Raw genomic sequence first — 72089 nt, forward strand, 5'->3', positions numbered from 1 at the left:
CCATTCCATTTTTTGCCTGCTATTGTTACGGAACCTGGACTAGATTGCCTGAGAAGAACTAAGAGGCACTCAGAGATCTTGGAAGATAGAAGGTTTATTTAATCCAGGCAGGATCGGAGGAGAGTGATCTCCAAAGGTCTGAGCCCTGAGCACAAGCAAGGGGGTTAATTTATACCCTTCTACTTCTGTATCATCACATTTTTGGTGCATGCAGCAAACAGGGCAGGAAGAAGAACCCGGAAGGGCCCTGGGGCAGGGACTGGGATTACCCTGCTGGTTTTGTCAGCCATCTTAGAACACAGATTTTTCTTATCATTCTCCCTTTGATGCCCCTTTAAACACCTAGTTTAGAGGGCATAATTTTCATTTACTATGGGTCGGTAACCCTGCAAAGCTAATACGTGGGCAACAGCTCACCTGGTGACCGTATTTTCTATGAACTTTATGAGGTATTTAGTATGTAGGGGCCAACAGTGAGGAGGAGGAGGAAGGAGATAAGTGGCCCAGCTAACGGGAATAGCCAGGAAGTCCATTGGCCAAATCCTCCAACTCCCCATGTTTCTAGCTCTTTCTTTTTAATATTCTTTCCTTTAATTCTTTAATTTTTATGGTTACTATTCCTGATTGATTTACATAGTAAACTTAGAACATTCTTCTAAGAATACACATGTCTCTCTTTTCTCGGCTGTGAGTAGGTCTAGGGCCCATTGGATCTGGAAGGTGACAGATGCTAGAGAGTTTATCTGGCTCTGTAGTGAAAAGAGGGAGTCTACAACTCTTTCCACGTCCTCATTTAGTTAGACTGGACAGAGATATCAGGGGTAAGGAAGATGGGCATGCATAAGCCTGTCCAGTTTACTTGGAGGCACCGGAAGGCTGTATTCCTGCACAGGAGGAAGACCCCAGAGGGGGCACAGTAAGTCTCCAAGTGGTTGGTGGTGTGATTACTGGAGCACAGCTGGGCTGGGACTGAACCATAGCTAATGTTGCCAGTCTCAAAGCTGGTCAGGCAGGTAATGCTGTCTTTGGTGGGGGGGTGCTGAATGTTGAATGCTATCAGGCCAATCAGTTCAGTTGAGTTCTGGGCCATGCTATTCCCAGTCTCCTGGTCCAGATCCCGATATATAGGTACTGGGGTTTCAATATAGGCATTATGAACTAAGGATAAGCAAAGCCAGCATGACTGTATATGTTCACTAGTGTTGCGGATCAATGCACAGGCTGCCTCAAGGACCCGGCCAGCCTTGGGGGAGGGGGCTAGGACTTGGGTTAACTGCTGAAGCCCCAAAAAGTCAATGTCATGATAGGCTATCTCCTTATTTAGTGCCTTTAAGACCTGTTTAGCCTTTTTGTCTTCTTCTCTTTGCACCTGATCCTGAACTCCACCCCCATCTGACATCCCTTAGTGGGTTAGATGGGTCCAGTAAACAGTGGCATCCTTGTAACCTCAAATTTTTACAGTCCTATTAGGTGCTAGTTATTTGTGTGGTCCAATATTTTCTTCCATTATTCATGCAGAGGGTGGTCTTATTTTGTTGGTAACATTTGGCAGGCATGTAGGTGCAAGCACTAAACACAGTGCCCCATCTGTCTGACTTTATGCAAGAACCTTGAGGTTCTCTGGGGGGGCAATGGGCGGAAAAGTGAGGGTGAGGAAACCTGTAAGCAGGTAAATGTAGCAATACATCCTAAGGTAACCTGATAAGCAACAACAATGGCAAGCCTCTGAGGGAAAGTCCAGTCAGAAGGGACGACAGTGTAGAGTCTGACTCCTAAGATGAGGGATATCATGCCAATGAGAGCTAGGGACCATGGCAGGCTGATATCCATTAGTCAGTGGGGTTCAATCAAAGGCAAAGGCAGAACAGGTCCACAGGTTCTGGCTGGACTTTCCACTGGTGTGACTCCTTGTCCAAATGATGAGTTTTCTTCACTCTGGAGTGGTGGACCCAGGGGGTGACACCTGAGGCCTTGAGGACAGTCAGGGTGGTTAGAACAAGTGTGGGGCTCTGTTTACTATAGTTTGAGGGGGTCTTTCTTTCAATATTTGACCCAAACTGAGTCCCCTTTCTGGAAGGAGTACTTGAGACCCTATGGAGATTGCAGCCCTCTCAATGGTATATTTTTGTAATTTATTTAGGGTGGCCCCCAGGACCTGAAACTGCTTGCTTGCTTGCTTGCTTCCTTTCTTTCCCTCTCTCTTTCTTTCTTCTTCTTTTTTTTTTTTTTTTGCTTAATTATTTATTTATTTGACAAACAGAGATCACAAGTAGGTAGACGGGCAGGCAGAGAGAGAGAGAGCGGAAAGCAGGCTCCCTGCCAAGCAGAGAGCCCAGCTCAGGACCCCGAGATCATGACCTGAGCTGAAGACAGAGGCTTTAACCCACTGAGTCACCCAGGCGCCCCGCTCCTTTATTTCTTTATCTCCAACCTGATGTAAGTTTCCTGCAAGGCTCTCCAGGCATGGGGAGGCTCTCTATATACCAATTTGAAAGGGGAGAAACCTAGTGTCCCAGGCGTGCATAGATCACATAGAAGAGCTAGGGGTAGCAGATCCGGCCATGTGAGGTTAGTCTCCTGACAAAACTTTGCTAAGTTTTCCTTGAGGTTGCAATTATTTTCTTCTACTTTCCCTAAGCTTTGGGGCTGGTAAGTGGTGTATAATCTCCAGGTGATGTTGAGAGATTTGGTCAAGACCTATACACGTCTGCTAAGAATACAGTTCCATTGTCGCTATGGATTGTTAATGGCAAGCTGAACTGGGGCACAATCTCCCACAAGAGGAATTTAGCTACTTCCCAGCTTTGCTCCATCCTGGTTGGGAAGGCCTTCACCCACCCAAGGTATATGCATACTATTACTAGGGGATATCTGAACCCCCCTGCTAGGCTGCATGTCTGTGAAGTCTATTTCTAGATCTTCGAAGAGGGTTGCTCCTGTTCTCTGGACACCTGGCAGAGGCCGTGGTCAGAATGAGCATTATTTTTAGCACACGTTGTGCACTGCTCACTGGTTGCTTGGCAGTTGGCTGATGTAGTAGAGCTTCTTGAGGAGAGCCTCTAATGCTGTTTTTTTCTGCATGATGAGTCAGTGGTATTCCTTGACTAGATGCCCTCCCGTTGCTGTTGGAATGAAGATGTGCCTGTCTGGCATCACCCACCATTGCTTTTCAGTCAGGGTGTCCCCCTCAACCATGGCCCATTCTTTTTCTTTTTCAATGTAACTGGGCAGAGGGACTTTTTCTGGGGGTGTCAGGGCCATGGTGAGGGAAGGGGGTCTCTCTTGTCCTCACTGGCTGCGGACTTGGCTTCCTCACATGCCAGATGATTTCCTCATGCTGTGGGGTCATCTCCTTTCTGGTGTCCCTTACAGTGTAGGATTACTGCTTCCTTTGGAAACCAGATGGCTCTGAGGAGTTTCAGTATCTCCTCCTTGTTTTTCTTGCCAAGGTAATGCGGCCCCTTTCCTTGTAGATGGCCCCATGTATATGCACAGTAGTGAAGGCATACTGAGAGTCAGTGTAGATGTTGACTCCCTTGCCTTCACTGAGGGTGAGGGCCTGGACTAAGGCATATGAACATCCAGCTGGCAGTACCTTAGCTTCTAGGACTTAAGTGGTTGTGGTCACTGCATAACCCTCTTTCTGGGTACCTTCTTGTAGGTAACAGCTGCCATCATTGAACAGCATGAGCTCTGTATTCTTTATGCCCTGATCCTGTTGATTTGGAAGGCTCACATAGATTTCATCAGTTACTTTGGGATGGTCGTGTTTTGGTTCCCCCTTCTCTGTAGTGAGGAAGGTTGCTGGATTTAATGTCCTTACCGTTTCAAGGGAGACCAAAGAAGGCAAAATCGGAAGTTGTTTTGAAAAAAACTAAATATTAGACACCTTTCTCATTGTGAGATAACCACTGTATCTCAGTTTAAAGATCTAAAACTGTTTTAAAAAATTATTTTTAAGGTAAAGAGAGGGAAAAATCATTTGGGATCAAAGGTCTGAAGCAGATTACAAATAGCTTGTTTTCTTATGGGAATGGATGTGGCAGCAGGCAGGGCTGGGGCATTTGCATTTCAATCAAAAGATCTGCTAGAGTCAGAGCCAGAACAGTTGGAGGCTTCCTTAAAAAGCATTGAACCCTACAGGTGGGAATTCAAAAAGCAAGTGACCTACAATAGCGGGCTCTAAAAGGAGAAGAGCTGCTTATTGTCCCTACTGTGCCCTTGTTCCACATCCCAAGATCTCTGAATTTTATCCGGATGTACTATAATGCCACCATCCTTCCTGGGCCTCCTAAATTCTGCAGGGCCCAAGGCCCATCCTGGGTGACCTTGAAAGCTACCTTCATCATTTCAGGTGGACAGTGTTTTGAGTTTCAACATCTTATTCTTATTATTTAAGTTTTACTCTACAGCATTTCTAGGATTTTTACTTTGGAATAGTTGTTTAATTAACTCTGGGACATCAGATTGTTAAACTCCCATATTCCCTATGACACTTACAGCTCATTTTACATATTCATTGTTCAATAGATACTTATAGACAGACTAATTGGTACCTAAGTACGACAATAAATACTGCTTTAAATTGTCCTCTCATAATACATGTAAGTATTAGATGTGGGCCCTTGAGTATTTACTGCTGTTTTGTTATGCTGGAAAAGCATTTGGCTGGATCCTGAGGTCACATGATTCAAAGTCTAGACTTTGAAATCCATACACATAGTGTTGAATTCCAGTTCTGCCACCTACTGTATGAACTAGGGGAGTTTATTTAACCACCCTGAAGGTCAGTGCCCTCACATACTAACATGAAAAATGCATTTATCACCAAGCTGGCATGAACTTTGAGGAGATCCTATACAGAACACAGCAGCCCCTCAGAAAGTGTCAATTTACTAAACTAAAACAGGGATACCTAAATTCACAAAGAACACCAAGATTGAAGAGTCTTTTACACAAGACTGCCCAGGCCACTTTTTTTCCCTGTACTAGACATTGCAGAAGGGAATGTAGCAGGCTTTTTTACATTCTTCTATTCAATATTTAAATTATAGAACCCATTCCTTTCTGGGCAGTCTTTGGTAATAAGATTTCAGGTGGCTTACCTGTAGGACAAGAAGTCCAGGGTTAGGCTGCATCAATGTTTATGCATCTGTGAACTATTTCTGACTGTGGTTGAATAAGTTGACATTCTGTTTTATACTTCAATTTCTTTTGAACTTGTTATGTATGTAGCCCCATGTGCTTTTATCAATTGTCCACATTTCATGGGTTGTAGCTTTAAATGCTCATAATAGTCCACCAGATGGATTGAGTATGAGACAATAGGGAACACTGGAGACCTTGGCAAAATAGAGAACATGATCCAACTACAGCCTTAGAAATGCAAATTATTTTAGATACCGCATGGGTCAAAGAGTTATTTTCTGGCTGGATCCAGGCCATTTCTTGGTCAATCATTTTATATCCCTGGTTTTCTGTCCCATGTATAGTTGTGGCATTTTTCAAATCTCAGTTGTTGGGAGAAAAACCCAACCACCATCTTCTTGATCCTTTTATCTGATGTCAGCCACCTGAGTTTCCCAATGGGTTCTCAAACTCTAGTTTGCATAAAAATCACCCCACCCTGTGTCCTTTGAAACAGAGAGTTTCCCAAGGCCTGACTACAAAATCTAGGGCAACAGCTATATACGTGGTTCAGGAATCAATGTTTTTAATGACCGCTTAGGCACATTGATTCAGATGTTCCTTGGACCTTTCTGAGGAACACGGGTATTAATATTGCTGGGCTCAAAATTCAAATCTTAAAGGATGTCACACATAATGCCTTCCATTCCTACCTATCTAAATTTGAGATCAGAATTAAAGAATCCTTCATTTTAATGGTTTGGGAATCTGTACTTCTTGCATTCCTGCTCTTTCTGGTTTGCACTGAGGTACTGAGCAGAGAAGCCCAGCTGGCCTAAGGTCAGATCACCTTCAGGGAATTTATAATCTATTTGAGGAATCAAATCATGGGATACCAAACACAATGATTAATCTATTCTTTTTTTTTCCCAGTTATTATTGAGGTATACTTGACAAATAAAATTGTAATGTATCTAAAGTGTACAATGGGATGTCTTGATGTAGGTATACATTGTGAAGGGATTCCTACAATCAAGTTGATTAAAATACCCATCTTCAATAGTTAACCTTTCTTGCGTGTGTATGTTTAAGATCTATTTTCTTAATAAATTTCAATTATATGATACAGTATTATCAACTACAGTCATCATGTTTACATTAGATCCCCAGAAATACTTAGTCTTCTTTTTCTCTTTCCATTTTGTAAGATTTTATAGGCGAGATACAGATGACACCAGGCAAGATAGGCTCAAGGCAAGGTTTATTAAAGGCACCCTCAAGTGACCTTCCGTGACTCAGGAGAGGAGAGTTGGGGAAGTTTTGCCGAGGAAGGGGTTGAGTAAGCTTTTATTGGGCCATGGCAGGGCGGGGGGCTCATAACCATATTTGGTAAGGTTAGAGGTTGGGGGTTGAAAAATCCCAAAGTGGCTGGTTTCTGTTTCTCACATAAGTTTTGGTTTACTCAAGGTGACGTGTCCTTGACAGATGTCCTTCTGGTGGGAAAGTCCTGGGTAGGGGGAAGATGGCGGTGTGGAGGCCATTTGATTGTTCTCCTGCATTCCAGGGCCACTGACCTAACACATTTTACAGAAGTTTACTTGACATAAAGCATTGTATAAGTTTCAGGTATACAACACAGTGACTTGACTTACATACATTGCAAAATGATTAACACAATGAGTTTAGTTAATAGCCATCATCTCATATACACACAACAAAGAAGAAAGAAAGAAAAATGTTTGTTTCTTTGTGATCAGAGATTTTAGGGTCTATTCTCTTAACAAGTTTCAAATATGCTACACAGCAGTGTTAACTATAGTCATCATGTTGTACATTTTCATCCCTAGTATTTATTTTTCTTATTTTTCTTATACCATTTATAGGTAGTTTGTAACCACCTTCATCCAATGCCCCCATCTATGCCTCTGATAACCACTAATCTGATCTCCTTTTCTATGAGTTTAGTTTTTCTTTTTAAATTTCACACATGAGTGAGATCATACAGTATTTGTCTTTCTTTACCTGACTAATATCGCTTAGCATAATGACCTCAAGTTCTACCCATGTGTTTCAATGACTAACCTATTCTAAAGCAATTACTTATTCAAAGACTTATTCAAAGTCTGAGCTGAACATGTATATATTTATGTGGTTTTATTACCTAACCTTACTGGATTTTGATATATCATCATATTTTCTCATTTGTTGTACCTAGGATCCTAAAAATCTCTGCTGTGGCCATGTAGCCTCTTTCTCCTGCTATTGAGTATGACTGTCCCAGCACTACCTGAAGAAAGCCCATGGCTGAAGCAAGACAGAGACCATTAGTGCATGCTTCATTGTACACAATGTGTATCAAGTATAGACAATTTGCAGTCATGGATTCTGTTCTGCAGAGGATAGATGGACCAGTGAATATTTAAATTAAATTCAGAAGAGTACACAGCAATCACAAAGATATCATTCAAATACTTTCCTTCCATTGGGGTGTTTTTTTTAAATATGGAAAACCAAGAAAAGCTGTTTTCATACAATGATGTTAAGGAGGTCAGTAGTTTCTGGACTGCATCAATCTGGCAGAGCTCCTAGAGAAGACTGGACATGGCAGGTATTCTCAGTGGGAGAATGGAGGCTGGTTCTGAGAGTTAAGGAGGTCTACCTGTGAGGAGGGCCAGCAGCATACCAGTAGAAGATGGTCTCTGAGCAGACAATGGCAGCCATGCAGGGTGCTGCTCCTCAGAGGCGGATAGAAGTGTGCAGACAGAGCTTCCAAATGGGGCCATATTTTGCACTGGCAGAGTAGAAAAGGCTTCTGTAGGTGCTATGGTTTGATAAGTATCTGTATTAAATTAGCCAGCTGTCCTTTGGGTTTTATAAGCTTGTGAAGTTCCAGTAGTATTTTAGGAATGTTGAATGGCCTATAAAATCTTCTTTGCACAATAAGGAGCTTGGCCAGGCCCTGATAGGCATTAAATTTTTCATTTTGATTCAAAGATACCACATCGCCCCTGGGTTTGCCTGTCAAACAGTCTTGGTATTTCATTCTCCAGAAGTAAATAGGCTATCTTGGCACCAGTTTGCTCAGCTCTGTGGAAGGGTAGGTGGCTGGTGTACAGGTGGGGCCAACATCAGATGCGCCAGGCAGCAGAGGGCTCACAGCCACCCATAGGCCAACCCAGAGGTCACCACAGCGTTTCTTTGGTAGTTCGCCCTACTCAGTCCTGGGAGAGCACTTAATGGCTCCAATGCCTTTCTTGTTTATCAACTCTTTTTTTTTTTTTTTTTTTTAATGATTAAAATGGGAGCCCTGTGATTTTGTTTTGTACACTGCATATCCCTGGTGCCAGGAGCCTAGAATATAGGAGGTGCCCACCAGCACTTTGTGGAAGGAGGGAATACATGAAGACATGAGTGAATGGGTAGATGGCAAACAAGAGTGGAACCAGAAGTTTGCCACAAACTTTGGCACAGAGGTAGGCTCTTTTGTTTTCCTTTTCCTGAGGCCACTCTAAGGAAGAAGGCCAACCATCCTGATTTTCTATTCTTAGATGTAGTATACTTTTGGTCTATTCTCTAAAAAAGCTGGAAGGTCATACTTCCCAGAACTATGGCCAACGACTAAAGCAAATATATGAAGTCCTAACAAGCAGTCACAGAAGAGTGCATGCCTTTCTCCTAATGTCTGTTAACACTAATTGCCTACCATTGCTGACTTGTTTGTATCTTTCTCTTGAGGTCTGGAGAATACTCTACTTTGTGCTTTAGACAATCCTTGCTGCAGGTGTCTCAAAGGGAAGTTGTTTATCTTGAGGATGTCAGCATTTTAAAAATGTCATTGTGGGATCGAGTCCCACATCGGGCTCCCAGCTCCATGGGGAGTCTGCTTCTCCCTCTGACCTCCCCTCTCATGCTCTCTCACTCTCTCTCTCAAATAAATAAAAAAAATTAAAAAAAAGTCATTGTCTTCCATGATAATAGCATCATATCAGTCTGCAGTATCATTTTCCATAACAGCATATATATTGTTCCTTTATGTTTGACAAAAATGTTCCATAAGTGAGGCACTCTAAAGCTTTATTACTTATAAACCACATTTCTAAAATAGAGGTTCAATATTAAGAAATGTCTGGTTTCCATAGCGTCTTGTTCTACAGAAAAAAATTTTTTTTTCTATTAAATTAAATATGTAACTTGTACCATACTTCACATCTCATATAGTAAAAAATTTTGCTTTTTGAAATGATTACTTTTTTAACAGCTCACAAGAGAATTTAAGTTCTCTTCCTTTTGAAGAGCTATGGCTTTCATTAAACCAAACTGAAATAATTAATAACTACCCTAATTCAGCATTGATTCTTCTAAATATAACAAAATGATTGAAACTTTCTGTTTAAAAAGTGTCATGGCTACAAATAATGTGGTAAAACCATATTAATTAGAATTAAAGGGTTAAAAAAGGGGTTCTAAATTAATGTGTTATTTAAAAATTTTTTAGTTAGGGATGCCTGGGTGGCTCAGTCTGTTAAACATCTGCTTTGGCTCAGGTCTTGATCCCAGGGTCCGGGAATGGAGTCTTGAATCAGGCTCCTTGCTCAGCAGGGAGCCTGCTTTTCCCACTGCCTGCCATTCTCCCTGCTTGTGCTCACTTTCTTTGTCTCTGACAAATACATAAATACAAATCTTTTAAAAATATTAAAGTGCAATTTTATAGTTATACTTTCCTTTCCAACGCTTATAACAACAAAGGCTCAACCAATGAAGTCTTATCAGTAAAGATATGTCTAAATGGAGAGGCAAAAAAAAAAAAAAAAGTATTTTTAACAGTTTTATTCAGGTATGTTTGATATATAAAAACTGTACATATTTATTATATACAGTTTGATGAGTTTGGACAATATTCATGTACCTATGAACCCATCACCATAATCATAGTAATAAACATATCTCACCTCCAAAATTTCTTCAGGCTTCTTTGTTTTTAGGCAAAAATATTTTTAATTAGCACATAGAAAGAAATGTTTAGGATACCTAAAATTATTAGTATCGTATTATGGAAATAATCTTAGAAATTTACATTGTCTTCATATTTGTGTATGAATGAAAGGAGGCTCACAGGGAGTTTAACTAGCTTATTTTGGAACTACACTGAGAGGAATCAGGAGTTTTGAGCTGCAGCTTGGTGCCCTCCTCACATGGCGTTTTTTCCCTCTAGGTTCCCACCTACCTGATTTGGACTCCAATGCAAATCCTTTTTGTCTATTTGATTAAGCCTTTTTTTTTTTTTTTTTTTTTTTTTTTTTTTTACTGTAAAACAGATAAAAGTTATTGAGCAGCAAGCAGGGGTGTGAAGGCAGAACTGGATAAGCAGAGGCTCCAGCACCCCATTCCTCACTCTGGCATCTTCCACTTGTCCTTCTAACCAGGTGTGACTCTAAGGGGCTACTTCATGGGAGATGGTGGCTGCAATTTAGGGCATGCCAGAGTTTAAATATGTTACTTCTCCTGACTTCTATATATTACTTCCATCTTACACATGAGGACACAGAAGTCCAGAGAATTTCACAGCTCAAAGTTGAATTCTCCAAGGCAATAAAATGGGCACTTGATCCTGGAGCCCACCTTAACTGCTGTATGATGATTTCCCAGAGTTGGAATTAACAAGCATTTATTGCTGTACATAACTATGTGGCATTACATGAGACTGGGAGAAAATATTCTTAGGGTGTCCCAGTAATTCTCTTAGGCCCCAGAGATGATGCCCTCAAGTGAATAGCTGTAAGTGTGAAATGCTTGCTTTTCTCAACATGTGGTTTCCAAACCAAGCTCAGAGTGGGACATATTTTCAAAATGAAAAAATGTTCCTGCTGTAGAAGTTTATTGGAATCTTATTCATGCTCCCATAGGAAACATCCCATTAATGAGGAACATCAGAAGGGAGTGTGGGGCTTCATGAATAGAGATAGCCTGTAGCCATGACAATGGCTATGATGCCATGACAATGGCAACAAACTCCCCTTCCTTGAAGAACACTGAAAATCTCACTCTACCACATGATAGATGCTTCAGGATTTTGTGCAGAAAGGGGATCCAGAATGGCACTTCCACATGGCTGAAATACAGTTGGTATATAAAGATGTTAATAGACAAACTTTTGGTCAACAGCATAGCCCTACATATGTAGAGAACACATTTTCCAATCACATGAATTGTATAAAAATGTTATTTTTAGATGCATAGATGACATTGAGATGTCATGCTTAGGGGTTGAGAAATACAGGGCAAGCATATTCATGGTTATTGCCGTCCAGCAGCAATAATAACGATTCTCTGGTTGGGTTTCAAAAAAGCGCTTTATTTCCTATGGCCATTGCTTATATAGGGGAGCTAAGCCAATCAGCATAGACAGCGATATGCATCCACCAATCTTAAGCTTGTTACCAAGTACCCACAGCATAGCAATAGTTCAACAGCCAATAGGTAGTACTTCCTGTTTACAATCAGTCACTCTAGACACACCTTCTGGCAAATCGCCAGGCGCCTTTTTGCAAAGCTCTGCGGTTGACGGATCTCCGGGCTCCTGGAGCATCCGCCCTTGACACATGGTGATAATTGTAACACTGATGTTTTTTATTAAGGTTTTTGCCCCTCATGTTTTATACTTGAGTTAAAGTTTCTCTTAAATTGTGGTTCTCAAACTTTGTTGTGCATCAGCATTGCCTGGAGGGACTATTGAAACAGGTTACTGGGATCCATCCCCAGGGTTTCTGAGGTCTCAGTGGGACCAAGCACTTGCATTTCTAATGGGTGCCCAAGTGATAACCTTGCCCAGGGACCCACTTTGAAAACCAGTTTTCTAATAGGTATAATTTGATATGTGTAAATTTCCATAATTAGTCTAGAATCATGAATTCCAATCAGTTAGTATTTTTTTAGTTGAAGGAGGATCATTTATAGTTAAGTCCAGGAATTGAGAAATTTAAGATGGTCTTCAAATATTAGCCGTAGTTTTGTAGTTTGCAGTAAGGTGAAGTTAAGAGTTCACTTCCTGTTCAACATCCTTGGTAGCATGCTGAAAATAATTTTCTTCAGGAGGGCTAAAGAACTAGATCTGGATGCTACTTGGCCAGGACTGTGTCCTAAACTATATGGCCTACAACTGTGGGGATATGACTCACCTGGCTGCATGGTGGACACTGTACTGGCCTGGGGCTGTTTGGCCTTGGCACAGGATGTAGACAGCAACATTGTTGCCCAGGGTTATGGACTGAAAAGGGACATGTTGAAGCTCTAACTCCCAATGTGACTGTACTTGAAGATAGGGCCTTTAAAGAGGCAATTAGAGTTTATTGAGGTCATGGGGTAGGGCCCTAAGCCAAAAGGACTGTGGCCTTATAAGAAGAAGGAGACAATAGAGATGTACACAGAGAGAGGGATCCTGTAAAGACACAGAGGGAAACAGGCTATCTGCAAGTCAAGAAGATAAGCCTCATGAGGAACCAACCCTTCTAGTACCTTGATCTTGGATTTCCATACTCCCAGAACTGTGAAAAATCAATGTCTGTTACTTGGGCCACACAGTGTGTGGTATTTCATTACAGCATCCCCAACAGACTCTCAGAAGCTTGAAGTCTCTGCATCTTTTGCCAGCCACTGATGTTGCTTACTAGCTCCTGATTCAGAGTCTGGTTGTCTGAAATGGCCAGAGCCTTCCTCTTGCTACAAAGAATATCCAAATAGACCACCACATGTATCCAGCTTCTGTAGAATATATTTGGAAGTAGATTCCACCTACCACCCATTTGCATCAGGTGAGGAATTCCCCATGCATAGGAAAAATGTGCAAATGCCAGGCAACCAGTGGGAACCATATGGTTCCAGAAAATAAGCTTGAAAGTAAGGCATTGGGTGAGGGCCTGAATAAAAGCAAAGGACATCAGGGGGGTCAGTAATGTGCAGAAGAGACATTTTTTTTTTTGTCCCGGAGAGATATTGAGTAAAAACAGAAAATATCTGATGTAAATGATTAGCCAACTGTTGGCCGAATTGCCTCTAATCTGGCTGGATTGCAATTCCTATGCTAGTTCCAAGCACCGTGCTCCTCGTTTGTAGGTTGATTACCAAGCTGGAATAAAAGTCATTTTTTTTATATGGGCCCCATTTTCTCAAATACTAATGTGCTCTCCAGGGCAAGGGAAGCAATTGCTACTCAGGAAAGAAGTGCACATGACGTGGGGTTAATAGGTAGACAGACATATCCAGGGTCCTAGGTCACAAACGATGGTGACTTTCCCGAAATGAAATAAGGCTCTGGGAAAACATTCAGTTCTCAGTCTGAAGGAGCCCTGATCTCTGGAGCAAATGTTTCAGAAAGGACTCTGTTATACTTTGTCACTGAAGCAAAAGATCCCCAGCTAAGGGGAACCTGTGCTGGAACTCAGGATCCTCCCCATGTGGTGCACATTTACTCCTGTGTACTAGTTGGTTGTCTAAGCAATATTCTGGATTCTTTGGAGAACTAGAGATCAAACAGTTTCCTAGTTATAACTCAATTGGACAGGGATTTCAGGGCTCTTACTTAATTATGCTGTTTGGGAAGTCATTCTCTGAGTATTTATTGCTCTATTGAAAATGGCATCATGCATCGTAAAGAACAGTTGAAAAGCAGGAGCTTATTAGTCAAAGATGCTGAAATTTCCTCTTAGTTTTTCACCTATCATCTCTATTTTTGGCTTACACATGTCATAGAATCAACCTCTCTCATGTCGACCCTCAATTAAAATATACCATATGAGAGGAATTATTTGCTTTTAAAAAATGATGGAATGAATATGAGAAGACAGTTGAATGCAAATAGTAAACCTAAAACCTGAGTTAAAAGTGTATGAAAGACAAACATTGCTTTTCAACTATTTTTAGATATTCTCTGGCATTGCTGCTGCCTTTGTTTACTAACTAATAGGAAGCTACTTTGTAGCTAGTCTGTCTGTGAGCCCCTGCAACAGCAAAGAAACTTCAGGCAGTATGTTTTGTCTATAATGTAGTGTCTGCATACCACATTTACCAGTCCAATGGGGTCTCAGCCCAGCAGGGGGACTCATCAGGGAGGCACTGTGGGTGACAATTAGAATTTGGCAGGGTCTCAGCAACGGTCCCAGCACTGTACCTCACAACATAGAGCTGCTCTCAGGCCATGGTTCTGGCCGTCAGGACAGTGCTGGGTCAAGGCACCCAAGGACGTCCACTTGGCTTATTTGTTATTGCTGCACTTGGACCAACACCCTGCCCATCCTGAGCTGTGTGGTTAGCTTATGGGCATCACACATTTGTCATTCCTTTCTGATGCTGCCTCTTCATTTCTCAAGCAGGGAGAGAAATAGGTAGAAGTTGCTATGAACTAGTTTGCACACTACCTGATTTCTATTTGGGGAGTTGGAAAATGAAAAACTATCTCTTACACTCCCTTGCAGCTAGGATTCTGAGTGTTAATTAGTCTTAGCAAAAGAGATGAACTTGCATATTTGCAATTTGAAAGACAGACTACAGCAGAGGCCAGAGTCCTGTGGGGATGCAAGGTCATGGGAATAGGAGGTTTTCGGCAAGAGCTGGCTTCTAGCGGTACTTCTCCCGACTCCTGAGTTAAAAAGAGGCAGCCCCAATGGCGCACAACTTTGCAACACTCGGTTTGCAGTTGCAGTGGCAACTCACAGGCAGCATTTAACAGCCTTAACATAGTAACTGCCCTGTGGTAGTGAGATTTGTGTTGGGCAAGGAGTCTTTCTTGGAGACCCAGGTTATACTCCATTCCTTCAGCCACTCAACCTATTGTATGTGCATCTACTTCCTTGTATTAAACCATTTTCATCAGAGATGAAAATCTTTGGAGTGACTTTCTGTTTTCTGCAGGGAACAAATCCTTGCAGATAGGTCAGAGGGGTGCCTAGATATCATCCACATTTCCTGGCTGAGGTCCAGTTTTAGGAAAAATTAGCGGCAGTGTTTTTCTTATATGTTGTATGAAGAAGTATGACAGTTCCTCATTTGAATGTTCATAGTAACACACAAACTGGTAAATAGCACCTTCATGTAAAAATATGTCCAGAAATGAACTACAGAAGTTTCTGGCTACATGTCTTATGTCTAATTTAGTTTTTTGTATATAGAAATTTCTTAGGCAGCCTAGAATTTTCAGAATTTTTTTTAGGTCATGTTAAAATCATGTGTTGAAGAAAAGCATAGGACCTACATACTCCGTAGGGAAAGGCTGGTTGATTATCTCTCCTTCAAGTATGCATAATACTCCATCACTTTATTCCAAAAGCAATAAGAGAGAATTTTTTTTGCTTAATTTCAAGACTAGATTGAGGCCCAAGTCTTTAAAATCTGACTTTTGTTGGCTATTCTGAGCACTGACCTAGAGATGTTAAAAGAAAGACCAAACTGAAGGACGAGGGGAGCTACAAGGTACCCAAGGCCTGGGGACACCCTTTGGTCAGTCAGGTGGTCAAGAAACAGCAAGCTTCATGAAAGAATGTCACTTCATCCTCGTGGTTTATTTGCAACTGGTCCTCTCTCCTCAAAAATGATTCTCATTAATAGGGAACTTTTCCTTCAAAACTCTTCATATGTTGAATATTGTATTGTTCTCTTTCTGCCCAGATAAAAATCTCCCGCTCTGTAAACTACAAGTCCAGCTTGTATACAAAGTTTGAAAAATAGCATAATATATTCTTTTTTTTTCTTTTTTCCAATTTATTTATTTTCAGAAAAACAGTATTCATTATTTTTTCACCACACCCAGTGCTCCATGCAAGCTGTGCCCTCTATAATACCCATCACCTGGTACCCCAACCTCCCCCCCCCCGCCACTTCAAACCCCTCAGATTGTTTTTCAGAGTCCATAGTCTCTCATGGTTCATCTCCCCTTCCAATTTACCCAAAAGCACATACCCTCCCCAATGTCCATAACCCTACCCCCCTTCTTCCAACCCCCCTCCCCCCAGCAACCCACAGTTTGTTTCGTGAGATTAAGAGTCACTTATGGTTTGTCTCCCTCCCTATCCCATCTTGTTTCATGGATTCTTCTCCTACCCACTTAAGCCCCCATGTTGCATCACCACTTCCTCATATCAGGGAGATCATATGATACTTGTCTTTCTCCGCTTGACTTATTTCGCTAAGCATGATACGCTCTAGTTCCATCCATGTTGTCGCAAATGGCAAGATTTCGTTTCTTTTGATGGCTGCATAGTATTCCATTGTGTATATATACCACATCTTCTTGATCCATTCATCTGTTGATGGACATCTAGGTTCTTTCCATAGTTTGGCTATTGTGGACATTGCTGCTATAAACATTCGGGTGCACGTGCCCCTTTGGATCACTACGTTTGTATCTTTAGGGTAAATTCCCAGTAGTGCAATTGCTGGGTCATAGGGCAGTTCTATTTTCAACATTTTGAGGAACCTCCATGCTGTTTTCCAGAGTGGTTGCACCAGCTTGCATTCCCACCAACAGTGTAGGAGGGTTCCCCTTTCTCCGCATCCTCGCCAGCATCTGTCATTTCCTGATTTGTTGATTTTAGCCATTCTGACTGGTGTGAGGTGATATCTCATTGTGGTTTTGATTTGTATTTCCCTGATGCCGAGTGATATGGAGCACTTTTTCATGTGTCTGTTGGCCATCTGGATGTCTTCTTTGCAGAAACGTCTGTTCATGTCCTCTGCCCATTTCTTGATTGGATTATTTGTTCTTTGGGTGTTGAGTTTGTTAAGTTCTTTATAGATTCTGGACACTAGTCCTTTATCTGATATGTCGTTTGCAAATATCTTCTCCCATTCTGTCAGTTGTCTTTTGGTTTTGTTAACTGTTTCCTTTGCTGTGCAAAAGCTTTTGATTTTGATGAAATCCCAAAAGTTCATTTTTGCCCTTGCTTCCCTTGCCTTTGGCGATGTTCCTAGGAAGATGTTGCTGCGGCTGAGGTCGAAGAGGTTGCTGCCTGTGTTCTCCTCAAGGATTTTGATGGATTCCTTTCTCACATTGAGGTCCTTAATCCATTTTGAATCTATTTTTGTGTGTGGTGTAAGGAAATAGTCCAATTTCATTTTTCTGCAGGTGGCTGTCCAATTTTCCCAACACCATTTATTAAAGAGGCTGTCTTTTTTCCATTGGACATTCTTTCCTGCTTTGTCGAAGATTAGTTGACCATAGAGTTGAGGGTCTATTTCTGGGCTCTCTATTCTGTTCCATTGGTCTATGTGTCTGTTTTTGTGCCAATACCATGCTGTCTTGATGATGACAGCTTTGTAATAAAGCTTGAAGCCCAGAATTGTGAGGCCACCAGCTTTGGCTTTCTTTTTCAATATCCCTTTGGCTATTCGAGGTCTTTTCTGGTTCCATATAAATTTTAAAATTATTTGTTCCATTTCTTTGAAAAAGATGGATGGTACTTTGATAGGAATTGCATTAAATGTGTAGATTGCTTTAGGTAGCATAGACATTTTCACAATATTTATTCTTCCAATCCAGGAGCATGGAACATTTTTCCATTTCTTTGTGTCTTCCTCAATTTCTTTCATGAGTACTTTATAGTTTTCTGAGTAGAGATTCTGTGCCTCTTTGGTTAGGTTTATTCCTAGGTATCTTATGGTTTGGGGTGCAATTGTAAATGGGATTGACTCCTTAATTTCTCTTTCTTCTGTCTTGTTGTTGGTGTAGAGAAATGCAACTGATTTCTGTGCATTGATCTTATATCCTGACACTTTACTGAATTCCTGTACAAGTTCTAGCAGTTTTGGAGTGGAGTCTTTTGGGTTTTCCACATAGAGTATCATATCATCTGTGAAGAGTGATAATTTGACTTCTTCTTTGCCGATTTGGATGCTTTTAATTTCCTTTTGTTGTCTGATTGCTGAGGCTAGGACTTCTAGTACTATGTTGAATAGCAGTGGTGATAATGGACATCCCTGCCGTGTTCCTGACCTTAGTGGAAAAGCTTTCAGTTTTTCTCCATTGAGAATGATATTTGCAGTGGGTTTTTCATAGATGGCTTTGTTGATATTGAGGTATGTGCCCTCTATCCCTACACTTTGAAGGGTTTTGATCAGGAAGGGATGCTGTACTTTGTCAAATGCTTTTTCAGCATCTATTGAGAGTATCATATGGTTCTTGTTCTTTCTTTTATTGATGTGTTGTATCACATTGACTGATTTGCGGATGTTGAACCAACCTTGCAGCCCTGGGATAAATCCCACTTGGTCGTGGTGAATAATCCTTTTAATGTACTGTTGAATCCTATTGGCTAGTATTTTGGTGAGAATTTTTGCATCTGTGTTCATCAAGGATATTGGTCTATAGCTCTCTTTTTTGATGGGATCCTTGTCTGGTTTGGGGATCAAGGTGATGCTGGCCTCATAAAATGAGTTTGGGAGTTTTCCTTCCATTTCTATTTTTTGGAACAGTTTCAGGAGAATAGGAATTAGTTCTTCTTTAAATGTTTGGTAGAATTCCCCCGGGAAGCCATCTGGCCCTGGGCTTTTGTTTGTTTGGAGATTTTTAATGACTGTTTCAATCTCCTTACTGGCTATGGGTCTGTTCAGGCTTTCTATTTCTTCCTGGTTCAATTTTGGTAGTTTATATGTTTCTAGGAATGCATCCATTTCTTCCAGATTGTCAAATTTGTTGGCGTAGAGTTGCTCATAGTATGTTCTTATAATAGTTTGTATTTCTTTGGTGTTAGTTGTGATCTCTCCTCTTTCATTCATGATTTTATTTATTTGGGTCATTTCTCTTTTCTTTTTGATAAGTCTGGCCAAGGGTTTATCAATTTTATTCTTTCAAAGAACCAGCTCCTAGTTTGGTTGATTTGTTCTATTGTTTTTTTGGTTTCGATTTCATTGATTTCTGCTCTGATCTTTATGATTTCTCTTCTCCTGCTGGGCTTAGGGTTTCTTTCTTGTTCTTTCTCCAGCTCCTTTAGGTGTAGGGTTAGGTTGTGTACCTGAGACCTTTCTTGTTTCTTGAGAAAAGCTTGTACCGCTATATATTTTCCTCTCAGGACTGCCTTTGTTGTGTCCCACGGATTTTGAACTGTTGTATTTTCATTATCATTTGTTTCCATGATTTTTTTCAATTCTTCTTTAATTTCCCGGTTGACCCATTCATTCTTTAGAAGGATGCTGTTTAGTCTCCGTGTTTATTTGTGTTCTTTCCAAACTTCCTCTTGTGGTTGAGTTCTAGCTTCAGAGCATTGTGGTCTGAAAATATGCAGGGAATGATCCCAATCTTTTGATACCGGTTGAGTCCTGATTTAGGACCGAGGATGTGATCTATTCTGGAGAATGTTCCATGTGCACTAGAGAAGAATGTGTATTCTGTTGCTTTGGGATGAAATGTTCTGAATATATCTGTGATGTCCATCTCATCCAGTGTATCATTTAAGGCCTTTATTTCCCTGTTGATCTTTTGCTTGGATGATCTGTCCATTTCAGTGAGGGGAGTGTTAAAGTCCCCTACTATTATTGTATTATTGTTGATGTGTTTCTTTGATTTTGTTATTAATTGGTTTATATAGTTTGCTGCGCCCACGTTGGGGGCATAGATATTTAAAATTATTAGATCTTCTTGTTGGACAGACCCTTTGAGTATGATATAGTGTCCTTCCTCATCTCTTATTATAGTCTTTGGCTTAAAATCTAATTGATCTGATATAAGGATTGCCACTCCTGCTTTTTTCTGGTGTCCATTAGCATGGTAAATTCTTTTCCACCCCCTCACTTTAAGTCTGGAAGTGTCTTCGGGTTTAAAATGAGTTTCTTGGAGGCAACATATAGATGGGTTTTGTTTTTTTATCCATTCTGATACCCTGTGTCTTTTGATTGGGGCATTTAGCCCATTAACATTCAGGGTAACTACTGAGAGATACGATTTTAGTGCCATTGTATTGCCTGTAAGGTGACTGTTACTGTATATTGTCTCTGTTCCTTTCTGATCTACCACTTGTAGTCTCTCTCTTTGCTTAGAGGACCCCTTTCAGTATTTCCTGTAGAGCTGGTTTGGTGTTTGCAAATTCTTTCAGTTTTTGTTTGTCCTGGAAGCTTTTAATCTCTCCTTCTATTTTCAATGATAGCCTAGCTGGATATAGTATTCTTGGCTGCATGTTTTTCTCGTTTAGTGCTCTGAAAATGTCATGCCAGCTCTTTCTGGCCTGCCAGGTCTCTGTGGATAAGTCAGCTGCCAATCTAATATTTATACCATTGTATGTTACAGACTTCTTTTCCTGGGCTGCTTTCAGGATATTCTCTTTGTCACTAAGGCTTGTAAATTTTACTATTAGGTGACGGGGTGTGGGCCTATTCTTATTGATTTTGAGGGGCATTCTCTGAACCTCCTGAATTTTGATGCTCGTTCCCTTTGCCATATTGGGGAAATTCTCCCCAATAATTCTCTCCAGTATACCTTCTGCTCCCCTCTCTCTTTCTTCTTCTTCTGGAATCCCAATTATTGTAATGTTGTTTCATCTTGTGGTGTCACTTATCTCTCGAATTCTCCCCTCATGGTCCAGTAGCTGTTTGTCCCTCTTTTGCTCAGCTTCTTTATTCTCTGTCATTTGGTCTTCTATATCGCTAATTCTTTCTTCTGCCTCATTTATCCTAGCAGTGAGAGCCTCCATTTTTGATTGCACCTCTTTAATAGCTTTTTTGATTTCAACTTGGTTAGATTTTAGTTCTTTTATTTCTCCAGAAAGGGCTTTTATATCTCTGGAGAGGGTTTCTCTAATATCTTCCATGCCTTTTTCAAGCCCGGCTAGAACCTTGAGAATTGTCATTTTGAACTCTAGACCTGACATATTACCAATGTCTGTATTGATTAGGTCCCTAGCCTTCGGTACTGCCTCTTGTTCTTTTTTTTGTTGTGAATTTTTCCGCCTGGTCATTTTGTCCAGCTAAGAGTATATGAAGGAGCAAGTAAAATACTAAAAGGGTGGCAACAATCCCAGGAAAATATGCTTTAACCAAATCAGAAGAGATCCCAAATCGTGAGGGGGGATTTCTCCCCCTCTCACGATTGGGTGAGGGATCTCCTCTGATTGGGATCTCCTTTGATTGGGATCTCCCAATCTCTTCTGATTGGGATCTCTTCTGATTTGGGGATAAAAAGAGGTTCAAAAAGAAAGAAAGAAAAAAAAGAAAAAAAGAATTAAAAAAAAAGAGATTGAATTAAAAATTCAATCAAGAATTTAAAAAAGAATTAAGAAAAAAAAGATTGAAGAGATTAGGATCTCTTCTCATTTGGGGATAAAGAGAGGTTCAAAAAGAAAGAAAGAAAAAAAAGAAAAAAAAAGAATTAAAACAAGAAAATGAATAAAGAAAAGTATAAAAAAGAAAAATATATATATATTAGATAATCTAGTTAAAAAACGTTAAAAAAGAAAAGAGTAAAAGTTATAAAAAATTTTAGCAGAAGAGAAAAAAAATGAAAAAGAAAAAAATTAAATTAACTGCAAGACTAAAAAATCACAGGCAGAAAGCCATGAGTTCCGTGGTTTGTTTTCTCCTCCTCTGGAATTCTGCTGCTCTCTCCTTGGTATTGAAACTGCACTCCTTGGTAGGTGAACTTGGTCTTGCCTGGATTTCTTGTTGATCTTCTGGGGGAGGGGCCTGGTGTAGTGATTCTCAAGTGTCTTTGCCCCAGGCGGAATTATACCGCCCTTACCAGGGGCGGGGCTGAGTGATCTGCTCGGCTTTGCTTTCAGGAGCTTTTGTTCCCTGAGTGCTTTCCGTAGAGTTCCGGAGGACGGGAATACAAATGGCGGCCTCCTGGTCTCCGGCCCGGAGGAGCCGAGAGCCCGGGGCCCCGCTTCCCTGTGCGCCCTCAGTGAACCGCTCCTTTTAACTCGCGTCTGCCTAACCTCCGTCCGCGCTCTGAGCTCACTGAGCCTGCGACCGGTTCAAGGCAACTCCGAGCTGCGAGCTTACTGTCGGCTCTGTCTCTGCAGCCGGCTTTCCCGTTCCAATATATGCAAGCTCTGCGACCCTCAGACACCTCTGATCCTTCTGTGACCCCGCGGGACCTGAGGTCACGCCGACCCCGCGTGGGCTTCGCCCCGGTTTAGCCTCCGGAGTGATGTCCCTCAGCGGAACAGACTTTTAAAAGTCCCGATTTTGTGCTCCGTTGCTCCGCTGCTTGCCAGGAGCCGGCCCCTCCCCCCGGGGTCTATCTTCCCGTCGCTTTGGATTCACTTCTCCGCCAGTCCTACCTTTCAGAAAGTGGTTGTTTTTCTGTTTCTAGAATTGCTGTTCTTCTTCTCTTCGATCTGCCGATGGATTTGCAGGTGTTTGCAATCTTTAGATAAGCTCTCTAGCTGATCTCCTGCTAGCTGAGTTAGTCTCAGCCTGCTACTTCTCCGCCATCTTGACTCCTCCCAGCATAATATATTCTATCCCGAGAGTAAAGTTCCCACTGGACTCCTGTTTTAGTTCATTTGGGCTGTTAAAGTATAGGCCAGTAGCTTACACACCAGTAGCTTACACAACAATTTATTCCTTACAGTTCTAGAGGTTGGAAGTCCACAGTTTGGGTTCTGGGGAGCTCTCTCATCTGAGTTGTAGACTGCTGAATTCTTTTTTTAAAATTTTATTTTATTTTATTTTCAGGGTTCCAAAATTCATTGTTTATGTACCACACCCAGTGCTCCATGCAATATGTGCCCTCCTGCCACCAGCAGGCTCACCCAACGTCCCACCCTTCTCCCCTCCAAAACCCTCAGTTTGCTTCTAGACTGCTGACTTCTTATTATATACTAACACGGTAGAAAAGGCAAGAGAGTCCTCTGGGGTCTCTTTTATAAAAGAAGTAATCTAATATGTGAGGGCTTCACACTCATGAACTAATCATCCCCAAAGGGCTCCCCCTTAACGCCATCACAATAGAGATTAGGTTTCAACAAGGAATTTGGGGGGAACACAAACCTTCTATTGACTGAGTTGTCTTCTTTTCTCAAGCATGTCAGTGTTGGTGGATAGTGTGTGTGGAATGCACCACCTTTCCTTTGTATCCATGTAAGGTAAGCCCTGGCGGCAATTTTTAATTTTCTGTAATGTAAGTGCCTGACTTAAGCTTTTGATTGTTGAGGCATTTACTTCAAAGATGGCTGTGTCAAATAAACAACATTGCCAGCTACATGACCAAATAAGGAGCCAGGTAAACTCTCCACAACTCCGCTCCTCTTTTGTTTGAGAGGTCTTGGTTGGTTTTAATAACTGGTCACTTGGCCACATTTTTTTCTTTTCTTCCCACACTTTAATTCCCATTTTTCTGTTTAAAATTCACCAGTAAAGAGTGAACTGTTGGAACCCTAGGCTCCCACCCTCAATACAATAAAAACAGAGACCCAGGTGCTCTCTCTCTCTCTCCAAGACCTCAACATGTGGCCCCAAGTGTGCTGTATACCCTCCAGGACTTGTGAGTAATAAACTTTGTTTCTTTTCAAGTTTCCTAATGGTTGCTGCTGAGGAGGTCATATAATCATAATAAGAACCAGAAGATCCAGACACAATGTTGATTCCGAAAGAGGAAAGTGGGCCTAGGTGAGTGCCCCCAGGCTTTCTAGCCAGCGGCATCATTATTCATAGGCTGAGACCAGCACAAAACAACCCAGTTCTTAGAAATATTTATCTTGTTCCCTTCTCTTTTCTATACACAGGAGGGAAACACTCATGGGAAGGGGAGTTGTCTTGTTCCATGTATAAGGGACTCCAGTCTTACTGTACTCCTGGCTGCTCACCACCCCTAACCCTTCGACCTATACTCTCTGCCTGTTCCTTTTACCACAGAAGCAGCCGTGAGATTACTGTCATCTACAGGGGAGCGATGAGAGAATCATCCCTAATGAGATTCGAAAATGATCTTCAATATTTAGAGATTTTCCGGGCTGGGCATGTAAGTTTTGTTGAGGAACAGAATGAGATTTCCAGCAAATTTTCTGGTGGGACTAAAGTGAGGTAACTCCCTAGGCTCCTGAGTTCCATTTCCTGACATTGACATGGCCAAAATTCCTTTAATTTAGCTTCTTTTTTTTTTCTTTTGAAGTAGAAGAAGAGAAAATGTTTGAGAATATGCGTTTTTGTTGAAATGTGCTAAATCATACTAGAATGTTTTTATTTTTTTTATTTTTTTTTAGAATGTTTTTAAATTATAAAGGTAATACAAACACCAAGGCCTTCCAAACTATAAGCCCTCTTAAGCTCACATGAGAGATTTACTAGGTGCTATTTTTACTGTGGGAACAAGAAAAAACAGATCTGAACTGAAGTATAACCACACTCACTGCTTGGTATTTTACATATGTTTTTATCTTACTCCAATTAGCTATGTTACCTAACCTCTTGTTCTGATGTGAAAGTAGACAGTAAATTAGAGACGACTCTCAGAGTTGGTGGTAACTAGACCTGACAGTGCTGAAGGAAGAACCAGCTGCTAAGCTCAAGTGAAATACAGAACTAACTCCACTCTGTTCATCTAATTTGATCTAATTTGTACATTTGTCTTGACTCATGGAAAAAAGATTGTTGACAACAGCATTTCAGATAGATGTTTTGTAAATCCTCAAACCTGTGAAAGTTTTTCTTAATCTGTCATATTTGCATTGGCAAGCAGCACACTCCTCAGGGCCACCCAGGGAGCTATTTTTTTTTTTTTTTTTTTTAGGAGAATGAGTTTATTCTCTGTGAAGAAGAAGTGAGGAATTGATTCATAAGAGAAACAGAGTGAAAGTGAACAAGGTACTGATAACAGGGAGTTCCTGCAAGGAAGTAGGTGGGGCAAATTAGAGAAATGGGGAAGGAGATAATAGATGCCTTTTTCATCTCCTCCTGCCCCTGAATGCCCAGTGCTGTGTGGGCCAAGAGGCTTAAACCCATTGCTATATTCATCATTTAACCATTCAATAGCAACCTGGCTTTAATTTTTTCATGTATTTACAATGACTTAATTTCTTCCTGGATTTTATTAACTATAACACCTCTTCAAAGTAGAAAAAAATGGCCCTGAATTAACCGTAAATAATAAGAAATATACCATGTTAAAATAATTTTGACATAGTATACGACTTGCATTTTTTAAAATGTGCTGAAAATTTCTAGTCAACTGATTTTTTCAAAACTGCAGGTAGATTTCTTTTTCCTTTCCTTTTTTTTTTTTTTTTTTAATTTATTTATTTGTAAGAGGGGGAGAGAGAGTGAGCAAAAGCAGGAGAATGGCAGGGAAAGGGAGAAGCAGGCTCCCCGCTAAGCAAGGAGCCTAATGCTGGACTCAGTCCCAAGCATGGCCTGAGTCAAAGGTAGAGGCTCAGCCGACCGAGCCACCCAGGAATCCCTGCAGATAGATTTCTGCAAACAAACTGTAGTATACAATATGGAAGGTTGTGTATCTTGGTATGTTTGGTTTGTAGTTCATCTACAATTGGGAACAAATAGAATAGGAGAATCATTTCTCCAGACTAAAACAATAAGAGAATCACTCTCCAATTAGTTGTAATGATAACAGGGACCATTTGGATTGTGAAAGAAAAAAGCAGCAGCACATTCATTATGTAGGTAAATGCTGTGATATCCCTTAACAAAGGTGAAAAAAAAAAAAGACTCAGAAATGAGTACTCCTTCAAGCTTCATGTTCCTAACAGAAAGGAAAAGTGGTTCATATTAACTTAGAAAATTTCTATCCTCCTAGCATGGTTTCTGTTCTTTAATTCTCTGGGTCGCATACATTTTTTTTAAGTGTTATATTAAGGTAAATCATTAAGTAATAAAGAATGTGACATGAAAACAAAAGGGCAATTTCTTTCCAAGGAAAATAGGTTTTATTCCATTACATTTCTTAGAAAGGAAACTTTCTTCTTCTCAACTCTTTATTAAATCATCTATGGGGTGCCTAGGTGGCTCAGTTGGTTGAGCATGGGACTCTTGATCTCAGCTCTGGTCTTTTTTTTTTTTTAAATGTTCAGTTAGCTAACATCGTTAGTTTTTAATTAGCTAGCTAACTAGTTAGTACGTCGTTAGTTTCTGATGTAGTGTTCAACGATTCATTAGTGCGTATAACATCCAGTGCTCATCACAACATGTTCAGCTCAGGTCTTAATCTCAGGGTCGTAAGTTTAAGCCCTGCACTGAGCTCCAGTTGGACACAGAGCCCACTTAAAAAAAGAAAAAATCACCTTCCTAAGGTTTGGGTCAAGCTAACACCAATGATCATCATCATCATTGCCAAGTATTTTTGGAGTATATTCTGTGCTAGATAATGGGAAATAAATGCCTAGAACAGTCCCTGCCCCAATGGTGTCACATATCCACTCACTCAGTCAATCATCTTTCTGACACTTGACACAGCAGGTCCTTTCTCAGACCTCTCACTTAGGGAGCCTGAGAGACCGCAGGCCAGTTTACCGAACAAGCTGCATATGCTACATGTTTAACAACTCAAATTGCCATATTTTTTTTAAAGATTTCAGGAATGGCAGAGGCTGGAGTGCACAGTATTTATAGGCAAGTCTTGACTGAAGCTATCAAACGTAGGCACAACACTGAAGGGCATGAAGAATCAAGATGTGGAACCTGCCTGAGCCCCATCTTGGGGCTTCAGTAAATGAGGGTTCCAGTCTACCTAGTAAGTTCTGAACACAATGGGTGGATCATTTTGACTCAGTTAATGCTTCAAAGAAGACTAAATGGTCTTTCTTGATGCCAGTTATATAATTTCTAGGAATTTATATAAACTTGTAAGTGGTGCAGAGAGGTGGGTGTAGGTTAGCCCATTTGCTTGCCTTCCCTAGGAATTTTCATGTAACAAGCCATGGTATGGTAGGAAGTTGAACTTCCTACTTTAAGCCCATTTTTATCCAATTTTCTGCTTTAAATCAACAAATAGCTCCATGTTTGGTACATAAAAGACCACCAATGCAGGTTTAATATAATGCTTTAAAATGAATGTGTGGAATAAAACATGGACACTTTTCAGTGGAGCTGAGACATTAGGCCAGCATTTCCTAGCCACCCCTCAGAATGCTTTTGCCTTATAAATTTCTTTTCTTTTCTTTCCTTTTTTTTTTTTAAGATTTTATTTATTTATTCGACAGAGATCACAAGTAGGCAGAGAGGCAGGCAGAAAGAGAGGAGGAAGCAAGCTCCTTGCTGAACAGAGAGCCCAATGTGGGGCTTGATCCCAGGACCCTGGGATTATGACCTGGGCTGAAGGCAGAGGCTTTAACCTACTGAGCCACCCAGACGCCCACCTCATAAATTTCTTAAGTTCATTCTTGGCATCCACTTCATGCTAATCATATAATTATATTTATTCTAATGATTCTGAGGAGAAAAACCTTCAACTATGCATAACTTTGCATTTACCGACATTAGTAGAGTAAATACTCCTGGTTTAGGTTACTTTTAAGCACTCATTATAACGGAGGTATTATAACTCTCCAAAAGGACTTTGGTAAGCTTGGAATGATAGAAAGTAAATAACATGTTTAGAATAGTTTGCCTTGCAGGTACTGAAGGGACTGGTGTGTGAGCCAATAGGAGACAGTCATTGCATAATGGGAAAACTTCTCAAATGTAGACACTCTTGAAAGGCTTCATGTATACATGCCTAGAGTACTTTGTTTTACTTTCCTAAGTTTGAGGAGACTTGACATTAAGTCCCTAAGAAAATAGAGATAATTAAAATACATAATCATATGGAGCATTTTGTGATTATGGGAATCCAATTTCAATGAATATCATTTTGTATTAGACTTACATTCAAATTAAGCAACATTTGGGTATTTACTAAGTGTGGGTACTGTGTGTTTACTCTGTGCTAGAAACTTTTACGTGAAATGAGAAATATTATTTTCATTTTTTTTTAAGGTTTTTTATTTATTTATTTGACAGAGAGAGAGAGAGACAGAGTTCACAAGCAGGCAGAGGCAGAGAGAGAAGCAGGCTCCCCGCCGAGCAAGGAGCCCGATGCGGGGCTCGATCTCAGGACCCGGAGATCATGACCTGAGCTGAAGGCAGCGGCTCAACCCACTGAGCCACCCAGGCGCCCCTATTTTCATTTGATAATAGAAAAATATCTGGCTCAAAGTATGCTCAGAATCACCTAACTAATAAATGGTTTTGGAAATGAAAGAAGATAATAAAAAGGATTGGTAAAAAGCCCATCTAAGGGGCACTTGGGTGGCTCAGCGGGTTAAGCATCCCACTCTTGATCTCAGCTCAGGTCTTGATTTAAAGTGGTGAGTTCAAGCCCTGCCTTGGGCTCCATGCTCAGCGTGGAGCCTTCTTTAAGAAACAAACAAGGGTTATATTACCAGATATCCCTTCCATATACCATAATAGAGTACATGTGTATGCATGTGCGCCTTCCCACACATGCACGCACGTGCACGCAAACACACGAGCTACATGATACCAGCAGAGGTCCAGTAGTTTACCCTCTCAGGAAAATAACACAGAATACTTGCTTGCCCCAAGCCATCTGGAACAGTTGAAGCAGGGAGAGAAGGGAATAGTTCTGAAAACAGGGGCATTAAGTGATCATTATATACTGAATATTGAGTTCCCTAACCCTCATCCCTACTGCGGCCTTAAAATTTGTAAGATAGGCTAATAACTCCAGGCAGGAGATTAAAAAGTATTCTGCAAGGATTCTGAACAGCATGAAGAGAGAAACCTGTAAACCATAAGATCAGAGGCTTCCCTATGAAATTGCCCATTCCATTTGTACTTTGTAAAGCCCACTGTTGATCATTCTAAATGCAGATATTCCAATCATTATTTTGGTGGTCCATCCTTAAATATGAACCAACAGCAAAAATGACTAGATATCTGATGGAAACCTTTTATATCAAAGACAACTATGAAAACCAACCAATAGGGGAAAGTTTACTCAAAGAAAAAAACCACACAGGACAATAAAGTCTTAATAATACAACTGCTATTTTAGAATCTCTATCCTATACTGTTATAGTACCCCTAGGAAGAAAACGGAAGAAGTTGCATCCATGAAATAAGAATAGAATGTTGAATAAAATATATTATTTTTAAGGCAAGAGAGAACTCTGATAAATTAAAATTAAATAAATGGAAATTAAATATATGTTGGAAGATAATGTGAGGAAATTTCCCTGAATGTGGTACAAAAAGTCAAATATATGGATATTAGGAGAGAAAAGAAAATTAGAGTATCAGTTCAGAAGATCTAATACTCAAGGCACCTGAGTGGCTCAGTCCGTTAGCAACTGTCTTCAGTTCAGGTAATGATTCCAGAACCATGGGATAGAGCCCCTCATTGGACTCCCAGCTCAGCAGAGAGCCTGCTTCTTCCACTCCCTCTGCTTGCCATTCTGCCTACTTGTGCTCTCTCTATCAAATAAATAAATAAATAAAAGCTTTAAAAAAAAAAAGGAGACCTAACACTCAAATAAGAGTTTCAGAAAGACTAAAAAAATCACAGGGAGAGCAAAACCCTTTAAAAGAGAGTAGAATATTGTTTTTAAATTTTCAAGGAAATTTCCCAAAATTAAGAGACATGCATTTCAAATTGAAAAGGCTGATAAAATACACAATGAAATAGATTAAAAAAGAAAAAATCAAGCCTGACATTATGATATATCACAATCCTGGGAAATATGTTTTTAGAGGTAAAATTTTATCAGATATGAAAGATTAAACTGAAAATGTCTGGTCTTCTCAATAGTGAAACTGAAAGTTGAAAACAGTGCAGCCTAACTTTTAAAAATTCAGAAGTGGGGCATCAGGGTAGCTCAGTTAGTTAAGCAGCTGCCTTTGGCTCAGGTCATGATCCCAGGGTCCTGTGATCCAGCCCCATGCCCAGCTTCCTGCTCAATGGGGAGCCTGCTTCTCCCCTTCCCTCTTCCCTCTGCCACTCCCTCTGCTTGTGCTCTTTCTCTCTCAAAAAATAAATAAATAAATAAATAAATAAAAATCTTTAAAAAATAAAAAATAATAAAATTTGGAAGGGAAACTATTTCTGACCTTAAACCTAGAAAAATTATCTATTAAGCATAAGAATGCAATCCAAGTACATCCATTTTCTCAGAAAGCTCCTTGAACAAGGCTGTACCAAACCAGCAGAATAATTCAGTAGTGAGGCATCAGCCTCCAGGACAAAAGGAACACATGTCAGCAAAGAGCCAAGGATACTGAGGATGGGAGATCACAGGCTCAGCTCTGTAGGCCCTCAGGGTGCTGGGTGGCGGGGGGAGGTGGGGGCTGAAATCTCTTAGAAAGCTTTCTTAAGAATATGGAATTGATGTTTTTACAGATTTTTAGACATTTGGGACTGGAATGGTGATAAATTCATAGGAAACTAAGCAAATGAAAATAAGACAATTAACTTTGAGGGCAAGAATAAATTCAAAAAAAGGAAAAAGTAATTGTATTGTGCCAGGTGGTTCATCTATGAATAGCATTTATATAATAGTAATGGTGTAAACAATAAATACTGATTTAACTGCAATATGTCACAGTCATATCAGGAGTATTGGAGCTGAAGAAATGGAGAGAAAGAGAGACTGAGAGAGGATGTTGGTAGCAGGAGGAGTTCTCATAGATAGTGTCAAAAATTAAAAAATCAAGAAATGGCAATATAATTATGCTATATAGAGTTGTAAAAATAAAAGACCAAAAGAAATACTTAAAAATGTTAAGGGATCATAGAATAGGACAACCTTTCTTTAAAAAAAAAAAAAGATTTTGTTTATTTCTTTATTTGGTCGGGGGAGGAGGTTGGAGCAGAATAGGAATGAGATGTAAAGAGAGAGAATCGCTAGCAGACTCCAGGCTAGGCACTGAGCACAGTGTGGGGCTTGATCTCAGGACCATGAGATCCTGGACCTGAGTGGAAACAAAGAGACAGACACTAAACTGACTGACAGTTTCCCCTTCTTGCAACATTTCTTAGACAATGCTCCTATTTATTTTCTTACTCCAGAATTGCAGTTGTCCAAAGCAAAGATGAAGTTGGTTTTCCCAGAAGTAATCCACCTGGAGTCCTGGTGAGGGCATTGTATTTAATGTTATCCCAAATCTTAACTCATGGGTGGTATCAACCTAAAGATAAGAATACAGTTCAAGAAGCAAAGCATTTATTTGGGTTTAAGGAACTGCAATTTGGGGCACACAGATTTAGGTAGAAACCCAAACAGTATTCCAATTACTGGAGGTAGATTCAGGGTTTTCATGGGAAAAAAGGGAAGATTAGGTAAGTTGTTTTTAAGAAGAGTTCATTGGTGCTGACAAGGAGGGCTAGGTTTATATGTACTTCATTGATTCGTCAGGTGAAGGGGTCACTAAGCAAAAGTTTACTTTGATCACAATTTTCTTGTTCTTGCTGACCTCTTGGAATGTGGAGGTGTGGCCCAGTTCAAAGGTTTAGGAAACAGGACGTGCAAGGCAATTCCATTTCACTTCTCTGGCTCTACTTTAAAAATGGCTCTATCCATGTAATTTTTCACAATGGACACCCACTGCGTGGGTAATGAATTATGATTGCCACAGACAAATTCCTTTACTCCCAATCAAAAATAAATTAATGGTTCAAATGTCCATTTCTCCCAAGCTTCTGCCTTCTCTCATTTACACCATATTATTAATTTTCACATAACTCATTGAGAGATATTTTAGACTACATATGTCATGGACTAGTAGAAGGTGTTCTGAGCTAGAAATCAAGAGAATAGCACTTTCTATGATGGCTTACTGTGTTAGTCAAAAGGGGTTAAGTTTACACTGCTGTAACAAACTATCCCACAATCTCAGTGGCTTTAACACATACATGTTATTTTTCTCTGAGTTTACTCTAAGGAAACAGAGAAACTAGAGAATCACGAAAGTTTTTCATTACTTCAGTTAAACATTTTCTCTTCTGCAAAATCAGGGGATGACTGGTTTCCAAAAACACCCAGGCCTTTTCATCAACCCCTCTTCTTCTACCATAGATTGGGACATCTCATAGGTGATGAAATTGATGGTGATGATGAACATGTCACCAATTAATATTGAATTAATTCTAACAATCTATTTAGCTCTTACCATATGCCAGACACTGTACTATGTGCCTTGGAGACCTTTTTGCCATTTACTCATGAAGGTAACATTGTGAGATGAATACTCTTAAGAAATAAGGAAATAGGGGCAACAGTCTTGATCTCAGGTTTGAAGCTCCATGTTGGGCTCCATGCTGAGCATGAGCCTATTTAAAAAAAAAAGAAAAAAAAAAGTAAGGAGATAGAGGCTCTGATCTTTTGTTAAACCTGTTCTACATAAAGTCTCCTGGCATTTCAGCTGATGACAATCTTACCTTTCTAATTGCTCAAACCAAAATCTTAACTCTCTTTTTCACATATCACACATCTATCCCAACAGGAAAGTGTTGACTCTATATCAGAATGTATAAAAAAAATCCAGCTTCTTCCAATTACCTCCCATGATACCATCTTGACCCGAGATGCTCTCGTCTTTCACTTCAGTAACTGCAGGGTCTACATACCTCTATTCCTACCATTTAACAGCTCATTCTCAATGCAACAACCAATGTCATACCTAACAAAACTTTTTATTTAATTTTGCACTTAATCTGGCCATCCCTCTGCTCAAAACCTCTGGACCTACAATGACCTAGAGAGCCCTAAATTATTTGGCGTTTTGTGATCCTCTTGGCTTTCCTCTTGGGATTCTTCTCCTGTTCCTTCCCTTCAGTTACATTGGCCTTTCTGGTATTCTTAGATAAAACAGTCTTCCTCATGCTTAAGAACATTCCACTGACTTTCTCTTCCTTGAATGCACCTTATCCAGATACTTGGTAGTCAATTTCTGTTATGGACTGAAGGTTTGTGTCTTCCCAAAATTTATGTATTGAAGCCACAACCTCTAATGGGTAACATTGGGCAGAGGGTCTTTGAGAGCTAATTAGACTTAGATAAGTCATGAAGATAGGATCCTCTTGACAGAGTTTGTGTCTTATAAAAAAGGGAATACAGAACTCTTCAGCTGCACTGGGTGACAAAGGCCATGCAAGTAAACAACAAGACGGCAACTATCTACAAGCCAGGAAGTGAGCCCTTACCAAGAACTGAACCTGTCTGCACCTTGATCTTGGACTTCCCAGCCTCCAGAATTGTGGGAAATAAATGTCAGGTTTTTAAGTCATCCAGTCTGTGGTGTTTTATTATAGCAGCTGAAAGGCAACTAAAACAACCTCTTTGCCTCCTCAAGTCTTTGCTCAAATGTCACTTTTTCAGTAAAGGGTCATTCTAATTTTCTATTTCATATGGCATTCTGATCTCTATCAAATCCCCACTTTCTCTAGCACTTCTGTTTCTTTTCTCCCTGTTGAATTTTGCCATTAGCATTTAGCATGTTCTTTCAGAAGATTACTATTTATGCTCCCCAATTGGAATGCAAACCCCAAAAGGGCTAAGATTTTTTATCTGTTTGTTTACTATTACTCTTCAAGTTTCTAAAACAAGTTTCTAATAGGTGCTCACTTCTAGCATCTATATCTAGGTTTCTTATCCTGTTTTCCAATAGAAGGAACCAGAGGACTCCCTGAAGTGGTCTGGGGCAACAAAATGCAAGGTAAAACTGGAGGATCTTGTGGTGTCAGAAAGGAAGAAAGAGCTTACAAAATGATGGTGACTGTACACCTGAAACTAAGGTAATGTTGCATATCAACTATATTTCAATAAAAAATATATTTAAGGGGCACCTGGGTGGCTCAGTGGGTTAAAGCCTCTGCCTTCGGCTTGGGTCATGGTCTCAGGGTCCTGGGTTCGAGTCCCATATCGGGCTCTCCGCTCAGCGGGGAGCCTGCTTCCTCCTCTCTCTCTGCATGCCTGACTACTTGTGATCTTTAAATGATGGTGACATGTTGGATACAGAAGCCAATTTGAAGCAACACCCAGTAACCAAAGATGAAACATTTTGATCAAGAAAATAAACAATAGAGGTGCCTTGGTCGTTAAGCATCTGCCTTCAGTTTAGATCATGATCATAGGGTCCTGGGATTAAGGCCTGCATCGCGCTCCTTGCTCAGCAGGAAGCCTGCTTCTCCCTCTCCCACTCCCCCTGCTTGTGTTCTCTCTCTCACTGTCTCTCTCTCTATCAAATAAATACATAAAATCTTAAAAAATAAATAAACAGTAATAATAAGTCATAAGATAAAATAAACACATATGCTAATTTATGATATACACAAATGATTAAACAAGCAAACAAACAAATAAACAGAGACCAGCTCTCTGTTGCAAAAGTATTCCAATTGATGAATGTAGAAAGAATGAAGAACATATAGAATGACCATGAAGCAAACACCACAGTAAAATTACTATAGGCAATGTCCACTAATAGAAGCTAAAATCAGTGGGAAAAAGAAATATTTGTGTAAGGACCTATTTAGCCAGAGAGACTCCATCTTGGGTAAATAGCCACTTGTTGTTTGTGCAGTAAACTTAAACTGAGTCCCCCCACCCCCCACCGCCCAGAGAAACTTATTTAGAAACAAGTCCAGGAAACCAGTAAAATGTAGTCGGCTAGTTCCTGGTAATAGAGCCCAGAATACAAGGACGAGTCAGGCCAGACAGAAACATCTCATCAGTATGAAGTACTGTTTGTAACAGTAAGAAGGTCTTGCCCAAACCTAAATGACTCCATCTTGGGAAGGACAACAATCTTATTATTCACACTGACTATGTTAACTGACTAAGACTTCCCAAAAAGTACTGTTTGTAATGGTTCCTGGTATGGGGTAATCTTCAATAACACGTCACCAGACCAGATGGAACTAGCCAGTCAATAAGAGACACACAAACCCGGTGGGTTGAGATATGGGTTACAGTTTCATCCAATAAAAGGTAACCTGTAACTGATATCAAAGAGATTACTGCCTATGTTCTCCTCTAAGATTCTGATAGATTCCTGTCTCACGTTGAGGTCTTTTATCCATTTTGAGTTGATCTTTGTGTACGGTGTAAGAGAATGGTCGAGTTTCATTCTTCTACATATAGCTGTCCAGTTTTCCCAGCACCATTTATTGAAGAGACTGTCTTTTTTCCACTGTATATTTTTTCCTGTTTTGTCAAAGATTAATTGACCATAGAGTTGAGGGTCCATATCAGGGCTCTCTACTCTGTTCCACTGGTCTATGTGTCTGTGTTTATGCCAGTACCATGCTGTCTTGGTGATCACAGCTTTGTAATAAAGCTTGTAATCAGGTAAGGTGATGCCGCCAGCTTTATTTTTGTTTTTCAACATTTCCTTAGCGATTCGGGGTCTCTTCTGATTCCATACAAATTTTAGGATTATTTGCTCCGGCTCTTTGAAGAATGCCGGTGGAATTTTGATCGGAATGGCATTAAAAGTATAGATTGCTCTAGGCAGTATAGACATTTTAACAATGTTTATTCTTCCGATCCAAGAGCATGGAATGGTCTTCCATCTTTTTGTGTCTTCTTCAATTTCTTTCATGAGTGTTCTATAGTTCCTCAAGTACAGATCCTTTACCTCTTTAGTTAGGTTTATTCCCAGGTATCTTATGGTTCTTGGTGCTATAGTAAATGGAATCGATTCTCTAATTTCCCTTTCTGTATTTTCATTGTTAGTGTATAAGAAAGCCACTGATTTCTGCACATTGACTTTGTATCCTGCCACGCTGCTGAATTGCTGTATGAGTTCTAGTAGTTTGGGGGTGGAGTCTTTTGGGTTTTCCATATAAAGAATCATGTCATCTGCGAAGAGAGAGAGTTTGACTTCTTCATTACCAATTTGGATACCTTTTATTTCTCTCTGTTGTCTGATTGCTGTTGCTAGGACTTCTAATACTATGTTGAACAAGAGTGGTGAAAGTGGGCATCCTTGTCTTGTTCCTGATCTCAATGGGAAGGCTGCAAGCTTTTTCCCATTGAGGATGATATTTGCTGTGGGTCTTTCATAGATAGATTTGATGAGGTTCAGGAATGTTCCCTCTATCCCTATACTTTGAAGCATTTTAATCAGGAACGGATGTTGGATTTTGTCAAATGCTTTTTCTGCATCAATTGAGAGGACCATGTGCTTCTTCTCTCTTCTCATATTAATTTGTTGTATCACATTGATTGATTTGCGAATGTTGAACCATCCTTGTAGCCCAGGGATGAATCCCACCTGATCATGGTGGATAATCTTTTTAATGTGCTGTTGGATCCTGTTGGCTAGGATCTTGTTGAGAATCTTAGCATCCATATTCATCAGTGATATTGGTCTGAAGTTCTCCTTTTTGGTAGGGTCCTTGCCTGGTTTGGGGATCAGGGTAATGCTGGCTTCATAGAAAGAGTCTGGAAGTTTTCCTTCTGCTTCAATTTTTTAAAACAGCTTCAGGAGAATAGGTGTTATTTCTTCTTGGAAGGTTTGGTAGAATTCCCCAGGGAATCCGTCAGGTCCTGGGCTCTTGTTTTTTGGGAGGTTTTTGATCACTGATTCAATCTCGTTATTAGATATCGGTCTATTCAGGCAGTACTCTCTTTGATATCAGCCACAGCAACTTCTTTCAAGATACGTCTCCAAAGGCAAAGAAAACAAAAGCGAAAATAAACCTCTGGGACTTCATCAAAATCAAAAGCTTCTGCACAGCAAAGGAAACAGTCAAAAAAACAAAGAGGCAACCCACGGAATGGGAGAAGATATTTGCAAATGACAGTACAGACAAAAGGTTGATATCCAGGATCTATAATGAACTCCTCAAACTCAACCCACACGAAACAGGCGAACACGTCAAAAAATGGGCAGAAGATATGAACAGACACTTCTCCAATCAAGACATACAAATGGCTATCAGACACATGAAAAAATGCTCATCATCATTAGCTCTCAGGGAGATTCAAATTAAAACCACATTGAGATATCACCTTACACCAGTTAGAATGGCCAAAATTAACAAAACAGGAAACAACATGTGTTGGAGAGGATGTGGAGAAAGGGGAACCCTCTTACACTGTTGGTGGGAATGCAAGTTGGTGCAGCCTCTTTGGAGAACAGTGTGGAGATTCCTCAAGAAATTAAAAATAGAGCTTCCCTATGACCCTGCAATTGCACTCCTGGGTATTTACCCCAAAGATACAGATGTCGTGAAAAGAAGGGCCATCTGTACCCCAATGTTTATAGCAGCAATGGCCACAGTCGCCAAACTATGGAAAGAACCAAGATGCCCTTCAACGGATGAATGGATAAGGAAGATGTGGTCCCTATACACTATGGAGTATTATGCCTCCATCAGAAAGGATGAATATCCAACTTTTGTAGCAACATGGATGGGACTGGAAGAGATTATGCTGAGTGAAATAAGTCAAGCAGAGAGAGTCAATTATCATATGGTTTCACTTATTTGTGGAGAATAACAAATAGCATGGAGGACAAGGGGCATTAGAGAGGAGTAGGGAATTTGGGTAAATTGGAAGGGGAGGTGAACCATGAGAGACTATGGACTCTGAAAAACAGTCTGAGGGGTTTGAAGTGGCGGGGGGGTGGGAGGTTGGGGTACCAGGTGGTGGGTATTATAGAGGGCACGGCTTGCATGGAGCACTGGGTGTGGTGAAAAAATAATGAATACTGTTTTTCTGAAAATAAATAAATTGGAAAAAAAAAAAAAAAGGTAACCTGTAAGATTGGGAGGGGTCGCCATCTTTGGAGGCGGCCCTGATGGGTCAGTCAGTCGATTCTTGAGCCTGTAAGCTGGTGGTGGTCACTGTCTTTGGAGACGGCCTTGGCCGGTCAGTCTGACTTCTAATGCTTGGCATAGAATAGAGCTTTGCATGACTTTAACTTTGTTTCAGTCTCGTTCCCCTGGCCGATCAATCTGATTTCTAATACTTGTCATAAATTAAAGCTTTAAATAACTTTCACTTTGTCTCAGTCTCATTTTGTTTAATAATGGACCTGACCTTGTATAATCTCGAAGTATCTCTCCCAGAATATTTATTAACTACAAAGAGAAAAATAGTAACATTCTAGTGAAGAAATCAGAAGATACCATCTTAACAAAATGATCGAGATGTAATAAGGCATCATGCAACACCTGATATTGTTGGGGCTGATTCCACATTAAAACCTGTTAAACCCCTAGGGCCTGCCTGGGCCTACTTAACCATAGTAACTCCATGTTGCCTAGGTAGCCATTTTGTTGTTTAATAATTGCCTCAGCAGTTACTGATACCAGTTCCGGGTAACTGTTGCTAAAACACATATCTAAAACAAGGCCATTTTGTTGTTTAATAAACACCTCAGCAGATACTAGTATCGGTTCCAGACAACTGCTACTAAAACACACAGGTAGGAGACATCCAATCAGCCAAAGTCACATACGTAGAGGTCTGTGGTTGTGCCCTATAAAACTAGCCTGTAAGACCAAAGGGGGGTCGCTCTCTTTGGAGGTGGCCCTGTCGGGTCAATCTGACTTCTAATGCTTGGCATAGATTAAAGCTTTACATAACTTTCACTTTGTCTCAGCCTCGTTTTCCTGGCCTGTCAGTCTAACTTCTAATGCTTGGCATAGAATAAGGCTTTGCATAACTTTCACTTTGTCTCAGTCTTGTTCCTTTGATAACGGACCCAACAATATGATGTACTGAACAAAAAAGGATGACCTCAAATGAATACTGAAAAACATCAGATAAACCCAAATTGTGATCAGTACTCTAAAACTGCCGAGGTCATGAAAGACAAGGGAAGTCTGAGAAACTATCCCAGACTGAAGAAGACTCTAATGAGACATGGCAACTAAATGCCAGATCAGATGTAAAGCCCTGGGTTAATCTTAGAACAGAAAAAGGACATTAGTGCAAAAGTGGTGAAATATGAATCGAGTAAAGATTTTAGTAAATTAGTGATATACTATACTAGTTTGATAAATTTATTATGGTCATATAGAATAACAATTAGGGAAGCTGAATGAAGGATATACAGGAACACACCATATTATCTTTGCAGTTTTCTGTAAGTCTAAAATTATTTCAAAATAACATTTTAAAAATAGATGCATAACTTATTTCTTAAATGAAAATATATTCTCATCTGTAAAATTAAGAAGTTGAACGAAGTCTCTCATTTATTTATTTATTTATTTGTTTGTTTTAAAGATTCCATTCATTTACCTGACAGACAGAGATCACAAATAGGCAGAGATGCAGGCAGAGAGAGGAGGAAGCAGGCTCCCAGCTGAGCAGAGAGCCAAACACAGGGCTTGATCCTAGGACCGTGAGATCATGACCTGAACTGAAGGCAGAGGCTTAACCCACTGAGCCAGGCACCCCTCTCTCATTTATTTTATTTTTTTTCCAATTTATTTATTTTCAGAAAAACAGTATTCATTATTTTTTCACCACACCCAGTGCTCCATGCAAGCTGTGCCCTCTATAATACCCACCACCTGGTACCCCAACCTCCCACCCCCCCGCCACTTCAAACCCCTCAGACTGTTTTTCAGAGTCCATAGTCTCTCATGGTTCATCTCCCCTTCCAATTTACCCAAAAGCACATACCCTCCCCAATGTCCATAACCTTCCCCCCTTCTCCCAACCCACCTCCCCCCAGCAACCCACAGTTTGTTTCGTGAGATTAAGAGTCACTTATGGTTTGTCTCCCTCCCTATCCCATCTTGTTTCATGGATTCTTCTCCTACCCACTTAAGCCCCCATGTTGCATCACCACTCCCTCATATCAGGGAGATCATATGATAGTTGTCTTTCTCCGCTTGACTTATTTCGCTAAGCATGATACGCTCTAGTTCCATCCATGTTGTCGCAAATGGCAAGATTTCGTTTCTTTTGATGGCTGCATAGTATTCCATTGTGTATATATACCACATCTTCTTGATCCATTCATCTGTTGATGGACATCTAGGTTCTTTCCATAGTTTGGCTATTGTGGACATTGCTGCTATAAACATTCGGGTGCACGTGCCTCTTTGGATCACTACGTTTGTATCTTTAGGGTAAATTCCCAGTAGTGCAATTGCTGGGTCATAGGGCAGTTCTATTTTCAACATTTTGAGGAACCTCCATGCTGTTTTCCAGAGTGGTTGCACCAGCTTGCATTCCCACCAACAGTGTAGGAGGGTTTCCCTTTCTCCGCCTCCTCGCCAGCATCTGTCATTTCCTGACTTGTTAATTTTAGCCATTCTGACTGGTGTGAGGTGATATCTCATTGTGGTTTTGATTTGTATTTCCCTGATGCCGAGTGATATGGAGCACTTTTTCATGTGTCTGTTGGCCATCTGGATGTCTTCTTTGCAGAAACGTCTGTTCATGTCCTCTGCCCATTTCTTGATTGGATTATTTGTTCTTTGGGTGTTGAGTTTGTTAAGTTCTTTATAGATTTTGGACACTAGTCCTTTATCTGATATGTCGTTTGCAAATATCTTCTCCCATTCTGTCAGTTGTCTTTTGGTTTGGTTAACTGTTTCCTTTGCTGTGCAAAAGCTTTTGATTTTGATGAAATCCCAAAAGTTCATTTTTGCCCTTGCTTCCCTTGCCTTTGGCGATGTTCCTAGGAAGATGTTGCTGCGGCTGAGGTCGAAGAGGTTGCTGCCTGTGTTCTCCTCAAGGATTTTGATGGATTCCTTTCTCACATTGAGGTCCTTAATCCATTTTGAATCTATTTTTGTGTGTGGTGTAAGGAAATGGTCCAATTTCATTTTTCTGCACGTGGCTGTCCAATTTTCACAACACCATTTATTGAAGAGGCTGTCTTTTTTCCATTGGACATTCTTTCCTGCTTTGTCGAAGATTACTCCAAAACTGCTAGAACTTATACAGGAATTCAGTAAAGTGTCAGGATATAAGATCAATGCACAGAGATCAGTTGCACTTCTCTACACCAACAACAAGACAGAAGAAAGAGAAATTAAGGAGTCAATCCCATTTACAATTGCACCCCAAACCATAAGATACCTAGGAATAAACCTAACCAAAGAGGCTAAGAATCTATACTCAGAAAACTATAAAGTACTCATGAAAGGAATTGAGGAAGACACAAAGAAATGGAAAAATGTTCCATGCTCCTGGATTGGAAGAATAAATATTGTGAAAATGTCTATGCTACCTAAAGCAATCTACACATTTAATGCAATTCCTATCAAAGTACCATCCATCTTTTTCAAAGAAATGGAACAAATAATTTTAAAATTTATATGGAACCAGAAAAGACCTCGAATAGCCAAAGGGATATTGAAAAACAAAGCCAAAGTTGGTGGCATCACAATTCCGGACTTCAAGCTTTATTACAAAGCTGTCATCATCAGGACAGCATGGTACTGGCACAAAAACAGACACATAGACCAATGGAACAGAATAGAGAGCCCAGAAATAGACTCTCTCATTTATTTTTAAAGATTTTATTTATTTATTTGAGAGAGAGAGAGACAGACAGACAGAAAGCAAGCAGGGGGAGCAGCAAAGGCAGAGAGAGCAGACTCTCCCCTGATCAGGGAGCCCGATGCAGGGCTCAGTACCCCTGGAATCATGACCTGAGCTGAAGGCAGAAACTTAACTGACTGAGCCACCCAGGCACCCCTAATTCTTCCAACTTTTTAATAAATCCATGAAAAAATGTGAAAACATTACATCCTATGAAGAAATTTTAAGAGACTCAACCTGGGATAAATCTGTTATCACTGTCAGTCTAAAATAGAGTCAGTTATTGACAACTTATCAAAATAATTTTACAGGTTAGACAGCATTTCTGATTGATTAGACTGTGAAGAACAGATATTTTGGCACCAAATAGATGAATAAATGGAATAAGTTGGTAGCTAAGCAAAGTATTAATTAAATGCCTAGGTAAAGAAGGAAAATAAATTATGAATGTACAAACCTTTATAAAATAATATTGAACTAGAAACTATATATATATTCTAAACATATATATTTTTACATATATATACATATATATGTATAAAACTAAATACACATAGTTTGATGACTCTAAAATATTACTTGGTAAAGGAAGAATTCTGTAAAAACTACACATATTTTTCACTTTCTGAAGCTTGAGGATGGCTCAGATGTGGGGGAGGGAAGATGTCTACTCTTCTACAAGTTACAGTGAGTTGGACTTGAATCATGATGTGACTACTGAATTAAAAATCCTATGAAGTGAAATGAGAAAAGCATTCCTTCTACATTTCACATACACAGCAAGAGCCAGACTGAGAAGACATGATACATGTTTATTTGGTTCTGCCGAACTTCGGGCATTTTTGAATACTCCAGATTGCCAGTGACACATCTGCTAAATTCTTACTTATTTTTTGGTGTGATGCTGAACATCTCCCTAAGGTAGAAATGTTTTCTTTAAAATATTAATATTTCCTTAAATATTAATATCTTCAGAATTCCCATTTCCATTTGACTATTTTTTAGAATGTTCAATAATTTGAATTTCCACAAGACTCCAGCACACTTTTCATTATAAGTGGGTCTAGCTATCCATATAATCCTGTGTATTTGTTAGGACTTATAACTCAGTAGCCACAAACTTAATTACTTATGAAGAAATTTATGAGGAGCCAAGTGATAACTTTAAGGTTCTTCAGGAAATATCCTCTGTAACTGTATATAGTCAATCTAAATTCTCAGTTTAATTTAAGATGATCTTCCTCATTCAAGTGATTAAAGTTAGTAAAGAAAAATAATTACCATGAAATTGTACTTCTTATACTATAGAATATTGAAACAGGTAATCTTGACAAAAACCACACAATCATTCACAATATAAGAATAAATATAAGAGAGAAAGAAGAGAGAGGTACCTGGGTGGCTCAGCTAGTTGAGTGTCTGACTCTTGCTTTCAACTTGGGTGGTGATCTCAAGGTCCTGAGATTGAGCCCAGAGTCAGGCTCTATGCTCAGCAGGGTGTCTTCTCAAGATTCTCTCTCTCCTTCTGCCCCTTCCTCTGCTCTCTCTCTCTCTCTCAAATAAATAAATAAATAAATCTTAAAAAAAAGAAGAAAAATAAAAGGCAATGTGATAATATATATCTTTCCTTTAAAAAACTGACATGAAGTTAAACAGATGGGTATTGTGTTAGTCAGAGTTCTCTAGAGAAACAGAACCAGTAGGGTGTAAATATATACATACATATATATATCCTTCTTACCTTGGCTTCCTATTGTGGGGGTGGCAAGAGAATCTGATATTGGAGATGATTAGTTGCTGTGTTATGAGTATGGGTTGTATTTAGCTATAAAACAATCATGTCAGAAAAAGTATGTCAGAATAGGGGAGCAGGGGGAGAGAGAGAGAAGGTCTCTTCCCCTATCCACACTGAAATGTACTAGTCCCTCTCTAATCTTGTTTGTAGGGGTTCTGTTGATTGAATGTCTGAAGAGAAAGGTGACATGGCCCTCAGCTTGTAAAATTTTAGTTAGAATCACTAACCAACTGCTGCAAGCTCTAAAAAGAAAAACAGTTTTGAACACACACACGTGTGTGTGTGTGTGTGTGTGTATGTATATATGGTCAGAGAGACAGAGAAATTTATTATGAGGAATTGGCTCTTGCAATTATGGAAACTGAAAAGATCTACCATATGCAAGCTGAGACCAGGGAAAGCCAGTGGCATGATTCAATCAAAGCCTGAAGGTCTAAGAACCAAGGCAGCTGACCCTGTTAAGTCTCAGTCTGAAGGCAGAAGATGAGATGAGATGTCCCAGTTCAGTTAGGAGAACAAGTGAATTCTCCTTTCCTCCACATTCTGTTCTGTTCATGCCACAACAGATTGGAGGATGCCCGTCTACACTGGGGAGGGCAGTCTGCTTTACTAAGTCCACTGATTCAAATGCTAATCTCATCCAGAAACACACTCACAGGCACATCCAGAAATAATGACTAGCTGAATATCTGGACACCGCATGATCCAGTCAAGTTAACACATAAAAGTAGCCATCATCATATAAATGATTCTGGTGTTTTTCTTGTTTGTTTTTACCTGTTAGTGAGTGATAGGTAAATATGAGCTTGAATCATTAGAAACACAATGTCTATCTATGTATTTATATCAGAAACTCTGACTTAGTAACATAATTCTGTCCTATGAAGGTAATACAGATCAGTCATCAACATTTTGAGTGAAGAGCACTTGCATTTGACTGATTTTGCCAATTTCTTGTGCCAGGATAGCTGACAAGTAGAGAAAGTAGGAAGTAAAGTGAGTTCACATACTTGCTGTTGCGGTGGGCAGGAATATTAGAAATTCTTTGCACAAAGAAAAGAAATAATGAGAGAAGGGCAAGATGGAGGAGAAGTAGGAGACTCTGTTTCAACTGGTCCCCTAAAGTGAGCTAAATACCTACCAGAACACTTTGAACACCTATGAAATCAGCCTGAGATGTAAGATTATACACTTCTGGATCTCTATGGGGGCAGAAGACATCAGTGGAGAGGGTGCACCTTGCCTAGGTCATGGTTGATATATTCAGCTATATATCCCTTCAACCATCTCTCACCAAAATGACTAGGGAGGAGGAACATCCAATGGAGGAAAAGTTCAGAGACAATTCTCTCTGCCACAGAACTATTAGATATGGACATAAACATATGGGTATATCAGAAAGGGAATCAGAAAGGGAGTCCAGGGTAAGAATTATTCAGGTAATGGCTAGGTTGGAGAAAACCGTAGTGACAACATAGAATCTCTAAGGGTGGAAATGAGAGCCAATCTGCCAGAAGTTAAAAATGCTATCAATGAGATCCAATCTAATATAAATACTCTAATAGTTAGAGCAATCGAGACAGAGAATAGAATTAGTGATCTAGAAAACAAACTGATAGAAAAGAAGGATCAGGAGGAGTCCTGTAACAAACAGCTTAGAAGCCATGAAAACAGAATTAGGGAAATAAATGATGCCGTCAAACATTCCAATGTCAGAATTATTGGGATCCCTAAGGGAGTGGAGAAAGAAAAAAGACTAGAAGATATAGCTGAAGAAATTCTGGATAAAAATTTCCCCAGTCTGGGGAATGGAACAAGTGTTCATGTCCTAGAGGCAGAAAGGATACCCCTCATGACCAATTAATCTAGAAAGACCTCCAGAGTTTATTGTGAAGTTTCCAAATCACAATTTTAGACAAGAGGTTCTGAGGGCAGCTAGGGGAACGAGATTCCTTAAGTACAGAGGAAGGTCCATCAGAATAAAGTCAGACCTATCCACAGAAACCTGGCAAGCCAGGTTTCTAAATGAAAAGAACATGCAGCCAAGAATACTTTATCCAGCAAGGCTGACATTTAAAATGGATGGAGAGATAAAGAGCTTCCAAGACCAGCAAGGTTTAAAAGAATATGTGATCACAAGCTGGCAGTACAAGAAATATTAAGCGGGGTTCTATAAAAGAAGAAAGAACCCAAGAGTGACATAGAACAGAAATTTACAGAGACAATCTATAGAAACAAGGACTTCACAGGCAACATGATGTCAATAAAAACTGATCTTTCAATAATCATTCTCAATGTGAATGGCCTAAATGCTCCCATAAAATGGCACAGGGTTGAAGACTGGATAAAATGACAGGATCCATCCATATGCTGTCTACTAGAGACACTTTTGGAACATAAAGATAAATCAACACTGAAAATAAAGGGATAGAGAGCCATCTTTCATGCCAATAGGCCTCAGAAGTGATTCTTATATCAGATAAATTAGATTGTAAGCGAAAAACTGTAGTCAGAGATACAGAATGACACTACATCATTCTTAAAGCATCTATCCACCAAGAATATATAACAATTCTAAATATTTATGCCCCCAATATGGCAGAAGCCACCTATAGAAGCAAACTGTTAATCAAAATAAAGAGTTATACTGATATGAATACATTAATTATAGGGGATCTTAACACGCCACACTCAAAAATAGACTGCATCCAAGCAGAAAATCAATAAAGAAACAAGACCTTTGAATGACACATTGGACCAGATGGACCTCAAAGATATATACAGAACATTCCACTCTAAAAAAAACAGAATACTCATTCTTCTCTAGTGCACATGGAACGTTCTCCAGAATAGACCACATACTGGGTCACAAATAAGGGCTCAACCGATACCAAAAGATTGAGATTATTCCCTGCATATTCTCAGACCACAATGCTTTGAAACTGGAACTCAACCACAAGAAAAGTGTGGAGGGAATTCAAACACTTGGAAGCTAAAGGCCATCCTACTCAAGAATGGTTGGATCAACCAGGAAATCAAAGAAGAACCTAACCAATTAATGGAAGCCAATGAGAATGAAGACATATTAGTTCAAAACCTTTGGGATACAGTAAAAGCAGTCCTAAGGGGGAAATACATAGCCATCCAAGCCTCCCTCAAAAAAAAAAAAAAAAGGAAAAATCCAGTATACACCAACTCTCTTTACACCTTAAAGAACTGGAAAATCAACAACAAATTAAGCCAACTTCACAACCGCACAAGAAGAGAGATAATCAAGATTAGAGAAGAGACCAATGAGTTAGAAACTAGAGCTAGAGTAGAACACATCAACAAACCTAGAAACTAGTTCTTTGAAAGAATCAATAAGACTGATAAACCACTAGCCAAACTAATCCAAAAGAATAGAGAGAGGACCCAAATTAATAAAATTATGAATGAAAGGGGAGAGATCACAACTAATACCAAGGAAATAGAAACAATGATCAGAAATTATTATCAACAGTTATATGCCAATAAATTAAACAATCTAGAAGAAATGGACACATTTCTGGAAACCTATAAATAGCCAAAACTGAATCAGAAAGAAATTGACAACCTGAATAGACCAACATCTAGTAAGGAGATTGAAGCACTGGTCAGAAACTTCACAAAAGACAAGAGCCCAGGACTTGACGGATTCCCTGGGGGAAGTCTACCAAATATTCGAAGAAGAAATAATACCTATTCTTCTAAAGCTGCTTCAAAAAATAGAAACAGAAGGAAAACCTTCAGACTCTTTCTATGAAGCCAGCATTACCCTGATCCCCAAACCAGGCAAAGGCCCCCATCAAAAAGGATAATTTCAGACCAATATCCCTGATGAATATGGATGCCAAGATTCTCAGCAAGATCCTAGCTAATAGGATCCAACAGTACATTAAAAAGATTATCCATCATGACCAGGTGGAATTTATCCCTGGGATGCAAGGGTTGTTTAATATTTGCCAATCAATCAATGTGATAGGACAAATCAATGAGAGAAAAGAGAAGAACCATATGCTCCTCTCAATTGATGCAGAAATAGCATCTGACAGAATATAGCATTGGTTCCTGATTAAAATTCTTCAAAGTATAGGGATAGAGGGACCAGTCCTCAACTTCATAAAATCTATCTATCAAAAACCCACAGTGAATATCATCCTCAAGGAGAAAAAGCTGACAGCCTCCTCTTTGAGATCAGGAACACAGCAAGGTTGTCCATTTTCTCCACTGTTATTCAACATACTAGAAGTCCTAGCAATATTATTCAGACAACAAAAAATAAAAGGTATTAAAATTGGCAAAGAAGAATTCAAACTCTCTCTCTTTTAAGATGACATGATACTTTATATGGAAAACCCAAAAGACTCCACCCCCAAACTACTAAAACACATACAGTAATTCAATAATGTGGCAGTATACAAAATTAATGCACAGAAATCAGTTGCACTAATAACGAAAATATGGAAAGGGAAATTAGAGAATTGATTCCTTTTACTATAGCACCAAGAAACATAAGATACCTGGGAATAAACCTAACCAAACAGGTAAAAGATCTATATTTGAGGAACTACAGGACACTCATGAAATAAATTGAAGAAGACACAAAAAGATGGGAAAGCATTCCATGCTCATGGATCAGAAGAAAAACATTGTTAAAATGTCTATACTGTCCAGAGCAATATCAGCTTTCAACGTCATCCTGACCAAAATTCCACCAACATTTTTCAAAGTATTGAAACAAACAATCCTAAAATTTGTATGGAACCAGAAAAGATCTCCAATTGCTAAGGAAATGTTGAAAAAGAAAAACAAAACTGGGGGCATCACATTCCCTGATTTCAAGCTTTAATACAAAGCTGTGATCACCAAGACAGCATGGTACTAGCAAAGAACAGACACATAGACCAGTGGAACAGAGTAGAGAGTCCAGATATGGACCCTCAACTCTATAGTCAAATAATCTTCGACAAAGCAGGAAAAAATATATAGTGAAAAAAGACAATCTCTTCAATGAATATGGCTGGAAAAATTGGAGAGCTGTATGTAGAAGAATGAAACTTGACCATTCTCTTACACCATACATAAAGATAAACTCAAAATGGATAAAAGAATTCAACATGAGGCGGAATCTATCAAAATCCTAGAGAACACTGGCATAACCTCTTCAACATCGGCCACAGCCACTTCTTTCAAGACATATCTCTGAAGGCAAAGGAAACAAAAGCAAAAATGAATTTTGGGACTTCATCAAGATAACAAGCTTCTGAACAGCAAAGGAAACAGTCAACAAAACGAAGAGGCAACCCACAGAATGGGAGAAGATACTAGCAAATGACACTACAGACAAAGGGCTGATATACAAGATCTATAAAGAACTCCTCAAACTAAAAAAAAAACAAAAAAACAACAAAAAAAACCAGATAATCACATCAAAGAATGGGCAGAAGACATGAACAGACACTTCTCCAAAGAAGACATACAAATAGCTGACAGACACATGAAAAATGTTCATCATCACTAGCCACCAGTGAGATGCAAATCAAAACCACATTGAGATATCACCTTACCCCAGTTAGAATGGCCAAAATTAAGAAAACAGTTAACAACAAGTGTTGGAGAGGATGAGGAGAAAGGGGAACCCTCTTACACTGATGGTGGGAATGCAAGTTGGTGCAGCCACTTTGGAAAACAGTGTGGAGATTCCTCCCAAAATTAGAGCTACCCTATGACTCTGCAATTGCACGACTGGGTTTTTAACTCAAAGATACAGACGTAGTGAAAAGAAGGGCCATCTGTAACACAATGTTCATAGCAGCAATGTCTACAATAACCAAACTGTGGAAAGAGCTGAGATGCCCTTCAACAGACAAATGGATAAAGAAGATGTGATCCATATATACAATGGAATATTACTCAGCCATCAGAAAGGATGAATACCCAACTTTTTGTCAACATGGATGGAAGTGGAAGAGATTATGCTGAGTGAAATAATTCAAGCAGAGAAAGTCAATTATTATATGGTTTTACTTACTTGTGGAGCATAAGGAATAACATGGAGGACATTAGGAGAAGGAAAGGAAAAATGAATTGGGGGAAATTGGAGGGGTACACGAAGCATGAGAGACCTAGGACTCTGAGAAACAGACTGAAAGTTTTCGAGTAGAGGGAGGGAGGGGATAGATGAGCCTCATTGTGGGTATTAAAGAGGGTATGTATTGCATGGAGCACTGGATATGGTGCATAAACAATGAATCTTGAAACACTGAGAAAAATAAAATTAAATTAAAAAAAAGAAAGGAAAGAATTTATGAATAAATAATATCTGAAAAATAATAAATCTAAAAGAATGAGTAGGAATAGCACTTATGGTATATTTCTAACATCTGTATTCCACATTACAAAGCACATATAACCCTATTTGTCTATTATGACCCATAAAAATTTTGTGAAGTATGCATAATTTTAGTGATCAATAAAATTATATAGCAAGTAAGTAGAAAAATTGAGTAGGAACTAATTTTCTGATTTTTGTGGGTACCTTTCATAATGCCAACAGACCTGCTGACAGTTAATCTCAGTGGAAAAGCAGACAAACAAATCAAAGCATATGTGTGTATGGCAGTAGATGTGAAAGGAGGGATCATAAGGACATTAGTAAGAAATTAAAGTAAAATTCAAAAGTGATGGAATTAAAAAGACCCTTAAAAGATCATTACACTTGTTTTCTACTTTCCTGCTGTGTTCATATCTATATTTAAGTGAAATATGATTATCTCCCCTAGTGATCTATTTCAGTAGTAAAAAAAAAAATTAATGAATTTTCTTATAATAGTCGTAAACCAAAACTTCTAAGTTTAAGCATTTTCTCCTTTTTTTTTTACCCATAGGGTAGGTATCCATATTGAAAACAGTTTGAATTAACCTTTGGAAAAGGTTACTGGACCTACTTTTAGTTTTTGAGTTTCTTTTTTAAGAAGTTCAAGCTATTTTTTTTTAAAAGATTTTATTTATTCATTTGACAGAGATCACAAGTAGTCAGAGAGGCAGGCAGAGAGAGAGGAAGGGAAGCAGGCTCCCTGCTGAGCAGAGAGCTTGATGTGGGGCTCGATCCCAAGACCCTGGATTCATGACCTGAGCTGAAGGCAGAAGCTTCAACCCACTGAGCCACTCAGGCACCCCCAGTTCAAGCTATTTATAAGGATTTACATTTTGGAAGACTTTTTTTTTTTTTTTTTTAGATTTTATTTATTTATTTGACAGAGAGAGATCACAAGCAGGCAGAGAGGCAGGCAGAGAGAGAGAGGAAGAAGCAGGCTCCCTGCTGAGCAGAGAGCCCGATGCGGGCCTCGATCCCAGCACCCTGAGATCATGACCTGAGCCGAAGGCAGCGGCTTAACCCACTGAGCCACCCAGGCGCCCCATTTTGGAAGACTTTTATTTTTTCTTAGAGGTCATCCCCTCCCCTGAAGAAGAACAATTTTACTCATTTTTAATGAAATTAAATGTATTTGTAGTGTAAGCCCTGGCAGTTGGTTTTTCATTTCTCTTTTTAAAATTTATTATTTATTTATTTTGGAATTTAAGTGCTTGATTTATTCTTTGATCATGGAGGCATTCAATTCAAAGAGGGCTGTCTGTTTTGTTTTTTTATTTTTTAAATAAACATATAATGTATTATTAGCCCCAAGGGTACGGATCTGTGAATCGCCAAGTTTACACACTTCACAGCACTCACCATAGCACATACCCTCCCCAAGGTCCATAACCCCACCACCCTCTTCCTACCCCCTTCCTCCTGGCAACCCTCAGTTTGTTTTGTGAGATTAAGAGTCTCTTATGGTTTGTCTCCCTCCCGATCCCATCTTCTTTCATTTATTCTTTTCTTACCCCCAAACCCCCCATGTTGCCTCTCAACTTCCTCATATCAGGGATATCATATGATAATTGTCTTTCTCTGATTGACTTATTTCACTAAACCTAATACCCTCTAGTTCTATCCATGTTGTTGTGAATGGCAAGATTTCATTTCTTTTGATGGCTGCATAGTAATCCATTGTATATATACACCATGTCTTGGATCATGTTGATGGACATCTAGGTTCTTTCCATAGTTTGGCTATTGTGGACATTGCTGCTATAAACATTCGGGTGCATGTGCCCCTTCAGATCACTACGTTTGTATCATTAGGGTAAATACCCAGTAGTGGAATTGCAGGGTCATAAGGTAGCTCTATTTTCAACTTTTTGAGGAACCTCCATGCTGTTTTCCAGAGTGGTTGCATCATCTTGCATGCCCACCAACAGTGTAGGAGGGTTCCCCTTTCTCCACATCCTCGCCATTATCTGTGATTTCCTGACTTGTTAATTTTAGCCATTCTGACTGGCGTGAGGTGGTATCACATTGTGGTTTTGATTTGTATTTCCCTGATGTCGAGTGATGTGGAGCACTTTCTCATGTGTCTGTTGGCCATCTGGATGTCTTCTCTGCAGAAATGTCTGTTCATGTCCCAAAGAGGGCTATCTTGAATAAACACATTACCAGCCAGGTGGTTGAATCAAGAGGCAGCCACCCCACCTTGAAGTTTTTTTTATTTAAAGATCTTTGGTTAATTTAAATAACCGACTGACCATTTTTTTCTTTTCTTTTCTCTCTTCTTTAAGATCTTAAAATTTAAACTCAGTAATGAAAGGTGAACTTGTGAAATTCTAGCCTCCCTCATTCAACCCTAATAAAAACAATTCTCTTTCTCTTTCTAGCTGTAATCTCTTTGTGTGGTTCTAGGCGTGCCTTGTTCCCTTCAGTATGTGTGAGTAATAAACCTTGTTGATGGTTATTGCTGAGGGTGTCTTCCAATAGTAATAAGAACCACAAGGGCCAGTCTGAACATTACACTGGCTATCAATAGGCTGACACCAGTACAGAATAGTATTATATTTCATAATTAACATATCTGTCTATTGAATCCTTTAATAAATATAAGATAAAGTATGACCTGTTAAGTGATTTTATTTTTCTTATTCCTTGAAACATTATTTATATTTCAAGCACCCCACAGGTTATTTCATCATTGCCCATTAGTTACTTCCAACTATGCTACAAAAAGATATAAAGTATCAAGGAAGTGGAAGAATGATAGTGTGGTAGGCAGAATGGGCCCTGAAAGAAGTCCATATCTTAAGCCCTGGATCTTGCAAATATGTTACATTATATGAAAAAAGTGGTCACAAGGTTTAAGATATGAAGATAATTCTGATTATCCAACTGGGGCCATGTAATTACATGAACCCTTAATGTCAGAACAGTTTCTTTGGCTAGAGTCAGAGAGATATGGCAGAAGAGAGAACGGAAAGTTTTGAAATAGGAGAGGAATTCAACTCAACACTACTGGAGGGTCCACATGGAAAGCATGAGAAAGAATTCAGCAGCCTCTAGGCACAAGATCAACCCTTGGTGGACAGATGGCAAGGAACCAGCAACCTCAGTCCTACAACCACAAGTTGTTGAATCCAAGAAACAACTTGAATAAACTTGGAAGTGAATTTTCCCTAGAGCTTCCTGAAAGGAATACAGTTCTGGTGACTTCTCGATAATTGTCTTACAAGACTTTAAGCAGATGCCCTAAGGTAAGCCCCACTGTACCAAGACTTCTGACCTACAGAATTGTGAGGTAATAAATAAATATTGATTTAAAATGCTAAATCTGTAGTAATTTGTTACAGCAGGAATAGAAAACTAATACAGGTGACATTGCCTACAAAAATGATGCAATGGAGAAATCACCTATTGTATCATCTTTTAATTTTCTTATTACATTTCCCAAGTATTACATCATCTTTTATAAGGTATAAAACAAGTCTGGAAACATTATCATTGTAATCGTTTTTTTTTTCCAATTTATTTATTTTCAGAAAAACAGTATTCATTATTTTTTCACCACACCCAGTGCTCCATGCAAGCTGTGCCCTCTATAATACCCACCACCTGGTACCCCAACCTCCCACCCCCCCGCCACTTCAAACCCCTCAGACTGTTTTTCAGAGTCCATAGTCTCTCATGGTTCACCTCCCCTTCCAATTTACCCAAATTCCCTACTCCTCTCTAATGCCCCTTGTCCTCCGTGCTATTGGTTATGCTCCACAAATAAGTGAAACCATATGATAATTGACTCTCTCTGCTTGACTTATTTCACTCAGCATAATCTCTTCCAGTCCCGTCCATGTTGCTACAAAAGTTGGATATTCATCCTTTCTGATGGAGGCATAATACTCCATAGTGTATATGGACCACATCTTCCTTATCCATTCATCCGTTGAAGGGCATCTTGGTTCTTTCCATAGTTTGGCGACTGTGGCCATTGCTGCTATAAACATTGGGGTACAGATGGCCCTTCTTTTCACGACATCTGTATCTTTGGGGTAAATACCCAGGAGTGCAATTGCAGGGTCGTAGGGAAGCTCTATTTTTAATTTCTTGAGGAATCTCCACACTGTTCTCCAAAGAGGCTGCACCAACTTGCATTCCCACCAACAGTGTAAGAGGGTTCCCCTTTCTCCACATCCTCTCCAACACATGTTGTTTCCTGTTTTGTTAATTTTGGCCATTCTAACTGGTGTAAGGTGATATCTCAATGTGGTTTTAATTTGAATCTCCCTGAGGGCTAATGATGATGAGCATTTTTTCATGTGTCTGATAGCCATTTGTATGTCTTGATTGGAGAAGTGTCTGTTCATATCTTCTGCCCATTTTTTGACGTGTTCGCCTGTTTCGTGTGGGTTGAGTTTGAGGAGTTCATTATAGATCCTGGATATCAACCTTTTGTCTGTACTGTCATTTGCAAATATCTTCTCCCATTCCGTGGGTTGCCTCTTTGTTTTTTTGACTGTTTCCTTTGCTGTGCAGAAGCTTTTGATTTTGATGAAGTCCCAGAGGTTTATTTTCGCTTTTGTTTCCTTTGCCTTTGGAGACGTATCTTGAAAGAAGTTGCTGTGGCTGATATCAAAGAGATTACTGCCTATGTTCTCCTCTAAGATTCTGATAGATTCCTGTCTCACGTTGAGGTCTTTTATCCATTTTGAGTTGATCTTTGTGTACGGTGTAAGAGAATGGTCGAGTTTCATTCTTCTACATATAGCTGTCCAGTTTTCCCAGCACCATTTATTGAAGAGACTGTCTTTTTTCCACTGTATATTTTTTCCTGTTTTGTCAAAGATTAATTGACCATAGAGTTGAGGGTCCATATCAGGGCTCTCTACTCTGTTCCACTGGTCTATGTGTCTGTGTTTATGCCAGTACCATGCTGTCTTGGTGATCACAGCTTTGTAATAAAGCTTGTAATCAGGTAAGGTGATGCCGCCAGCTTTATTTTTGTTTTTCAACATTTCCTTAGCGATTCGGGGTCTCTTCTGATTCCATACAAATTTTAGGATTATTTGCTCCGGCTCTTTGAAGAATGCCGGTGGAATTTTGATCGGAATGGCATTAAAAGTATAGATTGCTCTAGGCAGTATAGACATTTTAACAATGTTTATTCTTCCGATCCAAGAGCATGGAATGGTCTTCCATCTTTTTGTGTCTTCTTCAATTTCTTTCATGAGTGTTCTATAGTTCCTCAAGTATAGATCCTTTACCTCTTTAGTTAGGCTTATTCCCAGGTATCTTATGGTTCTTGGTGCTATAGTAAATGGAATCGATTCTCTAATTTCCCTTTCTGTATTTTCATTGTTAGTGTATAAGAAAGCCACTGATTTCTGCACATTGACTTTGTATCCTGCCACGCTGCTGAATTGCTGTATGAGTTCTAGTAGTTTGGGGGTGGAGTCTTTTGGGTTTTCCATATAAAGAATCATGTCATCTGCGAAGAGAGAGAGTTTGACTTCTTCATTACCAATTTGGATACCTTTTATTTCTCTCTGTTGTCTGATTGCTGTTGCTAGGACTTCTAATACTATGTTGAACAAGAGTGGTGAAAGTGGGCATCCTTGTCTTGTTCCTGATCTCAATGGGAAGGCTGCAAGCTTTTTCCCATTGAGGATGATATTTGCTGTGGGTCTTTCATAGATAGATTTGATGAGGTTCAGGAATGTTCCCTCTATCCCTATACTTTGAAGCATTTTAATCAGGAACGGATGTTGGATTTTGTCAAATGCTTTTTCTGCATCAATTGAGAGGACCATGTGCTTCTTCTCTCTTCTCATATTAATTTGTTGTATCACATTGATTGATTTGCGAATGTTGAACCATCCTTGTAGCCCAGGGATGAATCCCACCTGATCATGGTGGATAATCTTTTTAATGTGCTGTTGGATCCTGTTGGCTAGGATCTTGTTGAGAATCTTAGCATCCATATTCATCAGTGATATTGGTCTGAAGTTCTCCTTTTTGGTAGGGTCCTTGCCTGGTTTGGGGATCAGGGTAATGCTGGCTTCATAGAAAGAGTCTGGAAGTTTTCCTTCTGCTTCAATTTTTTGAAACAGCTTCAGGAGAATAGGTGTTATTTCTTCTTGGAAGGTTTGGTAGAATTCCCCAGGGAATCCGTCAGGTCCTGGGCTCTTGTTTTTTGGGAGGTTTTTGATCACTGATTCAATCTCGTTATTAGATATCGGTCTATTCAGGTTGTTGATTTCTTCCTGGTTCAATTTTGGTAGTTTATATTTTTCCATGAATGCATCCATTTCATCTAGGTTGCTAAGCTTATTGGCATATAACTGTTCGTAATAACTTCTGATGATTGTTTCTACTTCCTTGGCGTTAGTTGTGATCTCTCCCTTTTAATTCATAATTTTATGAATTTGGGATTTCTCTCTTTTCTTTCGGATTAGTGTAGCCAGTGGCTTATCCATCTTATTGATTCTTTCAAAAAACCGCTCCTAGTTTCATTGATACGTTCTACTGTATCTCTGGTTTCTCCCTCATTGATCTCAGCTCTAATCTTGATGATTTCCCTTCTTATGTGTGGAGTTGGTTGGATTTGTTGTGGATCCTCCAGTTCTTTAAGGTGTAGAGACAGCTGGTGTGTTCTGGATTTTTCAATTTTTTTGAGCAAGGCTTGGATGGCTATATATTTTCCCCTTAGGACCGCCTTTGCTGTATCCCATAGGTTTTGGACCGAAGTGTCTTCATTCTCATTGGTTTCCATGAATTGTTTCAGTTCTTCTTTGATCTCCTGGTTGATCCAAGCATTCTTAAGCAAGGTGGTCTTTAGCTTCCAGGTGTTTGAGTTCCTTCAGAACTTTTCCTTGTGATTGAGCTCCAGTTTCAAAGCATTGTGATCTGAGAATATGCAGGGAATAATCTCAGTCTTTTGGTATCGGCTGAGTCCTGATTTGTGACCCAGTATGTGGTCTATTCTGGAGAAGGTTCCGTGTGCACTTGAGAAGAATGAGTATTCTGCTGTTTTAGGGTGGAATGTTCTGTATATATCTATGAGGTCCATCTGGTCCAATGTGTCATTCAATGCTCTTGTTTCTTTATTGATTTTCTGCTTCGATGACCTGTCTAATTCTGAAAGAGGCATGTTAAGATCTCCGACGATTAGTGTATTCATATCAATATGACTCTTTATCTTGATTAACAGTTTTCTTAAGTAATTGGCTGCTCCCATATTGGGAGCATAGATATTTACAATTGTTAGATCATCTTGGTGGATAGTCCCTTTAAGAATTATGTAGTTTCCTTCTGTATCTCTGACTACAGTCTTTAGTTTGAAGTCTAATTTATCTGATATGAGAATCGCTACCCCAGCCTTCTTTTGAGTCCCATTGGCATGAAAGATGCTTCTCCACCCCTTCACTTTCAGTCTGCGTGTATCTTTAGGTTCAAAATGGGTCTCTTGTAGACAGCATATGGATGGGTCCTGTCGTTTTATCCAATCTGCAACCCTGTGCCATTTTATGGGTGCATTTAGGCCATTCACATTGAGAGTGATTATTGATAGATACGTTTTTATTGACATCGAGTTACCTTTGAAGTCTTTCTTTCTGTAGACTGTCTCTATATTTCTGTTCAATGCTATTCTTGGGATTTTTCCTCTTTTATAGAACCTCCCTCAATATTTCCTGCAGTATCGGCTTGGTGGTTGCATAGTCTTTTAAGCCTTGCCGGTCTTGGAAACTCTTTATCTCTCCATCCATTTTGAATGTCAGTCTTGCTGGATAAAGTATTCTTGGCTGCATGTTCTTCTCATTTAGTGCCCTGAATATATCTTGCCAGCCTCTTCTGGCTTGCCAGGTCTCTGTGGACAGGTCTGACGTTATTCTGATGGGCTTCCCTCTGTAAGTAAGGAGCCTCTTTGCCCTGGCGGCTTTCAAGAGATTATACCTACAATTATAATTTCTCAATTTGACTATCAGGTGTCGTGATGTATTTTTGGAGTGTATAATCTTGGGTGGAGACCGTTCAACCTCTAGTACATGAACGCTGGTTTCATTCGCGAGATTCGGAAAATTTTCATGAAGGACTTGTTCCACGATATCTTCTAGACTTCTTTCTTTCTCCTCCCCTTCAGGAATTCCAATAATTCTGACATTGGAACGCTTCATGGCATCATTTATTTCCCTGATTCTGCTTTCGTGGGATCTAAGCTGTTTGTTCCAGGCTTCCTCCTGATCCTTTCTCTCTATCTGTTTGTCTTCCAGATCACTAATTCTATCTTCTGTCTCAGTTACCCTAGCCTTGAGAGAGTTTAGATTGGATTGGAACTCATTGAGAGCATTGTGGACCTCCTCCCTGGTAGCTTTAAGCTCCGCCCTAACATTGTGAACATCCTGTCTGGTCGCTTTCAGTTCGGCCCTAATCAATTCTGTTTGGTCATCCATGGCTTTCTCCAACCTAGCTATTGCCTGGATAATTGTTAGCCTGAATTCTCTTTCCAACATATTGTCTATGTTGATAGCTGTTAGCTCTGTTGCAGAAGGTCCATCCTCTGTATTTTTCTTCTGTTGGGCATTCCTCCTCCTAGTCATTTTGGTGGGAGAAGACTGAACAGATGTAGCTGGATGTATCAACTCTGGTGCAGTCAAGGTGCACCCTGGAACACTTCCTGATCTCCGTCTCAGAGAGAAGCCTCAGTCTGGGTGCAGAAGCTGAATAAATTCCCCCTTGACGCTGGCAGTGCAGGTTCCAAGTTAAAGACCCTGGGGGCGCAGCATCTTTTGCTCGTCCCCAAAGCCAAGGCAGTGGCGGCTGTCTGGGAGCTCCTGACCGCCAGAGAGGTTCCAAGCAGAGATCGCACACTGAGATTTTGCCGCCGGCCCGGGCTGGGAGTGCCCGGCTTGCGCGCACCTCTTTTCAGAGGCGGCTGTGGGTCGGGCGCGAGTCTGGGGCACTGAGAACGGGGCGCTGGTCCGTAAGCCGCAGGCTGGGCTTTTGCACGCCTCTGTCCAGGGAAGAGTTTAGCGTGTGCCTCTTAGACTTTGAAACAATGGCGCAGGTCAAGAAGCGCCCCCGGGCCTTAGAAACCCAGGAGAGCTGGAGGGACGTGCGCGCGCATCTCAAGCTTTGTGGTAGGGCTAGTGCGCGTTCTGCAGACCAGCGCAGCTCCCATCCCCTCACAGGAGCCGGAACCCACGAGCTCTGGGGCGCGCTGGCGGCTTAGGGACCAGAAGCTGGTTTCTCCACCGCACTCTCTCTGCCTCCGCGCCGGGGAGGCCGTCTGGGACCGGGGACTTAAGCCCCTGTCCCTAGCCGCCCCGATTCCCACAATTTCCCCCCACGATCCTTTGCCCTTTTGGAGTGCTTTCAACCAGTCTCCAAGTTAATGCTGGTCCCCAGACGCAGGGCACTCTCGCTCGTATCGGGGTATTACTTTTGCACCGGTCGCCTCTGGTGGCTCCCTCCCCCTTTTGTTTATCTTCCGATATCAGTCCGCTGTTCCCATTCCGCTTTACCTGCCCACTGGCGTCTTCTGCCCCTGTAGAGATCCAGACGTGTATAATTCTGATCTCAGGCTGATTTCATGGGTGATCGGAGTTCTTTGGTAGGTAATCAGCTCACTTTGGGGTACCAGCTGAAAAGACACCTCTTCCTAGTACCCCGCCATCTTGTCCCCACCTCTGTAATCGTTTTTTAAAATTATCTTTATTGAAATTGCTTGAGGGGAAAACTTTTCACATTGTTTAGATGGATTAGAACATTGAATTCAAGAGACAGATAGCAACACTCTAGATTCTGACAGTAATGGAGACATTGACCATACACAGAAAATCTCAAACTATGTGTCTTCAGATGACATCACCCTATGTGAATTTTCTCAAATAGATGAGGGAAACAATATATTTCTAAGGACAAAAAGAAAATACAGCATTTGCATCCAGTTAATCATTTCACCAGGAGGACTTCCCAATACTTTTCAACAAGAATCTGGACCATCCTATTCTGCTAAAGGATGTATGACAGTATTATTTCATCTTTTATGGTGTTTGTTCCTCATTGTTTACTTGATATAATTCTTAACTAGAACAATCCTAAAGGCAGATGTGTATGCCTAGGTTACTGGAAGGAAATAAGTAATGGAGAAATAAAAAGAGTTATTGGATTGATCACTGTAGTTTGTGTTGTTAATCTGAAAGTGAATGGGTTTGCAAAATGACTATTCTTTCTTAACAAAATTATGAACCATCAAAATTAAGAGTATTTCATTTTGTCTATATGGGTACAAAAAGAAGTAATAATAATCTAGAACCTGTTAGAGATCTCTTAAAAATCTGTAACCAGGGTGCCTGTGTGGCTCATGGGTTAAAGCCTCTGCCTTTGGCTCAGGTCATGATCTCAGGGCCCTGGGATCAAGCCCCACATTGGGCTCTCTGCTCAGCTGGGAGCCTGCTTCCTTCTCTCTCTCTGCCTGCCTCTCTGCCTACTTGTGATCTCTGACTATCAAATAAATAAATAAAATCTTTAAAAAAAAATCTGTAACCAGTATTTACAGGTTCATACATGACAGTTGATAAAGAGTTGTATTCAAAAGACATTGTCCATTAGGTTGTATCTATAATTTCTAAAACCAGGAAGGTGAAATAAATATTTTATTTTATAATATTTAAATTCTTATTGAAATTCTGAACAAAGTTATTTTTCACTATCACTTTATTCTTGTGTTAATAATTTAAAACTTATGTAAGACCTTCATCAAAATTAAAAATAAAGAGTTTTTATTGGACCTACATGATAAGTGGTAATGATTCTTTTTTGATTTTGTAAGCATTATTCAAATTAAAAACATTTGTAAGGAACACATAGATTTGATAGTTATTCTACAGCAACACTTCATATTGTATATAACAATACTTTATAAACCAAGTGTTCAAAGGTGAACACCTGATATATTAGCTCTTGCCTTCCTTAGATCCAGTTAATCTTGTTGATTTTTACTACCTCTATTTTTGGTTAACATAAGTCATCCTTCTGGACATGGTGCTAAAACATTACCACACACCTTGTGAAACAATTGAATAAATCTATCTCATTTATCTATCTATTTATTTTATGATTAGAAGAAACAAATACATAATTTACTGAAAACACAATGAAATATAGAAATGCACTTAACCTTTATAATCCATGATTTAATAGTAAAGAAAATTGTTACCATATTTATTGAGCTCTTCTGTTGTAGCACACAACATGCATAATGTCACTTAGAGTCTCACTTGCGAGTCAAGGGTGGTGGTACTGGCATGATTCTTTTATAGATGAAGTCTGAAATTCAGTGAAGTCAGGTAACTTGGACAAAGTCATAACCTTAATAAGTGTGTCTGACTCTTTAACTTCATAGTATCTACCCAGAAGAGTAGGATGTCAAGGAAGAACAATCAATTCTCCTTTAGTTATTGTATATTGCCTCTGCCTAGGCAAGATGGAATTTCTACCCAGGTTTCTGTCACGATGGAGAATGAGTGGAGGAAGCAATCTCAACCTTTCTTTCTACCCACTAGATCATTGCCACACAGAAGAATTTAACTCGCTTGGTTAGAACCTGACAGTCACTGGGCCAATGCCATGTATCATGTGTCACGGTGGCTCACAACACCATGAGCTGAAGTTCATTGCTCATGTGGAGTACATCCTCTTGCCCTATCTTCAACTATTGAAATGAATGCTTTGGCAGTGCCAAGAGAAGCAGGTCCTTGTGGAAGTGAGTTAACTGTCTTTTGTCTCTCTCTCTCTCTCTCTCTCTCCACATGGCAGCCAGGTGCAGGTTTGGACAGAGGCCAGGAGATCCAGGCTGGCTTGATGTTAAGCACTGAGGAATGAAGAGGAAACAATTCAATTTTTTTTTCCCTTAATTGCTGCTCACTACTCTTTCTCTGATATATTGGATGTTCCTTGGGTTGACTCTTCTTCAAACTGCAGTGGTTAGGGTCTTGTCTGCTGAATGCTTAGGGCACAAAATGATCAGAGAAGAAGGAAGCAAGAGAACTCGCTGGGGTCTTTAAATAAGACCATGAACACAAATTCGGCTTTTGCCAGAGAATTTCAAATGATAATACTGTCACCAGGGACTCACCAACAAGATCCAAACAAGCCACAATAACCCAATTTTCTAGCCCTGCCACAAAAAACTAAGGCCAGATGCCCAATGCAAACTCCAGACAAGTCCACATGATCCAGTTTTTAACTGGTTTGATCCAGTTCAGATGCTAAGGATCATTACCATGTAATAAAAGCTATTGTCACGTTCTTCACTTTCACAGATCATATTCTTCCACACAACCACTTCCATTATTCAGAGAACTAGGGAGAGGTGCATGAGAGCCTGGAGAATACAATCTTTACAGATACGATTTTCTAGGGAGAGTGAGGGTGAGAAGGCAGCCATCCTCAATGCACTGTCTCCTTTACCATAGGTTGTAGCACAGGATAGCTGGAGCAAAAGAAAGCTTGCTAAACACTGGGAATCAGGCTAGATGACGGCATCAAGTTTACCTTGCTTCTGGTAAATATGAAGTAGATTTGACTCGTATGCAAGAGAAGAAAAAAAAAAAACTTTTTAAGGAAATCCAAAAATCCCTGTTGGAAAAGAGAGTTTGAGGTTTAAAAGAAGGACTAAAGAAAAGAGATAGCTAGGAGGAGCCCTCCCGGGCCACCCTCGGGAGGGATCATAGAAAGTGCACATGCCCTAGACTGTACCCACTTAGGAAAATCAAAACAGGTTGTGGTTCAGACTTGAAAAAAATTCCCCGAGCCACCCATGCATCTATCAGTAAAGGTCCTTGATTTTTAAAGACTCTAGAGACTTAAAAACAACCTGTGACCACCAGTGGTAGAAAAAATAAACCTCTTAAAACTGAGGAGCTCATAGGAAGCCAGGCTTAAAACTAAAGTCCTACTCATCCCTGAAAAAACTTCTGGTTGCCAGAAGGGAGGTGGGAAGGTGTTTAATAGGTGATGGGGACTAAGGATTAAATAGGTGATGTACTTGTTATAATGAGCACCAGGTGATGTATGGAAGTGTTGAATCACTATATTGTGTACCTGAGATGAATATTATACTGTATGCTAACTAACCTGAATTTAAATAAAAACTTAAAAAAAAATCACACTCATCTCTGGTGACCAAGAAGATCATGCACATGTCCCAAGACTGAAACCTTTCAAACACAACTGAAGATTTAACCTCAAAACTACTACTAGTCTCTCTAGAGGAATGTGATGGGAAGGCAGGACGCAAGATTCTAAGTTCCTCAAATAGTGAAAGTAGTCACTAAGCCACACATGCAACCACCAAAAAAAGGTGAAAATGTATCTGGTTAAAAGGGATTAGGCACAACCTTTGACCAAAAAGTAGTTAATGCAGACCCAGGATGTGACACCTAGACAGCCAGGCTACAAGACAAAAATAAGGGGAATTTTTGAGTAAAGACATTACAGACTGCACACTGTGGATAAAATGGACTTCACAGATTTGGTGCAACGAAACCACTGCACAAAATGACCAAATATGTCACTAAATCTCCCCAAACTAGAAATCCCAGAAAAGGGAGCATATGTGTCATTATCCAGAGTTACTGCAATATATTACCGACAATTTCTGGGTTTTATTAACAGATTATGATGAGATGGGCAAAGCAATAGGAAAGTCTGGGCCAAGCACACGAAGTTAAACAGAAGCTAAAAACTGTCTCTAAGAGAGCCAGGTTGTTGGACTTAGCATAAACAACTATTAACAAATATTCGAGGAAACTAAAGAATTGTTTATAGAATTACATAAATGTTTATAGAATTACATAAATGTATTATAACAATAACTGAGCAAATGAAAGATGCCAATAAAAAGATGAAAGTTATAAAGATAATCAAATGTAAATTATGGAGTTGAAAAGTATAACTGACGTGAAAAATTTGTCAGGGGCTCAAAAGTAGGTTTGAGTTGATAGACAACATCACTGACCTTGCAGAAATATAAGGGATTATAAAAGAATACTATAAACATCTGTATGTGACAAATTAGATAGCAAAGGAAAATGAAAACATTGGGACTCTGTTCCTGCCCATGCTTACCGCAGGGCACTGGTCGAAGTAGTTCTGCCTTGGCAGAGTTGGGAATACTTAGCCAGGTGGGTCTCACTATCCTTATTAATCAACATATAAAATCATGCTTTTTTCTTGCTGCGGTATAGTCAGCACACCATGTGATGTTAGTTTCAGATGTCCAACACAGTGAATCAACAACTCTATGGGTAACGCCAAGCTCACCACAAGTATAGTTACCATCTGTCATCATACCATGCTATTACAATACCATTGGCCATTTTCCTTCTGCTGTACCTTTTATTCCTGTGATTTATTTATTCCATAAGTAGAAGCCAGTACCCTCACTGTCCTTCACCCATTTTGCCCACCCCCTCCCCCGCCGGTTGCCATTTGCAACATCATGGATGGAACTGGTGGATATTATGCTAAGTGAAATAGCACAGGGAAAGACAAATACTATATGATTTCACTTATATGTGGAATCTAATAAAATAACATCTTAAAAATTTGGTTGATTATTTTCGTTACACAGGATAATAATTCATTAATTATCTAAAATCCAAGCTTCTTTTCTAAGACAGTTTTTGGTGTGTGGTGCTTTGTTTTGTTATTTTACTTATTTTTAAAATTTTATTAGAGGGAGAGAAAGAGAGGAAGAGAAAGAGAGAGAATCTTAAGCAGATTCCACACCCAGTGTGAAGTTGAGGGGGGCTTGATCCCACAACACTGAGATCATGACCTGAACCAAAATCAAAAGTCAGATGCTTAATTGACTGAGCCACCCAAGTGCTCCCAAGTTTCTTTCCATTAGATGTTTTCATATTATATTGAGGAGATAAGTTCCAATCTTAGAAGCTTAACATTTTACATGTTAATTCAAGATGAACCAGAAAGAAAGATAAAACACTACAGAAACACCACAAGCTATAGGCAAAGACAGAAGTTTGCAAGATACCCAAACCCTTAGGGTTCAAAGAGACGGAATATTCCATAATTAATATACAACCAGGGTCGCTTGACACAACTGGAAATTATCCTAGTATGAATTTAAGTTGAATCTGTTTTCACATTAATTGTCCCATTAGTTTTCTTTTCTTCTTTTCTTTTTTTTTCGAGTAAGATAGAGATAAGGTTTACAAGGAAATGTTTAGTGAATTCAGTTTCAGTGGCTTAGATTGAATTTACCTAAGAATATGTACCCATCTAATTTAATTCTATTGCCAGACCTATTTATTAGAAGTACAGGGAGTGTTGATAATATTTTAATTTTAATTTAGATTGTGAAAAGTTCACCTCATTGGCCATGGCGCTCTTCCCTAGCTAAAAATTCTCACCTGGAATCTATGAAACACTGAGGAAAAAGTAGAGCTAGAATGATAGTTTTGTTAAACCACTTTCTAAAGGAAATTTTATCCAAATTTATCTTTTCAGTTATCTGTATCAAGCAAAGAATCATTCCTTATATTGGTATTTTCTATTCACTGAGCTTTTGTTATAAATGCTTGCTATTAGGAAAGAAAAAGGAAAGACAACTGATTGGTAGGGTCTGGGTAATCTAATTTTTCCTTCCTTTTATGAGATTTGAATTTCTATAATTACTCTAAAGAAAAAAAATTAAAAAGGGAGGGTGGATGCTCAATAAAATCACCTTCTAATGCAACTAAATAAAATCACTTCTCATTCAATAAAATTAGAAAATTGAAAGATGAAAGCTAAAGATTTTTTCTGTGTGACCTTTCATAATATTTAGGCATCTGGCTTTGTAGATCGAGTAATCAACATACTAATTAAAACTGCATTTTTGTGAATGTCAAAACTGTCATCTGCATTTTCAATGTTATAATTGTGTGAAATTAAAAGAGAATAAAAGAGACTGCCCATCAATGAAATCACCATTATAAAATTATCCCAAGGACTATGCAGTGAAGAAAATGGACTTGCAATCCAGTATGTGTGGGTAAACTGGAGGATGGCTCCAATATGCAGGCACATAATCCAGCTCCTTTGTCCAAAAGCCCTTGACTGCCTACCATACAGCTGCACGCTTAATCAGAAACAAAGGAGTGATGATGTACAGTCATGCTTCTCATGGAATCACCTCATGGCTTGTTCAAGTCTCCTCAGAGTTTCCCATTCAGTAGGCCCTTGGATGGAGCCTGGAGTTTGTATGTCTACTGGTGCCAGGTAATGCTTGTTGGAGGCACATTTCCATGGTGTTTCTACATGTCTTGTGATATTCGTGGAAGACCGAGATAGTATCTCCCTCAGGACAGAGGCACATTTTTTCTCTTGAACAGGTAAATAAAATGAAATTGGTCTCCTTGGGGGCCCTTATAAGATCAGAGTCTCCTAAGTTCAAGGTTGCTCCACTTGACACAGACCCACTGCATGTTCAGTGAGCTCCTGAACCACCCTGCCTCACTCCTTGAGAATCAGAGGTAGGGGGAACTGATGGACACATAAAGCTTTGACTCCTGAATGCTGTATATACACATTTTCTCCTCAAATCATCGCTGTTGAGGTGAAGGCACCGCCAGTTGTGAACTGATTGCAGTTATGAACGTTCACGTAAACCCCCTTCAACTAAAGGGTTACTCATCAGACATTAAACATCAGATAACAGAATTTTTTCCATTGGTCTTTGGAGTACATAAGGAAGCACGAACAAAGCATTCTTCCTTTCTTCTTTAGATGGGCTTACATCCTTCTCTTGTCTGCTACCATAACCGTGGACTTTCTAACCACAGGTGAACAAAACACTTATTAGTAAACTAATCCCTTTTAACCCACTAGCACTACCTAACTCGATTTAGACCAGGGGTTCTCCCAGCTTTTCAACTTACTATGTAACTTTGGCAAAGCAGCTGCAGGCTTTTCATTGTTCAAATGTAGCTACTTTCCTATCGTTGTTTTAAGGGTTTCAGAAAGCAAACAGCACAAATGTATACGGAAGTTCTGGGTACGGCATCCAGCTTATAGAAGAATCTCTAATAATTATTTTAAAATTTTCTTTTTGACCTTTTTTGCAGCTGAACCAGGAATTGCAGTTGAGATTCAGAGTGCTTCTCTGTCATATTGGAAGGTGAGAGTAAAGTTGGTGCCACTGGGAAGCAGTAACTCAAATCCTGCCCTGGGACCCTACCTTTGCCTTATAAAGCAGTTGGAGGAAGAAGGCCGCTGGGCAAGGTCCTGGAGAGGCAGCAATCTCTCTGTTTTGCTTTTTGATTCTTTTCACACTGCTGGGGATTCCCAGGAAAAGACTGAGACTGCCTGGGTCAGCACCCATATTAGCACCTTTGTCAAGTCATCCCTTATCTCTTCTTATTGCTGGGAAACAGGAGAGGATTTCCTTGGGCTGTTCACTTTCTGCTCTTTTCAAGGCTGATTTATCCCATGGAGATGATAAATGCTAGATTACCTAGGATACCAATCTTTATTTAATGCCTGCTGTTCTCAGAATGATGGGACACATAGGCCCACTCTTCCCTGGAGCATTGGTGGCCTATCAAAGAACTGGGGCAGTGTCTTGTTGACTCTTCTCACATGATACAGGGTGGAGTGGACCCAAATCCATACTAAAAGAGGTCCACACCGATGAGAGATGTCTGGCTGCTCCTGCCTGCTCCAGCCTACAGCCACCACAGTATTCCGAAAGCATCTCAAGGGCTCCATTGCAATAACTTCCTAACTGGCCTCCCTCACTTCATTCCCATCCCTCCAATCTGCACAGTGCACAGAGATGTCCTCCTTTTCAATAGGCCCCAACACCTAGGAAACTCATTTGCTGCACTAAGGAGGCCCCCAGGATTAAGATCAGCTTTCCTATTTATGCTTCATGAAAGCGGCATAGCGCTGGGCCTAGTTGGTCACCAGGAAAGACTTAATGGAAATCATTACTTCAGTGCATGCACATTCCCAAGGGCAGAGGGGCAGTGGTGTGTAAGCTAACTAGTTTAAAATTCTGTGAAGTTTGTAAAGCATGTTTTTGGGGAAGCTCCTATTGAAATGTTCCTCTCCTGGTAATATTGGTAGCAAGAATGGAGTGAGTGCCTGCCTTCTGGGACATTAGTGCATCATTAGTTCCAGTTGGTGAGGATGCTGCCTCCAGACTAATGACTAGGGAGGGAGACCCTCCCAGGCCCCCAAGACCTGGAGTCTAAGGCAGCAGGCCTCTGCCTTCTCCCCACCCCAGACACAAGCATTAGGGTATATCAATGCACAGGGAGTGGGAGACTTTTGCCCAGTGAATTAGGCCATGACCCAGGGAATCCAGAGAGTCACTTTTGTTGTTTTGGTTAAATAATTCTCCCTCTGTCTTTGGTTATTCTCCTTTTGCTCAGCACTGTTAATGTATTTTCACCTGTGGCATACAAAAACTTGGAAGGCTTAAAGTCCCACGGGAAGCTTATGGCACTGTTGGTGATTTGTCACCCAAATGACAGTGTTCTGGGCAAATCTTCTACAAGAACATCATGCAACAAGATCCCCATTTCCCCAGGTGTCAATGGTATGATTTATAGAGGACACAGAGCCAGCGGGAGGTCATTGCTGGGAGGGCATCTCATACTCCGGTACTGACACAGTACCATCCTTAAAGATAGCTTCCAATTACAGATGCTGGGCTGCAAATCTTTCCATGAATTCCATTTGCTTCCTACGTTTAGCTTCTGCAGGTAACTTCTGAGTCATTGCTGGAGGACTGGTTATATGGTGCACACCAGAAATGATTACCCCTTACAGTTATCTATTCTCTGGAGAACTGCCCTCTTCTAAAGAGGAACCATGTTTACCCAAACCTGCCCCAGTGACTGACATGGGTGCAGAAGCCAAGGCCTTCCCCTGTGGGGTCCTGCACATCACCTCCCTGGGATGGGACAGAAGCCAGTCTGAGCTGAGACTTCTTTTCACTTGCAAACACCAGCAATAAATCAGTTGAACCTGAATCCCCATATTAGGCTCTGCTTCCAAGATCACCCAGCCTTAAATGAGATCAAGAATATCTTTAAAGGAAAGTGAACCCAATCTGTTATGGGATTTTGTTGCATTTTGTTTTGTGGCCCTTCTTTTCATGTTAACTAATTCTGAAATTGGGGCAACTAGAAAATAAAGGCTGTGATTTTCACAGAGCTGCATCATTGTTTCAAAAATTGCATTCCTATTCCTTAATATTCACTGATAAACATACACTAATGTACTTTCTTGCTAATACAGAGCTGATCAAATGAATTTCTGTTTGAAGAAAAGCATTTGCACTAGGTAATTATGTGCAAGATAAATTAAAATAGAATCTAGGTATCACACTATAATTACAAGATAATAACATATAAAGCATTTAAAGCCAGGGGAAAATTCTGTCTCTATTTATTGTCAGCAAAATCAGATAGTAGCATTTGATCTTTGTTTTCTGGCTTAACAGATTTCTTTTTTGTCACCAAAGATTCCAATGTTAATATTTGTCCTGAGGATGTACATTATCTAATTTACCCATTGTCCAGTTGCCAACATCAGTGAGAACCATTTACGTATCCAGGCTATGGTGGTATTCACGATTATCCTCTTCCCATTTACAATCCCATATTTGAAGAAGTGAATGGGAGGGAGATCGAAAAAAGTCAAAGGAAAACAGTCATATGCAAGTTATGATGTCATCTGATTCACGACTCCATATAACATTGTCCACACTGCTGTTTCTTCCATTCCCAGGGGGGTGCTTTTTTCCTACTCTTTTGTTCAAATCAGCTTTTTTTTTTTTTTTTTTTTAAGATTTTATTTATTTGTTTAAGAGAGAGTGCACACACACAGCTGGGGGAATGGCAGAGGAGGAGGGAGAGGGACAAGCAGACTCCATGCTGAGCCCTTGTGTTGGGCTCCTCAAGGGCTTGATCCTACCATCCTGAGATCATGACCTGAGCCAAAATCAAGAGTCAGAAGCTTAACCTACTGAACCACCCAGGAGCTCTTCAAATCAGCTGTTGAAAAGTGACTTACCTTGGGTAGTTGCAGGGAAAGATAGCCTTTTAAATTCTGTTACCATTCAAAGCTACTCTGACTTTCAGAATTGTATCTAGACAATGTCTCTATGCCTCATGAAATGGTTTGCTCCTTATATACATTTATCCTTCAATCATTTTCATTAATCATAAAAAATTACAAGAGTGTTATTTATTAATCACTGAAAACATGAAATACACTCAAAAGTTGTGTGGTATGATGGTCAATGAATGCTAAGGAAATAATTTTTTAATTAGTGTATATTTATAGATCATACAAAGCCTAAATAGAATTAATGATTGACTAAAAGGAAATTTTTTTTTTGTTGTTCAAGAAACTAAAGTTTGTATAAAGAAAAGTAAACTTTTAGGTTGATATCCAGGATCTATAATGAACTCCTCAAACTCAACCCACACGAAACAGACAAACACGTCAAAAAATGGGCAGAAGATATGAACAGACACTTCTCCAATCAAGACATACAAATGGCTATCAGACACATGAAAAAATGCTCATCATCATTAGCCCTCAGGGAGATTCAAATTAAAACCACATTGAGATATCACCTTACACCAGTTAGAATGGCCAAAATTAACAAAACAGGAAACAACATGTGTTGGAGAGGATGTGGAGAAAGGGGAACCCTCTTACACTGTTGGTGGGAATGCAAGTTGGTGCAGCCTCTTTGGAGAACAGTGTGGAGATTCCTCAAGAAATTAAAAATAGAGCTTCCCTACGACCCTGCAATTGCACTCCTGGGTATTTACCCCAAAGATACAGATGTCGTGAAAAGAAGGGCCATCTGTACCCCAATGTTTATAGCAGCAATGGCCACAGTCGCCAAACTATGGAAAGAACCAAGATGCCCTTCAACGGATGAATGGATAAGGAAGATGTGGTCCCTATACACTATGGAGTATTATGCCTCCATCAGAAAGGATGAATATCCAACTTTTGTAGCAACATGGACGGGACTGGAAGAGATTATGCTGAGTGAAATAAGTCAAGCAGAGAGAGTCAATTATCATATGGTTTCACTTATTTGTGGAGCATAACCAATAGCACGGAGGACAAGGGGCATTAGAGAGGAGTAGGGAATTTGGGTAAATTGGAAGGGGAGGTGAACCATGAGAGACTATGGACTCTGAAAAACAGTCTGAGGGGTTTGAAGTGGCGGGGGGGTGGGAGGTTGGGGTACCAGGTGGTGGGTATTATAGAGGGCACGGCTTGCATGGAGCACTGGGTGTGGTGAAAAAATAATGAATACTGTTTTTCTGAAAATAAATAAATTGAAAAAAAAGTAAGAAAAGTAAACTTTTAGTGTTTTTTTTCTGCTATCAATAGCTTTTATAGAGACTTGTAAAATAAGCATAACTAAAATAATTATTAGTGTATATTATTTAATGAGAATACTTATATAAAATCTCAATACATGCAGCACTTTATTCAATACATGGAGCCTCTATTTTCATGGTTGTTCAGATGACAATTCCAACTCCTGGAATAAGAATGGCACATCATAACAACTCAAATGGATGCTAATGGGATACAACAGTGAATGCAGTCAACCTGTCCTTTAGAGGATGAAATATCTGAAATAATACATATATGAATGCAATTAAATTGTTTTGACTTATTTAACATCAAAATATGAAGGCGGGAGCCTCTAATATTCTGAGGATTCCCATATTGCATTAAAGAGTGAAACCACCATGGGCGTACGACTTCTGTAACCCAACCTCTATGGGAAAAGGATTACATCACCACTCAGAAAACTTAAATTTGCAACATAGGACTGATCTTTCCACAGTCACACTGCAGTACCATCACACGTGGAAGTCTTTCAGTTTCTCAGCCACCCAAACTTGGTTGAGCTCAGGTACCATTTCCTCTGACCCATCTTTGATTCTGTGAGGCTGACTTAAACGGCTCCTCCCATTGTCCATTATGCCCTCCTTCAGACACATTTCTTTCTATATAATCAGTGTTTTCATATCTGTCTTCCCCAGGGGATTCTCAGATTCCTAAGGTCAGCAATTTTTTTTTTTTCATTTACACGTGCCCAGAATTCAGCAGTGTGTGCGTCCTATACATCACTCATTGCCAGTTGGATGAATGAATAACCAATCTAAAATGGACCCAAGATTTCTTGGCAAAGTTCTTCTCAGTGTCTTCCACAGAGCAGTAATGGTGTTGTTTTGACTCTTCATGCTTCTGCTGGACTAGAGTAAACAAAGATCTTGTT

General features: G+C 39.8%; 1 long non-coding RNA gene across 1 annotated transcript; it reads left to right on the forward strand.

The window, feature by feature from the left end:
• Positions 1 to 23133: 23133 nt before the first annotated feature.
• Positions 23134 to 31160, forward strand: LOC122893773. The gene is made up of 4 exons (XR_006381682.1): positions 23134 to 23189; positions 23617 to 23712; positions 23959 to 24064; positions 31121 to 31160. It is a non-coding gene; the product is annotated as an uncharacterized LOC122893773 (long non-coding RNA).
• Positions 31161 to 72089: the final 40929 nt, after the last annotated feature.

The sequence above is a fragment of the Neovison vison genome, chromosome 13 (genome assembly GCF_020171115.1).
Source record: "Neovison vison isolate M4711 chromosome 13, ASM_NN_V1, whole genome shotgun sequence".
In the NCBI taxonomy this organism is placed as follows: Eukaryota; Metazoa; Chordata; class Mammalia; order Carnivora; family Mustelidae; genus Neogale; species Neogale vison.